The sequence below is a fragment of the Rhamphochromis longiceps genome, linkage group LG18 (assembly GCF_057381845.1).
Source record: "Rhamphochromis longiceps isolate RC_006_pf linkage group LG18, R_longiceps_female_GT1.1, whole genome shotgun sequence".
Taxonomy (NCBI): domain Eukaryota; kingdom Metazoa; phylum Chordata; class Actinopteri; order Cichliformes; family Cichlidae; genus Rhamphochromis; species Rhamphochromis longiceps.
In genome coordinates this window covers 35500207-35561154 of record NC_140574.1, presented here as the reverse complement: position 1 = coordinate 35561154, position 60948 = coordinate 35500207, and the positions used below count along the sequence as shown (strand labels likewise).

General features: G+C 41.9%; 2 protein-coding genes across 2 annotated transcripts; one reads left to right on the top strand and one right to left on the bottom strand.

Annotated features, from left to right (window-relative positions):
* Nucleotides 1–237: 237 nt before the first annotated feature.
* LOC146648756 (tissue factor-like) lies at nt 238–17110 on the top strand. Its single transcript, XM_085388557.1, has 7 exons — nt 238–553; nt 1772–1886; nt 9510–9599; nt 10431–10522; nt 10903–11081; nt 11598–11763; nt 14768–17110. Exons 1-7 carry the CDS (start codon nt 259–261, stop codon nt 14902–14904), a joined length of 1074 nt encoding a protein of 357 aa, XP_085244683.1. The 5' UTR covers nt 238–258; the 3' UTR covers nt 14905–17110.
* Nucleotides 17111–17670: 560 nt separating this feature from the next.
* Nucleotides 17671–45551, bottom strand: LOC146648755 (uncharacterized). Its single transcript, XM_085388556.1, has 10 exons — nt 45080–45551; nt 44387–44548; nt 36405–36602; nt 35907–36065; nt 30984–31061; nt 30573–30729; nt 29689–29733; nt 29076–29543; nt 23696–25152; nt 17671–22568 (listed from the first exon to the last, which is right to left on the bottom strand). Exons 1-10 carry the CDS (start codon nt 45278–45280, stop codon nt 22521–22523), a joined length of 2973 nt encoding a protein of 990 aa, XP_085244682.1. The 5' UTR covers nt 45281–45551; the 3' UTR covers nt 17671–22520.
* Nucleotides 45552–60948: the final 15397 nt, after the last annotated feature.

The following is a 60948-nucleotide window of genomic DNA, read 5'->3' as shown; positions in this document are numbered from 1 at the left end:
CAAGTTTCCCGGCAACCTAGAAGTTAGTAAAACTGAACCACTCACACAAAGCCTATTAGTTGTCAAGGCAACAGGGCATCAAACTGCGTGCACTCACAAAAACACCATTGAACAGACAGACCGTGGAGTGCAGGCGAATTCCTTTCCACAAAGAAGAACTTCATGATAAGACAGGTTAAACGTAAATATAAGCATTCTTTTGCAAAAGTTTGCACACTGCACGATCGCAGTCCAATTCCTGTAAACGTCGTAAAGGGGATGAATAAGAAGGAAAACAGTTCGGATTTAGCAAATTGTTTCAGAACATCTCCTCCCCCATTCCCCAATGTTGAGGCAAACATGTGGGAAGGATCAGCATACCCCACCCCATTACCCTTGTGTGTGAAGCTGAACGGAAGCGGCACCAATCCTTTTCAGCTCCTTCTGCTCTCTTCAGCTAACAGATCAGGACAGATCAGGACAGAGAAAGGACACGCTGGTACTAACATGGCAACTGTAAAAACTCTGCTTTGGCTGGGACTCTCTCTGTCTGCCTTCGGCATAACCACTGCAGGTAAAACACACAGCACATGATCGGCAGACAGACAGACAGAGGCGACTGGTGTTAGACATTTTACCTAGACACCAGTGTCATGTCTCGTTTCAGTTTTAGCATATCACATATCAAAGTTTAGTCCTTACAACACAGCAGGCTCTACTTCATCTGATAGAGAACACAGACAGAAGAGTTAAGCATCTTACACAGGACTTAAAGTTTCATGCTTGGTATTATGATGCAGTAAAATGTCCAACAATTACAGATGTTCTGAAATATTGCAGAGAATCTGAAAGAAATTTAGAATATTTAGAAAATAGCAGTGGGATGGTCCCGTGGGTTTCTGGTCACATTTGAAAGAAAACTGCTTTTGCATTTTTATTCTTACTCTGATGGCATCTAGCTTTCCATCAAGTTTTGCTCTCACTGACTGCTTATGCAAAATTAAATATTGGTTGTTTGCTAATTTTCTTAAATTAAACAGTGACAAACTGAGCTTCGTCTGGTAGGAACACGTACTGTTGTGTAATAATGTGATATTCATCGCATCACCTCTCCTTCCTGTACTCTGAGATCCTCCTTCTCGCTTACTGCCATTATGCCATCTGCTCATCGGACCCCCTCTGGGCTTCAGAGCCTTGAACCGATTTGCCCCTCATCTTTAGCTCTCCCACCACCATGTTTGAAATATTGATTCGCTCTCAGTCTGAAAACTCTGTTGTACTGACTTTTAATTCTACGACATCTTCCAACTTTTATTTGATCCATACTGTGACTTGTAATTGAATTGCTTGTATTGTAAACTTGAGTGTTTTGAAAGGCGTCTGTGAATAAAACATATTAGTAATGGAGTACTCATTAACCATTCCATGACGGTGCACAGATGTGGGGATTTTCTAAATATGCTGAACTAAACAAAATCTTCCACTACAGTTTTTAACAGATGCATTCGCTTTATGATTTTATAAAATGTATAACTTTCTGTTATGTAAAACTCTCATTTTGGACCTGTGCCCACCTTTGCTGACTCGCAGACTTTAATTTGGTTCTGATTACGAGTATGAAGATGTTGAGGGAGTTGTCATCATTTTCTCCAGCTTAAATAAATGGTTCATTAAGATTCTTCATTCAATTCAGTTATTGTAAAATAAAAACAAACACAAAAACCCAACGAAAACAGGAAGCAGGAGTCATGGAAAACTGGAAAATACTGACGATGTTTTATTTTATTCACAGATGTGAACTCAGTCCCCAGAGCACAAGACGTCCACTGGGTGTCTCTGGACTTCACCACACATCTTCGCTGGAGTGTGACGTCCTCTGACTACACATACACTGTCAGGTTCTCACGGTGAGACACACACACACACACACACACACACACACACACACACACACACACACACACACACACACACACACACACACACACACACACACACACACACATTTTGAACCTCAAAGATGCCTTTAAACTTCGGGTATTTTGAGGCTCTTCCTCCTCAGTTTGTGGAGGAAGTAGAGTTGTTGTTGGGCTTAAACGACCAGTGAGGCTGTTTTCTTTGACCAAGAGAGACCTTCTGAGATGTGCACACCCAGGAACTTGGTGCTGCTTGCCCTCTCCACAGCAGCACCATTGATGGTTAGTGGAGCATACATGGTGTTAGCTCTCCTGAAGTCTACGATGATCTCCTTAGTCTTCTCCACATTCAGGGAAACCACTATTAACTCTTTTAGTAACTTAACGCCGGTAGTAGGTCTCATCGTTGTCGCTGATGTGACCTACCACAGTTGTGTTGTCTGCTAATTAGATGAAGAGGCTGTGTGATGATGTGCAGTCGTGGGTCAGCAGAGTGAAGAGAAGTGGGCTCAACACATCCTTGGGGAGCAGTGTTGGGAAGGTTACTTTTAAAATTCCACTACAGATTACAGAGTACATTGACCCAAAATGTAGTTTGTAATGTATTCTGTTAAGTTACTCAGTGTGATTATTTGATATATTCTCGTGCTATTTATCCTACTGCTCTGTGATTTATTACTATTACTGAACGTCTTTTAACAGCTGTTAGAATGTATGAACACATCACTCCAGTTTCAGCAGATGTACACTGGCTCCCTGTAAAATATCGTGTTGATTTTAAGAGTACTTACTTTTAAAGTTTTAAATAATATGGCGCCTAGTTATTTAAACAAACTCCTCAACATGTATGACCCCAAAAGAGCACTGAGATCATCTAGCCAGATGCTCTTAGCACAACCGAGGGCTCGTTTGAGATCGGGCCTTCGCAGCAGCAGCGCCCAGACTCTGGAAGAATCTGCCAGAGGAGATTCGTACTGTAGAGTCTATTCAGTCTTTTAAATTGCGTCTTAAAACTCACGTCTTTACTTTGGCTTTTAATTTGAGTTCAGTATGAGTACCATCAGGCCTGTTTTATGTTTGTATTGTTAATTCACTGTCTTCTTGTTTATCTGTGTTTCTCTGTTGTTTTCTCTTGTTTTTAGCCGATTGTGAAGCACTTCGGTCAACCCAGTTTAAATGTGCTACACAAATACATTTTGAATTTAAATTTGAAGGCTACTCGCCACCGAGCTACCATTGGTTAGTTCATAGTGTCAGGCTCAGGAGGGACTCGGAGTCAGACCGTCACTAAAGTTCACGTTTTATTTACACACACAGACACCAGGTGCGAATATATACAGGTGAGGGGGCACAGGAAGAGGGTCTCCGGGAAGCACAGGCACGGGAAGAAGAGGGCTATGTACAAAATCCACTGAAGCTCAGGTAGCTCGGACTCTGGCTTTAGCTCACCAACGGCGGTCCTCAGGCTGGCGAGAATCCTGGCACAGAGAGGAAAGGCAGGTAAGTAGTGGCACGACAGAAACTCAGAAAAAGGCTCAGATAGGTGATGACACTGGCGAGTGTTACACAATAATCCAGCGAGGAAGCACTCTCAGCAGCCGCCTTAAGAAGTGAGTGAGATGATTGCTTGCAGGTGTCCGAGCCAGGGGCTGGAGCCGTCATGACTCCGCCCCGGTAGAGCGCAGTGCAGGGGAGAGAGAGAGATGCAGCACAACAAAAACACTTGTAGCCATACAGAGTCAGCCGAGAAGGCACAGGGTCATGACAGTACCCCCCCCTCAACGGGAGCCCCTCGGCGACAACGGGCTGGAGAGCACGGGCTTGACCTGGGAGACATGGAAAACATTATGGATACGCATATTGCGAGGCAGCTTCAGACGGACGGATACCGGATTGACCAGGGCCTCAATCTCGAACGGACCGATGAAAGCCGGGGAAAGTTTCTTCGACTCTGCACGAAGGGGAACAAAGCGTGAGGAGAGCCATACCTGTTGCCCAACTGTATAGGCAGGCGCAGGGATCCGGTGGCGGTCAGCGATCTCTTTATTGCGCTCCGCCGTCCGCAGCAGAGCGGCTCGGGTGGACCGCCAGGCCCGGCGGCACCTGCGGAAATGATGTTGTACTGATGGGACGGCATGCTCACCCTCCACGGCCGGGAACAGGGGTGGTTGGTAGCCCAATGAGGCTTCGAACGGCGACAGTCCAGTGGCTGAAGAGGTCAGGCAGTTGTGGGCGTACTCAATCCAGGGGAGCTGCTCGCTCCAAGTGGCCTGGTTGAGAGAGACGACACAGCGGAGTGCCGCTTCGAGCTCTTGGTTGGTACGCTCGGCCTGTCCATTGCTCTGAGGGTGGAAGCCCGAAGAGAGACTGACCGCGGCGCCGATCTGCATGCAGAACTCCTTCCAAACCCGAGAGGTAAATTGGGGTCCCCGGTCGGAAACGATGTCCATCGGAATGCCATGAAGCCGGAAGACGTGGGTGGTGAGCAGCTGGGCGGTCTCCAGGGCTGTAGGGAGCTTGGGGAGGGCAATGAAATGAGCCGACTTAGAAAAACGGTCAACAATAGTGAGGATGGTGGTGTTACCGGATGACGGTGGGAGCCCCGTAACGAAGTCCAGCGCTATGTGAGACCATGGCCGTCCTGGCGTGGGGAGTGGTTGAAGAAGCCCGGCGGGTGGTCGGTTGGGACGTTTGTTCCGGGCACACGTGGCGCACGGCATAACGTACTCCCTGGCGTCCTTGTCCAAGGTGGGCCACCAGAAAAACCGCTGGAGGAAGGTGATGGTGCGGCGGGCTCCAGTGGAGTACCTGAGGTCGGACAGCAGCAGGGACAAACAACCGACCAGGGGGCCCGTCCCCGGGTCGGGGTCAGTATCCTGGGCCTCGCGCACGAGAGCTTCGATCTCCCATGTGACAGCTCCAATAACACAGGTAGCTGGAAGAATCGGTTCTGGATCGGAGTCTCCTTCCGTACTGGAAAACTGACGGGAGAGTGCATCGGGCTTCACGTTGCGCGACCCTGGTCTGTAAGTGATGGTGAAATTGAATCTTGTGAAGAAGAGGGCCCACCTGGCTTGTCGTGAATTTAGGCGTTTGGCGGACCGGATGTACTCAAGGTTCTTATGGTCGGTCCACACGATGAACGGGTGTTCCGCGCCCTCAAGCCAGTGCCTCCACTCCTCCAGGGCCAGTTTGACCGCTAGCAGCTCCCGATCACCGATGCCGTAGTTCTGTTCTGCGGGTGAGAGACGACGAGAAAAGAATGCACAGGGATGGAGCGTACCTTCAAATCGTTGAGACAGAACTGCTCCCACTCCAGAGTCCGAAGCATCCACCTCCACCACGAACGGTTGCCTGAGGTTGGGCTGACGGAGGATGGGGGCGGTAGTGAACTTCTCCTTTAGTAGGGAAAAGGCCTCCTGAGCAGAGAGGTCCCACTGAAAAGGAACTTTGGGAGAGGTAAGCGCAGTGAGCGGTGAGGCGATCTTACTGTAGTCCTTTATAAAGCGTCGGTGGAAGTTGGCGAATCCTAGGAACCGTCGGAGTTGCTGGCGGTTCGGCGGTTGAGGCCAGTCCACCACGGCCCGGACCTTCTCGGGGTCAGGTTTGAGATCCCCCTGAGAGATGATATAGCCAAGGAAGGCCACCGTGTCAACGTGAAATTCACATTTCTCCGCTTTCACGAACAACCGGTTCTGCCTCACGTGACTCTCGTGCTCCGCCTGGGACTTAGAGAAAATGAGAATATCATCAAGGTACACAAAAGCACATCGATTAATAAAATCCCTCAGAACATCGTTAACAAGGGCCTGGAAGACCGCGGGCGCATTGGTTAAGCCAAAGGGCATGACGAGATACTCATAGTGTCCGATATGAGTGTTGAAAGCGGTCTTCCACTCATCTCCCTCCCGGATCCTCACCAGGTGGTAAGCGTTTCGCAGGTCCAGTTTGCTGAACACCGTGGGGTCATGACACATAGACTGCAGACTGTTAGACTTGATGGACAGCATTAACAACCTGCTAGCTGCAAGTGATCACGAGCAGTTCTGAAAGTAACACCAACTAGATTTCTAAATCTTAATATAAAATGAGCAACAGTAGGGGGGACATTAGGTGAGGCTGCACTTTTTGCAGTGATCTTGTATAGAAAATTATTTCTTTATTAGTAATATGTTTTCTTTCTGTCTTCTTTCAGAGCTGCACGTGATTATTTGCAGCTAGCAGGTTGTAATGCAGCCTTCATTAATAGTAATAAATCACAGCAATAGTACATCGAAGACACTGAAGTGTTTCTTTAGGTTGGAGTCTTTGACGCTGAGAGCAGCTTGGTTGCTGGATGTATTCCATTACCCGTATTCAGCGTTCGTATGCTGGAGGTGTTGCTGCTGACCTGTACTGCCTGCTGTCTTAATAATAATAATAATAATAATAATAATAATAATAATAATAATAATAATAATAATAATAATAATAATAATAATAATAATAATAATAGATTCCATTTATATAGCACTTTTGAGACCCTCGAAGCGCTTTACAATGCCACTATTCATTCACTCGCATTCATACACTGGTGGAGGCAGCTACAGTTGTAGCCACAGCTGCCCTGGGGCAGACTGACAGAAGCGAGGCTGCTATATTGCACCATCGGCCCCTCTGGCCAACACCAGTAGGCAAGTAGGGTAAAGTGTCTTGCCCAAGGACACAATGACCGAGACTGTCCGAGCTGGCGCAATCTTCCGATTACAAGACGAATACCCAACTCTTGAGCCACGATCGCCTCTTCCTGTCAGGAAATCCAGCAACTAGTTACAGAGCGAGGTGCTGATCCCCAGCTGATCCAGTTCACGTCTGAGCTCCTGTGGAATGATCCTGTTGAATGTTGAACTGAAGTCTATGAACAGCATTCTGATACATGAGTCTCTCGTGTCCAGGTGTGTGAGGGCTGAGTGAAGGGCAGTTGAAAATGCATTATCGGTCAAGCAGTTTGACGGGTATGCGAACTGAAATGGATCCAGATGGTTTTTGGTTTCCCACAGTGTGTAAATCACGGCAATCCTCCTGGCACAACAGTGTACACCACGGCTATAAAGTTAGTTGGACCAGATTTTAAAACCAAGGAATATATCTGGGCCAGATATTGTTTAGCAGCCAGTCAGCAGCAGATCACGATAAGTTTCAAACCAACACAAATGTATTGAAAAAAAGTTGTTTATTATTTTTTCCCTTTTAAATCTTGTGACATTTCACACATGCACATGAAAAAACATATAAATGAGCTATAGCTGAAGAGAGCCTGCGCTAGTAGCAACACTTTTTTTATTCACATTTGAAATAAAAAAATAAAAAATATTTGGACAATTCCCTTTCAAAATAAAGTTCATACTTATGTGACCCGGACACATCTTAAAGTGCATTTAACAGAATTTAAAAAGAACAATCAATCCTATCAAAGCTATCAGTGCACAAACCCATAGCAGTAACACATATGAATACAACATTTACTGCTGCACACTGAGGGAATGCAGGTTTGTTTTAAATCAACAGTACACAAGTCTACAGTAACCTGACATTTGTTTTGTTTGGCCCTTCTGTTAAAACACTAAATGGGTCTCTGGCAAAACTCATCACCTTTGTGCGTAGAGCAAGTCCATCCAATCGACCAGAAAACTTCTCTTTCAACCTCGCAGTGAAATCAGTCATCACATCCATGACTTGTGCCGCAGATGAGATGCTTTTGCAGAGCCCTGGAAAATGCAGCAACCGGCCTGTGCTCAAGTCGGTGGTGAAAGGTTCGGCTTGGCTTGGAGTGCACGCATCTGTTCCACAAGCTCAGTGTCAGTTTTGCCTCTGCCTTGTAGTCCCACATTGAGGTCATTCATGTTTTGAATATGTCGCTCAGAAAGCAGACACTGGCCATGAAGCTGTTGTCCTCATGCAGTTCAAATGTGTTTCTGCTGTTTTTTTGCCTGCTGTTGCAGAGGAAAGTTGTGCTCTCCTCTTTGAGATCACAGAAATACTCCAGTGCACTGCCTTTGGACAGCCACCTGACATCATTGTGCAATAACAGGTCATGGTGCTCAGCAGACATTTCTGAGAGCAGCATGTGGAATAAGCAGTGCTGGAGGCTTTAATCAATTGTAGCCATCACACTGTCCATTGTTGTTTTGAGCTCTGTGCTTAGTTTTGCGCACAACACCATCTGCTGCACAATGCAATAAAGGTTTGAGGTGCAGCAGCCAAACCACTCACTTTTCCTGCCATGGATGAAGCCATGATGATCTACTCACCAGAAGGGTGGTGGTTCGATCCCAGGCTCCTCCAGTCTACATACCAAATATCCTGGGGCAAGATATTAACCCCATGTTGCCCTCCGATGCATCCATCGGAGTGATACAAGCACTAAAACCTTAGATAAAGTGCTTGTGTGACTGGGTGAATGCACAAGTTGTGTAAAGCGCTTTGAGTGCTCAGTGAGAGTGGAAAAGTGCTATATAAGAACCAGCCCATTTACAAGCATACAGACATGCTTCATTACCACTGTCCTCAAAAAAAGCTGAAATCTTCTCAAAGATTATCTCGCCAGCTGTGTGGTTTATTTGTTTTACTCTGCGTTTCTGCCGCAGGCAGGGCCCGTCGGAGGTTGCTTCTGGGCCTGTGGCTCTTTGAACAGGTTTGGTGAACACTAGATTACTCTGTTTGAGCTGTGGGACCAGATCGTTGGGGCGGACCAATTGTTGGCGCAGTATGTTTTGGGGTTTGAAAGCCATAGAGCCACTTGTGGCCCACGTCACCCCTACTTCTGGCCCATATATTGACATGAAGAAATATAACGCAAGAGAGAGAGAGTACCAGTGTGTCTATTTGGTAGTTCAATGAAAGGCTTCGGTTAGTTAAGAGTGAGGGGAAAACATTTGCAGTTTTACCTTGTTATACAATATTTGAAATTAAAAAAAAAATGGAAATGTTTGTGTTTTCTTGTTTGTTTGGGTTTTTTGTACTACTTGAACACTAAAGTGGCCCTCCAATGAGATGACAGTGCCCGCAGTGGCCCACAGCACATTTAAGTTTGAGAGAAAATGCGTCTCAGCCGTTCCAATACTCCTGACACATGTGGGGCAGCTAACGGTTTCCGCTTAGGCAGCAGTTGTCCCGTGGATTACCTGGTCAATTCTTTACGAGCCTTCCCAGCTTTGGTCCTAAACTGACACAACACTATGTTAGTTTCTAATGAACATCTTTAACAAGATCATACAACTCATGGGGTTCAATGGGAAGTCAAGGTGGCGAGGGAGAGCCAGAGAGCCCCATGAGCTGGGAAGACTAAATATTTCAAGTGTCCTGCATCTGTCATCGAGGAAGAACACCTAGAACCTAAAGAAAGAGTTCACACCTACAGGCAGGCAGTCACAGTGATAGAGTGATTCAAATAAATAACTGAAAAAGTGAATTAACCTCGATGTATTGCTTGCATATATCATGACTATGTGTACAGGAGGAAATATTTGCTTGCCAAAAAACAACACAATCCAGACATGTCAAGCAGAACATTTCCATTGAGTTTTAAAAACTGTTTTCATAAGCGCATGTCAGTAACTGCCGTGTGACTTGCAGTGAAGATGCTGACTGGGAAGAAAGTCTTAATTGTATCCAAATATCAGCATCAGAATGTGACCTGACTCAGTCCCTCAAGGCCTCGGATAGGTAAGAACACTTCCATCACCCTTAAACACATCTGGTAGGTTTACATCGAGCTTACTTTATACTTTTACTTTTGATTTTTTTCTTATTGTCAGCAATATTTGTGCTCTGTGATTTTACTCAAGAAAAGTTATATGTACACTACCAGTCAAACGTTTGGACACACCTTCTCATTTAATTGTTTTTCTTTATCTTTACTTTACAAATTGAAGACATTAAATCATATGAAGCAACATATATGGAATTATGTAGCAAGAAAAAAAACATTGATAAATACCCTTTTGCTTTGTTGACAGAGCTGCAAACCCTCGGCCTTCTCTCGGTGAGCTTCATGATGTAGTCGCCTGAAATGGTTTCGCTTCACAGGTGTGACTTGTCAGGAGTAATTTGTGGAATTTCTTGCCGTTTTTATGGGATTGGGACCATCAGTTGTGTTGTGCAGAAATCAGGTTGGCAGAATGAGGTCAACAAGTTCTCATCATCTCCTCCTTCAAGCCTGTTGGAAAACCATTTCAGGTGACGACCTTACGAAGCTCATCGACAGGATGACAAGCGTGTGCGAAGCAGTAATCAAGGCAAAGGGCGGCTACTTTGAAGAATTTAAAATACATTTTTTGAGTTGTTTCACACTTTGTTGTTTACTACATAACTCTATATGTGTTCATTCATAGTTTTGATGCCTTCAGTGAGAATCTACAATGTAAATAGTCATGAAAATAAAGAAAAATGACTAAATGAGAAGGTGTGTCCAAACGTTTGACTCGTAATGTGTTATATAAGTGCAGATGAATGTGCCTCCAAAGCATATGTATTCTTTGTGTCCCTATTTCACAGGGCCTACTTTGCTGATGTTCAAACAGAAATCATGGACATGGACTATGAACTCCCTCACACTCAATCTTCCAGGTTCAATCCCTATAGAGAGAGTAGGTTATATATGACACACACACACACACACACACACACACACACACACACACACACACACACACACACACACACACACACACACACACACACACACACACACACACACCCTTAGCCTTCACAGCTTAATGTCAATCAAAGCCTGGACCTGATCAGGTCATCCATGCATCCTGATCCCTGTTGTGGCTGAGCCCATAATGTCAAGGCTACCATACCTGCACCAATCAGGCATTCTGCATAATGTTTAGTAGAGCACCCATCCACTCAAAAACTCACTCGCTCTAGTAATGATGTTGTAAACTAACTGAACTGACTTTTAGCGCATGAATAAACCTTTGCAGGCAGTCTCAGCATAACTGTTGGTTGGTCCTGTCCCCAGGTAACATCAGTGCTGTGAGTTTCACTGTGGCGCCATTGGATGACAGAAGAGTAATAGTGAACATCACTGATCCTTTAACCTCCATTTATGATCGTGGGAAGCAGCTCAGCATCAGAGACATTTTCAAAAAAGATCTTAATTATAAGATCCGCTACTACAAGTCTGGAAGCACAGGAAAGGTAATCTGATGTTAACGCTAAAAGTGAAATGAGCTGCAAATTATGTTGTTAAACTGAAAAAATTACACCTTTTTCATGTAATTCTGTTAGTGCTCCACGTTAGGCTTGCTCACACGAAGAATATGGGCTAGCAATGGGCCTTACTATGGGTCCCTCTCTGCTTAGTGTGGTCAGCCCATTCTATAGGCACCCACACAGTGGGTGGGTTAGTTAGTTAGTTAGTAACAAGTTCATCTGGGCCTTTAGATTTAGGGCCTATGGCTAGTTTCATTCAACACTGGTCAGTATTACCAATGTAATTGGACATCTTCTAAAAATCCAGAACTGCAGCTCTAAGAATTTGAAATAAAGAACAACAATGTGGCATTTGTGTGTGTAGGCTAGCTGTTTTCTGCTGGGCCTGGTCTTACGATCAGTCAAATGAAGACTTGACCCAAACATCCAAATGTCTGCTTGGTTAGTTGGTTAAATGTTTACAGATGAATGACAGTAATCTGTCCTGCTGTTACCCCTTAGAGAGATGAGATATCAAACTCAAGTATGAAAGTGATACCGGGGCTGGATAAAGGAGAGAGTTACTGCTTCATGGTGGCAACGTTCATCAGATCCAGACCCAAAGCCACTCAGCAGGGATCCTGGAGCATGCAGCAGTGCACAGAAAGTTCCCAGGACAATCTGCAAGGTACACATATTCTACATGCAACTCTGTAAACTATTTCAGCTTTGGTGAATACATACTGAAATTTGTTATTAGTTGTTTCAATTGCAGCTTCTTCCTCTTTAAGTACTCAAGACCAGAGTAATAAACAACCAGTGTATATCAGCATTAGAGGGAGAGTGCTGCCCCCTGCTGGAAATTAAGACACCTTAATTTGGTATTTTGTCAGATTTGATTTGATTCCATTGGCTTCATAGTATCGTGGTTAACACTTGGAGCCTTATGTGAAAAATCAACAGCTCACGATTAGGAGGAGGCACACCCAGCCTCAGTGGGTCATAAGCTAGTGTACTCCGAGTGCTGTATAAATAGGAGGGCACTGAACATCTGTGCCAAATATGTGGAGTCATCCACTGTGACAACTTTCTCAGACATAAGGGACTGGCTGACAGGATGTGATTTACAGTTTTTTACAGACGCTAGGACACATGTCTCAATACTTAGGTCACTTTTGCAAACTTCCTCACACAGTGAGCACAACAGAAGTCTATGTGGGCTAAACTGAGGACCAGTTATCATTGTTTTGGCACAAAATGCATTCAATGACTACATCTCTCAAATTTCATGAATCATCTTCTCACTCAGACACAACAACTGCCAAAAATCTTTGTACGTACAGGACATTTTGCATGTGCTTACATACTGTTTTCAAAACTGTTAAACTTATGGCCAAAACAATAACACAATGCAAAACTTGAAAAGACAGCAAAATCCAACAGCAATATTTTATTGAAACATATTCTAAATCTAAAAATGCAGTTTAACCAGCCACAGCTGATTCTCATTGTAGATGAACCTCTACACAGGTGTTACTCCTTCAATTTTTCAACTCCTTCAATTCTGGCAGCCAGAAGATTCTTTCCTAGGTGTGTTGCCCTAGATGACATAAGATGTGATGTGGATGAGAACCTGTGGCCAAATGGAGGAGACCGAGTAGATTAGCATTACTATTGTATGTGTATCAGTGGATGGTGTGTATACAAATTCTTGTATTTTGGGATTACTTAGTGCAAAAAAATAAAAATACATAAACAAATATTACAGTTTTTTACAGCCGCTAGGACACATTTCTCAATACTTAGGTCACTTTTGCAAAACTCTTCACACATTTCTCCTAACTGACCTTCAGCCTGGCAAAGCAGTTCATTTCACATTCAAAATGCACTACAACTACCAAAACACTTCATTCAGGTCTCAAATGAACACATTCCTCCAGAACACTAGCAAAGGTTGACAGCCGACAAACACACTTTGTCACCCACAAAACAATGACCTAAAAAACACTAACAACATGTAGCATTACACAGTGTTTTCCTGTGTAAAACAAGGACACATCTCTGTTTATAATTTCAATATATGTTACTGGAATGAATCAGACATCATGTATTTATATTTATGTATTTTTATTTTATTTTTATTTTTATATTTGGTGTGTTTCGCATTGGCATATGGCAGTGCTACAAATCTTTGTGCAAAGTGACTGTACTAACCGATTCTCATTTCAAGATGTCCTTATGGTACTTGCTACAGTGTAGCGGCTCGAGTTAGGCTGGACCCGTTGGCCAGCTACCCTCAGGGTCATTCCACGGTTGATTACATGGTCCACTATTGTAGCTCTGATGTCATCAGCAATTCTCTTTCTTACTCTTCTTACCCTTCCTCTCCCCCCTCCTCATCTGCCTCTCCCCCCTCCTCATCTTCCTATCCCCCCTCCTCATCTGCCTCTCCCCCCTCCTCATCTTCCTATCCCCCCTCCTCGTCTTCCTCTTGCTCCTCCTTGTCGTCCTCTTCATCCTACTTCTTCACCTCCACGTCCTCTTCCTCGGCCTCCTCTACTTCTCACTCTTCCTGCTCCCTCCATTGTACTCCGCACACACAGCTTACCTGTATTATAGTGCTTAGGCTGACTGCAAAGTGAACTAATTATCTAAAAAAGTTTTCACATGTGAAAGTGTGCCAGACAGTTGGCAGATTAGTGTTAATGATAGCCATACATGTGTATACTTTTGCTAGGAGTGTGTTGGAAATTTGGTAATTGAGTGTTGTACAGTGAATTGTGCCTACAGTTTTGCAAAGTGTGTGTTACAAAATTGCAAACTGAGTGCAAGGCAGTTTTTGTGCTTTTAGTTTTGCAAACTCAGTGAGTGGTTTTGCTATAAGTCTGAATAGTTTTAGAGATTGTGCTACAGGAATCACAGTTAGGGTTTAAGCATTCAGAAAAAACTGTAACAGTTTTGAAAACAGTATGTAAGCACATGCAAAATGTCCTGTCCGTACAAAGCTTTTTGGCAGTTGTTGTGTCTGAGTGAGAAGATGATTCATGAAATTTGAGAGATGTAGTCATTGAATGCATTTTGAGCCAAGACAATGATAACTGGTCCTCAGTTTAGCCCACATAGACTTCTGTTGTGCTCACTGTGTGAGGAGTTTTGCAAACGTGACCTAAGTATTGGGAAATGTGTCCTAGCGTCTGTAAAAAACTGTAACGAATTCTGCATGATGTCTGATTCATTCCAGTAACATATATTGAAATTATAAACAGAGATGTGTCCTTGTTTCACACAGGAAAACACTGTGTAATGCTACATGTTGTTAGTGTTTTTTAGGTCATTGTTTTGTGGATGACAAAGTGTGTTTGTCGGCTGTCAACCTTTGCTAGTGAATGAAGTGTTTTGGTAGTTGTAGTGCATTTTGAATGTGAAATGAACTGCTTTGCCAGGCTGAGGGTCAGTTAGGAGGATTGTGTGAAGAGTTTTGCAAAAGTGACCTAAGTATTGGGACATGTGTCCTAGCGTCTGTAAAAAACTGTAATGATCTCCCCCTCTCTCTCTCTCTCTGTGTGTGTGTGTGTGTGTGTGTGTGTGTGTGTGTGTGTGTGTCTGTGTGTGAATGAGGCATGTTGTATAAAGCACTTTGAGTGCTCAGGTAGAACCAGTCTATTTAACAGTGACCCTCGTTCTTTCTGCAGATTTGAGTGTTGGAGCATGGGTTGGTGTAGGCTTCATCATGTTAACAGTCCTCATCGTCATCGTCACGGTGACCGTCCTCTGCTGTCGCCAGAGAAACAAAACTCTGCAAACGTCTCAGTCATCAGCACCAGTGTAAAGTGCTTGGGTTAAGTTTGCTCTCTGAAACCAAGTTTACACTGTATTATGGGTATTATTTCTGTATTTCATATTCAAGTTCTTTATTTAGTTGACACTGAAAGTGAAAGACTTCATCAAGAATTTGGTCTTTCACATTCACCAGTGTTTGTCCTTTCATTTGTGTGATCATCGGGTACATCAGGAAAACAGTAACCAAAACCAGTCTGCTACAGCAAAGTCGTGATTTGTGTCTAAATGACTGGATTATTAGAATGTTCATGCCTGAAGTACGGCATCATTTATTAGCTTGTCTTCTGGCGGAACCTGCGTCCAACCCATGCGTTTGCATGGAGCTCATTGGCTGTAGAGTAATTTTCATTAAACAACATTTCTTTTTCTAAAGTAACTGAAATATATCATTAAGTCACAATCACAGTTTATCTGTAATCTTCATTTGTAAAAAACGTTTAAATGGTTCATTATAGAAAAAGCAAACAGTTTGACAAATATTTTGGTAAATGTGCAGCACAGTGGTTGGGTGGTTAGCACCTGGGTTTAAATCCAGCATCCTGGCGCTGTCCTTTCACGTCATGTCTGCGTGGGTTCTCTCTGGGTACTCTGGCTTCCTTCCACAGTTTAAAGACATGCAGTTATTGGGGTTAAGTTTGGTGAATCTAAATTGCCCATACGTGTGAATAGTTGTCTGTCTCTCATTTCTCCTTGCAAAACCTTACACCTTGGTTAGGCTCTTGCCCACTGTGACCCTGAAATGGTTAAGTAGAAGAAGATGGACGAACAGCTGGTAATTGAAGCTGTTGCAAGTTCGTTTTGATGTCATATCTGCATCAGCTTGATGTGCTGTTTTGTCAGGGGTTACTTAGGAAGACTTTCCAACATATTTGTGTGTCTGAGCCAAATCTTTTGCCTTTTTCTTCTTTTTGACCCATTATGTTTCAAATTTGAATGTCCAGGTCTTATAAATCACCACTGGTAGTTAGTGAACACAGTGGATTATTTAGCAGCTATTTTCTCACGAGTGGGGGGAGACAAAAGGTCCATGGATTATTCTATTTGTATATAAATAGTGTTAAATAAAAGCTGAAGATTACTTTACTACTTTTATCTCATCTTGTTGTTTTCATCGATCACTCAGATCCCAAATGTAGCAGAAACATCAATTTCATACTTCTTCCAACAGCCACTGCTGGTGGGCCTTCCTGAATCCATTGTACTCATTTCCAGTAAACAAAGACTGGTCTTGGGCCCAGCTGGCCTGCCCCAGCACCAGGAATCCAGCGCTTCCTATGCTGGAGCCATGTGTCAGTAGATGCAGTTACAGATCCTTTTTTCAGCTCTCACTATGTAACATTGAGGCCAGATTCAAAGGCGCTACAGCAGAACTGGCTCCCTGCCTGGCTGAACAGAAGCGCTCCATCCTTGTCTTTGAAATTGTCTGTGAATTGCCTCAGAACAGGAAAAAAGAGGATAATTGTGACACATAGTCTTTGATTTATGAATATCTGAAGGTAAAAATGTTACAAACATGAAACAATTCTTTCTTACAAAGCACAATTAATAAAACATCTTCTCCAAATTCTTTATCAATCCAATCTTATCCTTTCACTACGCACCTCTTTACCCCACAACTGGTGCTGGCTCATGACTGCCCTTCCCAGAGCCCGGTCTTTCTGGAGGTTTCCTCCTGTTAAAAAGGGAGTTCCTTTTTCCCACCATTGCACAAGTGCTGACTCACAGGGGTCATCTGATCGTTCTCGCTTTGTATTGGTAGCAGTATTTGTATTTGTATTCCACAATAGAGATGGAAAAGCAGACCACATTATGGCTTGCAGATGACTTTTATTTCTTAGTTTTTTCATCACACATTTAAGACACCAAATTGTACATTAGACATAAATGAATCATCATCACAATAAACCATGGCTGCATCATGACAAAACGCACAATTTCTTCTGAATATGCTGTCCTTCGACCATGGCTTTGGAGCACACACATATACATCGTAGAAAACACGTCATTCAACGCTGCAAAGAATGAAAAGCTCCACAGGGAACTTGATATCTGCCTCTCTGAACAGTAGAAGAGCTCTGCCAATGCTTTGGGTAATATTCTTATCCTGTGTGGGTAATAAAAGCAGCTGGTAAAATGAATATATAGATATTTTAAATCAGAGATATGGACAGCTATCTGTGTATATAATAAAACTGATTGCAGACCTTGTCATTTTAGTGTGCGCTACATGTGTCTATGTACAGTGATGCATTTTTGCTTTTTTTGGATGTTACCTTGGCAATCGATTAAAACACACTTTAGCCCTGGAGAGTGGCAGTCTGCTGAGATTTCCTCCTGACATGTGGATAATTTAGTAGCAATAAAGTAGCAATTTTTAATGAAAGATGTCGTAGCTTATTGGGAGAGTAAAAAACAAAACATGGTTTAAGCAGGACGACGGCTCCACCTGCAGATACTTAAGATACTTAAACTCTACTGATAAATGTTTCTTGCTAAATTATGTTATTGACAGATACTCCATATTAATATGTATCTCCATGAGACTATCAGAACTGAGATCCATTCTCCAGGCGGAGAAGAAACCTGTTCAAAGTGGTCAGTAAAGCTTCTACCACCTTCAGATTTATCACTACTGTTATTCACAAATGCATTTTAGAACAATACCCTCATGTTTGCAGATATTCTTCTTTTTAGGTTTTCACATTGTGAGGACGACATTATTTTGACTGCATCATTCAATTTTTCAAACTCAGAAACTGACTTTCATTTTTATTTGACATGGGTAGCTGTGACACGCCTATTTTGCTAACATTTGAGGTAAGTTTATATGCATAACTACAAAAATCTACACACATCCACACAAGAATTAGGGCAGGTTCTGGGCCAAAGATGAATGGATAACAAATTAACAGCTGGCACACTGTGGAGCTCCAGATTTGCTATTTTATTACACCACAAAAAGTCTGACATTTTGAGCAAACCTGCTTTTTATCACATAAGATACAATGCAGCACCATCTTAAATCACATGTTACTGGTTGTAATGATGCATGCTTGTGTATGTGTGAGACTACTTTATATGGAATATGCTTAACTGTAAGCACATCATGGTACAATGCACTCTCATCCGTCAGTACAGCCACTGGTGGATGAGTCAGGGGGCGGCAGTCAGACAGGAAACTGCTGTTGAAGCTGAGCTTCCAGCGGGCAGCTTAGGTTTACAGTCTATTAGCTTGAGACAGCATAGTTTTAGCCAGCTGTCTGAAAAAGATAATCCAGTTTTCTGCAGCAGACCATGCTCAATACGTCATAGTTTCTGTGTGTAACAGGCTGGCAGTGTGCAAACTGTTATTTTAGTGTTGTGTATGTAACTAATTATGTTCCAAAATGCAACAAATGAACAAAATAAGTCTTCTAAATGTTCTGTTTTCTTTACACATGATTGTACATTTGAACAAAGCAAATACATGGAGCACTGTGCTTGTATATGAAGTGTTGTGATTCACGCTAGTAGATTTGTCAATTTTAGATTTTGCCAATAACTTGATACTAAATGATACAGAAACACACATTAGATCTAAATATCCTTTAAAGGTGTGTACCCTCACATTATGCTACACCCACATGGTTTCCATGGACAAAAGACCAAAATGCATAGGAAAACTGCAAAACGCACGTCAATAATGTCTCGATGCATGCCATTCCCCAACTCTCTGTGAATGGGACTCATGGCCATTGATCGGTGGTCATGACAATTTGCATATTAATGATCCAGGAACTGACCTCCCAGCCCACTGTTCCTTCAGTGGTGCTAGTTTCACTCATTGTGCAAATGTACTGTATATAAGATTGGGGAAACCTGCAGTCAGCTGAGACTGAAGAAGTCACCTGGATGAGTGACGAAACATTTCTCCCACTGAAAATGTCCAGATGAACAGGATGCACTTTTGGGACACATCAGTAATCCTTTAACTGGAAGTAAGAACTTTGAATATAAGGTAAGGTGACGATGGCTGGTCTTCGGGGTCTCACTGACTCTTTTATATTAAATTAGCTCTGGCTCTTTAACTGGTTCTGTTTAAAATGATTAGACCCTTGATGTTAACTCGTGAACCAGCTTGTGTTTTCTTCCATTTCCAATGGAACCATTCTAGTTATTCAGTGGAAGCATCTCGTTTGAAGCAGGTGGAATGTGGGACTTCACTTTAATGTCTTTGCTATATGATGTGTACCATTGTACAATCAAAAGAAAATGCGAGTTCATGTACATATCTACAAATATGAAAGTCATGGAATACTTGCTTTTAATGGGTGTAGCTGCTGTCATGAAATCATGGTAAAAGAGTGAGGTAGGCTGAACTGAAGCTTTGTGTGAACTGAAAGGTTCAATCAGTGCCTGCTGAGTGTGCCATGTAAAGGTAGACTCACACTCATGATATTTGTACTACCATGTAAAAACAATCAGTTTGAATTTGATGGCAGCAGCATGTTTCAAAGAAGGTGGGATGGGGCGGCAAAAGGCTGACAAAGTAAGTGACACAAAAAAGAAACATTTTATACGTAATTAGACAAACTGATGACAGGTCAGTAACAGGACTGGGGGAAAAAGAGAACATCTGAGAGAGAGATCTGCAAAAAAGTGCTTCAACAACATTGTAGAGCAATTTCAGAATAATGTTCCTCAACAAATAGTTGCAAAGACAGTGAATATCTCATCATCCAAAGTCATAAGCTCAGAAGATTCAGAGAATCTGGAGAAATCTTTGCATGAGGGACCAGGCTGAAAATCAACATTAGATGCAGCTGATCTTCAGGTCCTCAAGCAGACACGATCCTGTTATGAAATCAGTGCGTGGGCTTAGGAACACTTCCAGACATCACTGTCTGTGAACACAGCTCACTGTGTTGTCCACACACACCACAGTGCCACCATCTCTGGACCAAAGCTCATTTAAAATGGACTGAAGCAAAGTGAAGAAATTTTAATTTGAAATCGGAAAACATGGACACTGCGTCTTCTAGACTATCCGACTTGCTGTCAGTGCTCAGTTCAAAAACCTGCGTTTCTGATGGTGTGGCAGTGCATCAGTGCCTCTGGAGTTGGCAGTTTTAGAGCAGCATATACTCCCATCCAGATGGCATGTGTTTCATGGAAAGCCTTCATAGTAGAAGAGTCCTTGCTGTTACCAGCTGGTGGAGCATCATAAAGTGAAAAATATCTCTATGAGACAAGAATGGGACAGCATTCCTCTCCCAAAGTCTACAGAGTGGGAAGCATGACCCTGTTTCTGAGATGTGCTGCTGCCATCAAATTAAAATATTACATATTTCTCTTAAAATGATATGTTTTCTCCGTTTAAACATTTGATATGCTTTCTGTGTTCTATCAGGAATAAAGATGAGCCAATTCTGTTTTATTTAAATTTTACACAGCATGAAAACTTTTTGGAATTGTACTTCAGGTTGGCTCAGGAGGAAGACTGATGACTTCATCCTCCAGTCTGCAAAACACTGAACCCCAAGTTCAATGTGTATGTGACTGTTAGAGAAAAGCTCTCAGGTGTAAAGAAAGTGCTTGTGTGAATGTGAGTGCAAATGGTTAAATGACGCTTGCAGTAGAACAGGCTTCGGGTGCCCAGAGGAATAAAGCGCTATGTGCCATTTCTGAACTGCCTAATGAACTGGTTACACTGATGCTCTGCTACCATACCAGTAAATATCATGTACTTGTTAAAAAGCAGTTGTGCGTGTGACCTTGTGTGGGTACAATCAAAAGGAATAACAGTGTTTTACATATAATTAGATATCTAATTATAACCTGAAAATGATATAACAGTGTCAAAGAGGTCTCTGGGAGTGATTAACCTACAGAAAATGATCAGCTCACAGATTTCTGCTTTGTACTCTGGCTGTGGCGTCACTGTTGGTTCTGACTACTTTAGTCTGATCACAGTAAACTTATCAGACCTGTGTGGAAGAAACTGCCGGATGGGCAGCGTAACAGCGACACCGGTGCCAGACCCACTCCACATTTACCCTCGCTGTGTCCTGGTTCCACGCTTCAGACCATTCCTAAGCAAAGATGTTTACACCAATGAAATGCTCAGATCTGCCTTACCACTGTAAATCTGCTCGACTTTGTGTGCGCCATCCACAAATGAAAACACATCTTAATTACTTCATAAAGTTTCACTGGCAGTGCTATAAAAAGCTGCTGGACAGAAGAAACTGCTTTCTGAAAGTTACATACAGTACTTCTGTACTGGTGTCTTTAAATATCAGCAGTAGTAAAATTAATTACATTACGAGGGAGAGACAAAAATACAAGAGCTTACTACTGATGACAACGGTACAAGGCAATAGTCTTCCACTCAGATGTAACTATCTGTCTTTTGGTGTTGTGTCCCCACCCCAGCGCTCCCCTCATGCATCGCTTTGATCACTAGTAGACGCTCCAGGCTGTGGTTGCCTAGGTGACCTCATGCATTTACAAATGTCAGTCACTCCAGTGGCCTCCAACATGAGAAAAGTTCATCCTGGGCTTTTTGCCCATCGCCACTTGAAGTCAGACAATGTCGCTGACTTTCATTGCTCACACCCACATTTCCTGGGTGGACACAGCTTTGCTGCTTTTTTATTTGTTGCTACCAAACAAAAGAAAGAATTGGAAGCCTGCGCTGTTAGTTAGGTAGTTACGTCTGTAACTGCCTAACTAACAGTACACAACCAAAATCCCTGCATAGTTTTTATTTTCAGCATTAGTGTGCAGTATGAAATTGGAACAAAGAATGAAGTGGCCATCTTTTCAGTTACAGTCCAATTATAAACATGGGTGGCATCGCATTACTACTGAGCGTGCTACACATGTAACAAAGCACACACCTGACCACAGCCATCAGTCGTGCTTTGTCACTGGTGAAACTGAAGAATCCAGCCTAGAATGGCAGTGAACCACTGCTTCTCTTTAAGGAGCCTCTTAAATGATGTGTGAAAACACTGTTGTGAGCGTGGATATGCGTTCATTGGTAAATCTGACTATAAACTCTCTACAGCTCATATGCAACTTAGATCTAAACTACTAATTGGATAGATAATCTCAAAACCACAACAGCAGATTACATTGTATCATTTATATACAGTTTATCTATTTGAAGTCTTGTAACATATGTCCTAATATTTACTGTATGTCACATCACAAACATGGACATTATTTGCACTTCAGACCAGTCAGGCCCGTCAAAACCTTCTTCAGTTCATCAAATCATAAAAAGACAAGATAGTAGGTCAGACAGTCGTGTGCAACCTTGACAGATGTAAATAAAAAAACTGGATAAAATCATGTTTCTTAATATAATAATCAGGAAATCTTTTTTATCATTTGGTTCCTGGTAGTTTTTTCATCTTGCCTTCCATTGTTTCTCCTCTGATTAACCTGAACTAATTTACTGTGATAATTAACACCAGAATGAGCTCTTTAGTCATTTTTCCTCCATTGCATTTCCCTTTGTCGTACTTTATTCCTTATCATCTTCACTTCTTGCCTTGTTGTCATCACAGGAACCGTGCTGACACAGTAAACCTCACTTGAATGTTTCATGGTGAGAGATCACTTTAAATCGATGACCTGAGTCTGGGACTGGGCCTTGTCCTTGGCCTAAAACACATGAAAGTAGATGTTTTTAAGTAGATGTTTTTTTTTTTTAAATATAATTTTCTATGCACAAAGCAGTTCGAGAGGCACGCTGACTTTTGACAGTTATTTTAAATAATCATTTGAACTTCAAACAAAATGAAAAAATATTTTCTTTAAGATAGGTTCAGGGCTGTTCAGCAGGCACTTTAGTAGTGGTGCAAACCATTAGCCAAAGAAACCAGAATTAATGTTCAGTACAAAGAAAAACATGTATGCATGGCACCACAAACCAACAATAAATATATCAACAATTTCTGGCTGTTGGATGGAAACTTTTGGCATATTGTCCAACCCCTACAAGAAATGTTTTTCATCTCAACGTTGTAAGAAGTTTGAAAGGTTTCGGACTTTGGAGCAGTTTAATGGAATAGCTGACTAACAGAACAACTATAATTCTAGCTAGGGATACAATGATGCGACATTTGGATCAAATATTGGTTCAAAACCTGGATGGAATATTGGGGAGCCAATTCATAGTCTGACAGTTAAATTGGATCAATCAATCCAAAAATATTTGTTTCATGTATTTATCCGATTCTCATTTATTATTTCACAAATAAATACCAACAATCCAGTAAATGTAGTCTCTTAGGATTAAGTTAGGTGTTCAAATGGAGCCAGATATACAGTAATTATGGCCAGTCTCACAATGAGGAAAACAGCTTATTAACACTGAAACATTGATGTGTATTAGCAGATAGTCACAAAGTATTAGATCAGAAAAATGTGAATGGATGCTATTCTACTTCTAACTTTGCTAAAATGACTAAATACCTGGTTCTACTCTTGAGAAATATTTACAGTTGTAATTATTTCAGCTCAAAGTTCAAATTTAACACATAACATATTTAAAAAATAAATCCCTAACCCTAACACATTAATGACGGCTTGAATTATATTAATATTAAATGTTGGGTATTTATTCTTAATCTCCAAGTTCTACAAAATGTCGACAATCATGGGCCAAATAAAAGCAAAAAATAAATAAAGGACAGTAAACCTGAAATTAGGATTTCACAGGATATATCAAACTAACTGGCCATCGATTTAATGTTATAATAAGTTAAGAAAAATAACGTCCAACTTACCCTGAGAGATGGTCGAGGAGGCCTAACTGGTCGTACTGGCTCTGGTACTGGGTTTGTCTGCCTTCTCTGCAATGGCTCTAGGTCATCAGCTACATCAGGACATCCAATGTATCCTCCAGCCCCAAACACTGAACCGAGATCACCTTCTAAAAGGTTGTGGTGGATCAGGGCAGCAGACGAATTAAGGTCCTGGCTGGCAGACATGCTACTGATGGCCATGTTTAAAGTACTAGTATGTGTGGTATTCGAGGTGCAGACACTGGGGTTACTGAGCTGCAGTCCCAGCATATTTTCGGATGCCACATCACTATCTGAGCTGTCATTAACAGAACTGACATCCTGTTCTGGTTCCAGAATGCACTGGATGTTGTTTGCTTCAGGCAAAATGTCTGTACTCAACAAGTCCAACCCCTCCTGGTCAGGTAACTCCTGATTTTCCTGAAGTTCCTGCTTATTGTAGCTACCTGAAACTAGCACGCCCTGGTTTTCCTTGCTATTAAAATCCAAAACTTCCTGGTTACCATGGCTATCTAAATCTAACACTTCCTGATTTTTAGGATAGGAGAAGTCCAGGACGTCCTGACTGCCAAAGCTGTGAGGTTCCAGCACTTCTTGGTTATGACAGTCACAAGGTTCAAGTAATTGCTCACTGCTATTATTCCGACAGAGGTCCACAACTTCTTGATTGTTGTGACTACAGAGTTCCAGGACTTGGTTTTTATGGTTAACCACCTCCCTGTTTTCGAGGCTAGATGGTTCCAGCACTTCTTGGTTTCCATTATTACACAAATCTAGAAATTCCTGGTTATTGTGGCTATCATTTTCAAGCACTTCTTGGTTTTCATGGGTATGAGGTTTCAGTATTTCTGGGTTATTATAGCTTGAGAGCTTTCTTTGCTCATTGTTGTCATTGGTACAACGGTCTATTGCATCCTGGTTGTCATGGCCACAGGGATCCAATACTTCCTGGTTCTCTTCTTGAGGGCTCAGCTTAAAGCCATAAGGGTCAAAGTCCCGTGTCATCTGGGAGGAGGTAATGTCAAACCCATAGGCATCAAAGTTCAGCTGATGTTGAGAAGAGCAGGGTTCAGGGTCAAAGGTCAGATCATCATCAGCAGGTTCTGGACTCAACTCATCTTCATCAGGGTCTAAAAGAGTGTGACTAGAATGCTCTGGGCTGAGTTTAAAGCCATACGGGTCAAAGGAAGACTGACTGGTTGGTTCATAGTTCAACTCAAGGCTGTTCTGATGTGAGTCAGGCTGAGTGAAAATGTTCTGGGACTCTAGTGAGTTCTGTGGAACAGCAGGGATTTGGATTTCTTCTTTGATGCTCCTAACCTGTTCTGTTTGCTGACTGTAAGTGACATCACAGGGCAACGTTTCCTCTCTGTTGCCTGTCCAACCTGGCTCCAACAGGACAGGTTCGCCAACAGCTTGAGTCAAACCAAGACACTCACCTAGCAGAAATATACAGTGAGTAGTTAAGAATAGAATTATGACGCAGTTACAAGACCACAATTTTAAGACGTTAAGCTTACAGGCTAAAGAGTCTGAAATAATACGATATTCAAAGGTTTAAAGTTTATAAAGACAATTATACTGCTCAAAATTGCACATCTAAAATCGAACGTAGTCAATGTCCAGAAATGCTGTCAGTCCATTTTCACAGAAAAAAGATTTGTGATACTAATTTAAATTTTCATCACATGCAACATGTAAAACAATAGGGGGCATATTTTCCCCCTAAAGGCCTCTGAGTGGGCCCTGTGGACACCCAAGTTTGTGAATGCAATAACTCGAGAACGAGGCGATGTAGGATTTTCAAACTGAAACCATCGGTATCTAAAATTCTCTAAAGTTTGTATCCCGGTGACCTCGACCTCAAGGTCAAGGTCAGAGGTCAAGTTTTCTGAAAATCGTCTAAATGTGATAGTTCAAAAAGGACGTTATCTAGAATGTTCTAATTTATAGTATAGGTGCATCTACTAAAAATCTCAGATGAGTTTGAATCCTGGTTACCGTCACCTCAAAGCCACATAGGATTTTCACATTCATCCCACAGGCGTAGGAGGCTGAGGAGCAGCACTGACGGCTGCCGTTTTAGAAAAGAAATTCAGTCTGAAACTTTTTTGTGTAATGGAAATGTGTTCCTAGGTCAGCAATTAAAGTAGACACCACTTAAGCAGGAAACTGACTCCCAGCATCAGTATATGCACATGCACAGTATCTCACCAAAGTGAGACACATTTTTGTAAATATTTTAGCATAATCCTTTCATGGAACAATACTGATGATATGACACTTTGATAAAGTGTAAAGTAGTCAGTGTACAGCTTGGATAACAGTATAAATTTGCTGTCCCCTCAAAATAACTCAACATACAACCATTAATGTCTAAACTATGGAAGCCCGTTTCCGCCACTAAAAAAAAAAAAAAAGGATCCATAACTCAAAATTTCGAGTTATTATCTCGAAATTTCGACATATTAACTCAAAATTTTGAGAAAAGCAACTTGAAATTTCGAGTTAGCGCTGCCAATCAGTAATCTACGTGAATGACGTCATTTCCATGTTACCCGGAAGCTGAAGCCCTCAGCTACAAATGCTACAGCTAAGCTACCAGTATTACATCCAGTCGTGAATGCACAGATTGCTGAGTGTTTTCAGCCTGGCTTCACAAATGATGAAATCCCTGTGTTATTAGCTGAATCACATGGTGTTACTATCAGCAAACATACTTTAATTTGTTGGGATCCGTTTTTGAGTGCGCGGTCCTGCGCCATATGCTTCCGGGTAACAAGAAAGCGACCTCATTCACGTATATTTTTGATTGGCAGAGCTAACTCGAAATTTCGAGAAAATAACTCGAAATTTCGAGGAAATAACTCGAAATTTCGAGAAAATAACTCGAAATTTCGAGTTATGGATACTAGCTTTTTTTTTTTTAGTGGCGGAAACGGGCTTCCATACTAAACTGCTGGCAACAAACGTGAGTATGCCCCTAAGTGAAAATGTCCAAACTGTGCCCAAAGTGTCAATATTTTGTGTGGCCACCATTATTCTCCAACACTGCCTTAACTCTGTTAACGGGAATCCTCTTCCACTCCTCCATGATGACATCATGGATCTGGTGGTTGTTAGAGACCTTTCACTCCTCCACCTTCCATTTAAGGATGGTTCCCTCAATTAACTGTAGTGCCAGCAGCACTCATCCAGCCCCAAACATCCCACCACCATGCTTGACTGTAGGCAAGACTTGTCTTTGTACTCCACCTGGTTGCCACTACACACCGTTGACACCATCTGAGCCAAATAAGTTTGTCTTGGAATTGCTGTCCGTACAGACACTATTAATGTGTAAATGATTAACTAAAAATCTTGTCAACACAAAGTTCTTTATTTGGAGGACATTTCTACAAGATAAGTTACTGAAAAACTGCTTGTGCTTAAAGTGCTTTGGCACTCTTTGGCAATACCGTAGGTAATGTAAAACTTCATCATCACATCAGCCTCCTCTGATGACCTGTTTGCTGCTGCCTGCCACTGAAAGGCAATGGAGAGAGGGGAGACTTGGGCAGTGCATTTATTGCAGCATATAATGTGTTTTCTGGATACACTGTGCTTTTTCAGCATTCAGAGGTTGATGGCTCCGTGTCAGAGCTGGCTATGAATTTCAGACAGATCAGGCCTTAACTTAACAAAAAAGTTATCAATCGTTCTTTTCATCTTTTCTCATTACCCACAGCTACATCCACTTCTGTCGGGCCTAGGCTGCTCACTAGGGCTGGGTATCAACACTGATTTCTATTATCCATTCAATTCCAATTCACAAGGTCCCGATTTAGCCTCAGACAGTCAGAAATATTCTAATTCTGATCATTTATCAGTACTGATACATGTGAGACTTCATCAGAGGTGTGAGCCTTTGTGTCAAAGTAACTGAGGATAAAACACAGAAAAACATGAGGGAGATTTTCCTGGCCTGGCTTTTTATAGCAGATAAACTTAAAAATATTCTGCAATATTGCAAAATTTTTAATTAAAAAAAAATAATTCAGTATTGAACAGCAAAAATTAGGCTTTCTAGTTCGCGGCCATTTAAGTCAATAAAAAAAAAAAGACAGCGGCTGACAGTGCTGTAAACCACGGTAGACCGGCGGGTAATAAGCGAATGAAAAATGTAAATGACGATGTTTTTCCAAATGTGAAGCGTAGTTTGGATCTTCTTTTGTTGCTGGTTCAGTGAATTTCGGTTGGAGAGAGATAAAACCTGCAGCTCAGAATCTCACGCAAAAAAGACGTAAACACAGCGCGGACCGGACGCATCAGAATCAGTGAGCTGTCGGCTTTCACCCGTGCCCTCGGGTGAGAAAGCCGAGAAAGAGAAAGCTGATTCTGATGTGGCGGCTCTGTGTTTACTTCTTTGTGCAGAATCCGTTTTCCTGCTCTCATTTGCTGTTTGTTGAAATAGTTTTGTGAGCTTTAACCTGAGATTCTGGCGTTTCTGGCAAAATACATTTATATTTGTTATGTTGTAACAAGGAATTGTCCACCAGGGGGCAACAGTTGTTGAAGAGTGGTGTCAGTGTGTGTGGCGCATGCCCCAGTTCAATATAACAAAGAAGTGACTGTGAGGTCAACATGGTCTCCGTGGTTCCTGAGTTCTAGGATATCACAATATTTAAAAGTTGATTCAGGATTTAATGAATCGATATCGCTTTATTCGAGCTACTGACCTCTCTCTATCTGCCTGCACTTTCAAACGTACAAACGAAGGACAACTACAGGACCACGGCCAATCAGAGGTCCCGCCCCTGACTATCTCTGATTGGTTTAGACCACGATAGGTGCATAATGTGTGTCAGTTGTTGACCACACGGAGATTTTCAGAGTTGCTGAGAATTTTATTTTATTTTATTTACTCGAAAAGTTGGTCACACCAGTGAGACCTAGGATTTTTTTTAGTTGCACCACTGAATAATTTGGTCACATTTGCGACAACACACCTTCTACCCATTTGTACCTGAGACCTTGTAACACTAACGAGTCACATGACACCAGGGAGGGAAATGGCTAATTGGGCACAAATTGGACATTTTCACTTAGGGGTGTACTCACTTTTGTTGTCAGCAGTTTGTGGCTGTGTATTGAGTTATTTTGAGGGGACAGCAAATTTACACTGTTATGTACACTGACTACTTTACATTGTATCAAAGTGCCATATCTTCAATGTTGTCCCATAAAAAGATATAACAAAGTATTTACAAAAATGTGAGGGGTGTACTCACGTTTGTGAGATACTGTAAATGAAAGTAATAAAAAGTAAAACTGAAAAACTGTCATGTCTGATAACCGGGCGTGTGACTAAAATATAAATTACCTTGCTCTAATCCTGCTGATGACTGAGTAATAGCCTCTCCAGCCAGAGATCCCAGACTATGTTCTTCTATGTCGGAGGGCGGGGAGACAGCACCAAGATCAAGCTCATACCCATTAGGGTCAGATTCTACAGAATACTGTCCCTGGGAACGCCACCCTCGGATAGGCTCTGGCCCCAGCTCCTCTGACGAACTCTGAATGGGTTTAAATCCATGAGAATCATCTTCCATAGCAATGGTGTCCAGGTCCTCTCGACTGTAGCTAATCTCTATGTCACTGTCTTCATCTGGGAATTCTGACTCAAAGCACTGAGTTCCCGTTGAAGCTTTGTTTTCAACACAAGACAGACTGGTGTCTGCTTCGTCACCGGCATTTCCTGTGCTCTCACCAGTGGCAGTATTCGTCAACGGAAACAAAATATCTGCTGCGAAGGGGTCGCTGCCTTTGAAAGGGTCAGAACCAAAGCCATCTGAAAATCAGAATATTTAAAGAGTTTATACTTGTAAGTTTTGCTAAGAACAGTATTGAAGTTGAGTAACAAAACAACAAAATGAACAAGAGCCTCTTTATGTCAAGTGAAGTTCTGTTTAGATTAGTGGTCTATTATAACTCACCAGATGAGTCTGTTTTAAGGAATAGGTCTTCATTGAAGAGGTCATCTATAAATCATGTGTAAAAGAAATGAAATCACTGTACTTTATTAATACCACTGCAACAAAAAGTAAAGGTAACAAAAGCATATATGATTAGTTTGCCAAATAAAAAAATCATCATTTATCCCACGATGTCACAGCCTAGCTCCCTCTGGTCCCTAGAGTTGAAGGAGTTTTGATGCCCAGCTTGGGTTGGTTTATTTTCTGAGCCCCTACTCTAGTCCTCTCCTACTCCAGAGTTTGAACCACATACACAGCCCCAGGATCAGAGCTGCCCGATGTCCTAGTGGGAAAAGTTCTACTTGTGCATGAATTAAGTTGTCCCTTCTGACAGAAAAAAAGCTGTAGTCTCCACCAACCCAGAGGCTGGATTTTAACAGTTCTGATTCCCAGTCCTCTGGCTGCCATAGTTCATGTCCAGTTCCAATTACCACCTTAAGGCCAAATCACTTAACCCTCAAACAATTCAATTACATCACTTTTGAGTGTAGCCGTAGGGCTTGAGTATGTTCATATTCTAACAGGAAGATTAGGTATTGCAATCATCAACCACTTCTTCAAATTGATGCCAAACTACCCAAGCAAACAAAGTCACACTCTTGAGTGATTTGCTTGGAAAGATGCACTGGCACAGCATTCATTCAGATTTAACTGTCTGGGGGCCAGGTTGATGTTCGAGAAATGCAACTTTTCTTAACTTTTCAGTACTGCAATGCAAAGTGAACGGATACCCACTCCAATTCAGCAATGCGTGTCACCTCTTTCAAAGTAAATTAGAGAAAAGAGTGCCAAAGTCTGAAATCCACGACAGCAATAGTAGCTCAGCCTCTGAATTTGTTACATACGGTCACACTGACAGCGGGCGAAGGGGTTGGCTTGGTAGAAGTCCAGCTGGCTGAGGGGGTTGGGGTTCATAGTGAACTCTTCCTGGTCTCTTTCGTTTTCCCCTTCGGCGTTGAGGTCCCCTTCCTCCAGGCCATCCTCTATGTCAGACCTATCCATCTGTGGACGCGTGACAACCAGAGGTCACAACACCATGGCTCTATCCAAAACTAAGGAAGATGCCTTTGACTAGTGACAGCTGGTGCTGCCAAGTTACACCGGTTAGAGGTCTTTAAATTAATTTAAACTGATTTCATATCAATAAAGTCAGCACTAATTACAATGTCAAGTTTTTGGATGGATTTTAGCCTAAAATGTTTTGCACATAATTCGTGCTATGCATGACACGACATGTTCTGTAAGAGCGAAGCTACCTTTGGTGAGCTGGTCCCACTGTCATCTTCTTCTCTGGTACCGACTAGATTATTGCAGAAAGGTGAACCACTGCCCCCCTGGAGGTGTTGGAGGCACAGAGAGAGAGATAGTTACTAAAATGTCACAGAAAAGAAAACGCAAGACACATATATATATATTCTCCATGATAAAAACCTGCGAAAACTGTAGCATAAATATGAAAGACATAGAATAATACACTGAAGAAAAAAGATCACAAACAGCTCCAGATCACACACTAATAGTCCACATGCATGAGCTTGATTCATTTTTGACTCCCCAGAGAAAACATGTGAATTCATATCTATATTTCCCTGCTAAATACAGATACTAGTTTTAAATTTGAATTTAAATTTAAATTCATTTTTGATAGATTTCTAAAATATTTGTGCTTTTTGTTTTGATTGTATAAATATCTTTTTATGGTCTAATAACTTTGTTAAGCAGTGTTTTTAAAATGTCTCATATTCAGTGCCTTGGCTCCTCCAGTCCAAATGTGGAAATGCCCTGGAGAAGATAATTCATGCCAAACAGCCACTGGATCGGATATAGTGTAAGTGCACAAATGGCAGTATGAATGTGTGCGTAAATGAGTGAAATGGGAAATGGACTGGTTCTTATATAGCACTTTTCTTCTCTTCACTCAAAGTGCTTTATAAAACTTGCCTCAATCACACAAGCACTTTTTTCTTTTCTTTTTAACATCCACACACATTTACATTCCGATGGATGTGTTAGTGATCAACTTCGGGTTAGTATCTTGAAAGGGGATATTTGGCATGACTGGAGCAGCCAGGGATTGAACCACCAATGTTCAAATTAATAGATGATCTGTTCTGCCTCCGGAGCTACAGTCACCCCAGAAAGAGCAGAAAAGTGCTGTATAAATTGATCATTATACAGCACTTGTCACAGTGCAATATAACACAGAAGAGTGTTTGTTATTGACTTTTTATTGAAATTCAGCAATCAATATACTGTGCACTTTCATTTTTATCAGTAGTTACAAAGTAAAAGCTTAAATGTCCTGTTTTGTTTTTTTTTACATGTATGACCCACAAAAAAACCAAACAAAAACCCCTAAAACAAAAACAGGAACATTAATGGACATGAAATTGTTATTACACCAAATCTGATTCGAGACTAGTACAATCCAAGGTCAATGTCCGGTCTGTGTAGTATCAGACAGTCCATCCATTTCTTCCAGCATCAAGCAAACAGGTTCCTCTTATAACTGGCGTCTGCTGTCATTCTCTCCATCCTGTAAATGTCTACTGTGATGTCCATCCACATGCTCAGAGTTGGGCTTTCTGTGAGAGCCAGTTTTTGTAATGGCTCTCTTGGCTGCCACCAACAAAATAATAAACAGATATTTGTCTCTCTTTGGCCATCCTTCAGGCATTAGTCCAAAAGATTTAACTTTACTCTCCAAAGGCAGATGACTTCCTAAAGTTGTATTGCATTGTGTATTTCCTGCCACTAGGTTTTAATACCATGACAATCCCAAAAGACATGACTATGATTTGCTTTAGTATTTCCCCAGTGAATTGCCCTCACAGCAAGATATTTGGTAAGGGGTAATAAAATATCTTGCTATACTTCCTGTGAGCCGCTACATTTCCATCGATATGTCCATAATGTTGTCCATTTTTCCTCCCTCCATTTCCCACTTTACGTTAATATATAGAGTTGAATGTATTTCCCTGTTTTTAAGCCCATTGTATACGCCAGAAATAATGCCTCTATATTTGTTTGTTTCTTCCCTCGCAAACATGTCCAGCAGCTGTTTACTTGATTCTTGATACTCTGATTCTTCCTTTTAGAGCTGCTTTTTTCATCCCATGGAATATCGGGCGCACGTCACCATTGTCATTAGTCTCCAAATAAAAGCGGCTCTGCTCTTTAATGTGGGGATCTTTCAGTATGCTCGAATTCAATTTTCTTGAAGAAATGGATATCGCTACCAGATGCTGCATACACATTTAGCAGCGTAATTGAATTCCCCTCAATGTTTTCCCTTATTGAAATAAATCACCCCTCCTTATCTCTTATCGCAAATGTTTTTTCAAAATGCTTGATAAAAGGATGGCAACTCCTCATCTTCATCCAGAATTATGAGATGATGAAAATACATTTGTAAAACCCATTCTTTTTCATTTCTCTTGTTCCTTGTAGTTTAGGTGGGTCTCCTCTGCATATTCCCTTCGCCAACTTAAAACCCAAGCTGCATAATCATGATCTAGGTCAGCGGTCCCCACCCCCCGGGCCTCGGACCGGTACCGGTCCGTGAGTCGTTTGGTACCGGGCCGCGAGAGTTGAGGCTCGGGTGTGAAATGTATGGTTTTCAGGGTTTTTATTGGTTTTCAGCGTTATTTTGTTATCGTTTTTATCGTTTACTCGGTTTTCCTGGGTCTTTTCATGTGTGTTACGAATAAATTTTCTTTTTTTCGGTACCGGTACTAGTTTTATTTTGTTGTATTTATCCGCGACACGTTAAAGGCCGGTCCATGGAAATATTGTCGGGCATAAACCGGTCTGTGGCGCAAAAAACGTTGGAGACCGCTGATCTAGGTTAATCCTGTTTCAAATCTGTCCAAATCCATGTTTCTGCCAGGCTGCTTTCAGTGTTGTTTCGTTCAATCTGAAGTTGGCCATCTTTACAACTATGGACCATGGCACCACATTTGGTGGTGGCTTTGGCACCAGAGTGCAGTGTGCTCTTTCCACCTGTAGCTCAGTGGAGTCAGGCAAATCCACTACTGATGGAGACTCCTCCTACAATCCTTCTTTAATGCCACATATTCTAATGTTTTCTCTTCTGGATCGTCCCTTTAGGATGATTTTTTTCATCATCTCTGTTACTGCTTCCTCATTAAGTTGTATTCGGGTTTCATGATTCTTTCTTCAGCCTCTTCCATTTTCTTGTTTGTTTTACTTATAGCCTCTCTGATTCCACTCAGCTACGCACAGTTGTCTTTTCTGAATTTATTTAGTTCTCTGATTGTTCTCCACTAGCCTCTGCTTGCTTGCCATTATCTTCCATGATGCTGTTAGCAGGTGAGATCTGGTCGTCTGTGTCTCCCTCGTGTAGCTTGTGTTGCACAGATTTCTTTCTATTTTTTCCTCTTTTTTTCCTCTTTTTTGGCATTTTGAAGGCCTCACTCTTATTTCTTATTTTCACAAAAGAAACTTTGGTAAATCAAGTTGCCGTGTGCTATTTTTTTTTTGGAGCCATGGGCACATATTTGACATTAGAAAAATCACACGGCACACCACCAAACAAAAATGTCACAAAAAGCATGTTGATAATTTTTGCCCGCGCACCAGGTATAGCAGAATTGGTTTCTCCAGGGCCCAGGCCAGACTGACTACTTTTTCTTTTCTATTGCTATTACGCCCTGTGTCGTCTCACAGCATGACTATTATGTAATTTCTTCTTCGCCTTCTTCTGTTTTACTGGCAGTTGGCAACCCATTTTATTAGAGGAGGTAGTTTTACTGCCCTCTAGTGGAGGAGAGTGTAATTGTGCCGCGGCACAGTGGTTGGGAAACACTGGTCCCACAGTTTTTATTATTATTATTATTATTATTATTTCATTTTGCTGTAACAAAGACAAAAGACGACATTCTGTACAGTCTTTTGACAGATTTTTATCTTGACAAATGCAATATTTATGAATATGTGTAAAACTTTCATGTTTCAGATCATGAAACAAATTAAAATCTTAGACATGGATAAGTAAATAGAAAATGCAGCTTTTATATGATGCTATTATTTTTCAAACCACATGCCTCAAACCACAACCGCTCTGAAGCTGCTGTTAATCAACTATGTGCAATATCTCAGTCTCTACAATATTTTGGTCTCAGTGGAATTAACATCCCATATAACATGTATATAGTTCACTCACATATATGTACACATATATATTGCATTTTTTTCCCTTGCTGTATATTGTTTTCTCTTCTTTACTTTTGCAACTTTGTGGTCCAGCTACCCAGTTTCGCTGTGCAAGAAACTGCACAATGACAATAAAAAGCTCTAAGGCTCTTTCTCTCTCTCTAAGTCTCAAAGCTGAGAAAAGTTTATGTGGGACCTGCCTCTCCCAGTGTTTTTCACACCCGTAGATGCTTGAAATCACTGAGTGTCACTGACTCTCTTTGGTCTCTGGTTATTACACGACTGCAAATGGCTCCCTGCAAAGATTTAGGGAGCGGCAGGTAAAATATGTCGTATTTAAACTTTCAGGATCTGCTGTTCTTTTTGCTGGTGAAGTGTGTCATGTTATCATGCCTAAGAATCTCTCTAAGTTCCACAGAATAAAAGACTGTAGATCCTTGAGGGTATGGAAAGAGATAAAAAAAATAATTATTTATTTGAAGTGTATCAAACAACTGTCCAGGACTGGACTAATAAGCCCTAGAGCAGATGAGCTGAAACAGCTGACAGATGGTGTCCAGAGAGAAACATAGGTCACAGTTGTATAATGTGTATTAGAGGCAGCCATGTAAATCTGTAAAAACAGTAGCTTCTGTGACCAGAGGTGTATTTCCCATACAAGAATATTCAATTCATTATAGTTTTGTTGGACTAACGACATCGATTTGTCAAAGAAGACTAAATATTTATTTTCCAAATACATGAAAAAAGCTATCCATGCCATGGGATTTCTTTCCGCAGTGTCCAGTTTGTCTGCTAGTAGTTCCTTTAAGGAACACTGGAGAAATCTGCTTTCAGAACATAGTGAATAAATGTGGAGATGATAGTTTCTAAACCTTCTGTTCTTAACAGCGACTAAGGCCTGTTCTCACACTTCTAGGAATCGTCAGTATTGTTTTAGATCACACTTGAAAATTGTCATTCATATTCAGTAAGGGGTACTCGCCATCATCATTGCCATTTACCATTATGAGGTCAGCATAGGCAGGCAGTGATTGGCTCCTTCCCCATGGCCTCAGAGACGGCAGATTATCTTCAGTGGTGTCTGCAAGAGATGTTGATTCATCCAGATGGCTTTCTGGAGTGACTGCACCTCCTGACAGAGAGTACAGGGTGTGCTCCTCCTGCAAGAAACACACACAGGAGTGGGGTGAACATGAAAAGCTGGTATTGTTAAACTTAAGAAACCAGATACATGTTTTCCTCTTTTTACAACACATATTTTATTTGAGATAATTAAATGCAAAATGTTTTTGTGTTTCTCTGAAATCAGAAAAACAAACTATATTCCTACCAAAAAACGGGAATAGTTATTTACTTCATTCACTTTCTTAGTGCAGTCATGGACAGATGGTCCATTTTTCAAAGCTTTAGGGGATAAGTGATATTAATAAAATAGAAATCATTGATATGAACACTTTATGGACAGATGCACTCAAACATCCTTGTAGTGATCGTTGTACCTGCAGGATCTCTTCATAAGACTGTCTGATCGAGTCTTGTAGAGGACTGTTCCGCTCTCCAGCCTCTTCCACTTTCCTCTTGGCCTGTTTCACCTCTTCTCTTAGCTTCCTCAGCCTCCATCTGGCTCTGGAAAGCTCCCTCTCATACTCCTCCACTTGGCTCTCCTTCTGTGCCTCCTCTGCCTGCAGAGATAGGATCTGGAAAGACAGGACTCAGTCAGTCCAGTGGGCTACAACAACAAATGTATTAGCTCATCTTGAATTTAAGAGCAGTGAAATGTCTTTCTGATGAGACTGATAAGAGCAACACAAGGTTAGAAGAGTAACACATGAATTATACATCTGTGTCAGATTGCATCGCAACTTACACATAACTGTAGCCCAATTTTAACTACGCTGCAACCTTCAATGTAACCTGACTTGCACCTCCCAAGGAATGTAACTCCATGTCATGTTACTGTCTACCATGATGACTTGAATGGTGCGGAAGGTTGCCGTGTAGGGATAAAAGGAATTTCTGTTCACTATATAAACTATGATGTAGATTTCCTGCAGAAGTTCAAATCATGCTTAAGTGGCACGAAAAAGAAACACCTGGAGGAACGTTTAGCAGTAACTAATTATTTAAATAAGCATTAATTAAGAAGCAGCAAGTGTAACGGTATGACTGCACAGCTTTGGAACGGGAGTCGCAAGTTCGATTTCCGCCTGGAGTGACTGTATCCAATAAGAGTCCTAGGCTAGACCCCCATGCTAACCAAGCCTACCGCAGACATGAGCGAAGGAGATAAATATGAAGCCATACTTGCTCGGACATCGCCCGGATTAACAAGGTCCGCATCAGGTGTTAAGAAACCAGGGCACCCAGATGAGAAGTGGGCTACAGGAACAGGAAGGCATCGGTGGGCAAGAGACAAAAATAGTGCACTGTTGGAATGCTCTACACAAGTAACCCCAGTGGAAGGGGTTACACGAATATGATTAAGATTCTTATGGAATCTTCAGTACCCAGCATCCACATTGATGGCAAAACAACTAGTAGCTCAGTGTTCCAACATTCGGAAGAAGGGACCGCTCTCATGGCTAGAAATTGAAGAGGTACAACACACATGCTATAGAAAAGGGGAGCCAGGATGACAGGTCAGGGGGGAGATACCATTACCCCCACCTGAGATTGGGTACCAAGCCCATGTGCGATAGAAGAAGGATTGTTGAGTGAAAGACAGATTCATGGCGAAGCTTGAAACCTGGATCCTCCATAGCTGGTTACCGAAACTAACAAGCTGATCTACACCACGGCAGCAATGAACAGTGAGAATCTTGGCTACAAGTTGAACAGCCACAAGGAGCAGTACCCTCCATGGAGAAGGAGACTACAGGCCAAGGTCAAGGTAGGCGTCTAGTCTAGTTAGACAGTTCTGTGAGTCCGAGCAATAGGCAGGCAGGGTGAACAACACCCTGTTGACCATCCGAGAAACCTTTTTGCAACGAGTTGCTCCTGCAACCCTGTCCCTGGCTAGTGCACCCACATTCTTAGCTTCCGCTTCTCTGCGCTCCCCTCTCCTGAACCATTTACAGGTGAGGTGGGCCAGTGCAGAGGCTTCTTCTTCATTCTGCTCTGCTATTCCAGCACTCTTCCAGGGCCTTTCCCAATGTTAATTCAAGGGAATAAATAATTGTTGGTTCCTTTCAGGACCCTGACTTGTAATGGGTCAGATCTTACCTCCTGGTGACATTCTTTAGAAATACTTACTTATGCACAGTTCCTGTAAGATTTTAAGGTTTTATTCCACCATCCTTTGTGCACAGATGAAGCAGCCCATCAGTTGCTCGGCCTTTGACAGTACCAGGTCTGTAGCCGAGTTCTCCATTAATTTTCATGTTAAGGGCACAGAGACAGGGGGGTAAGAAAACGCTTTGTGCTCCCCTTTAAAAGGATGAGCTCGCTGCACGGGATGAACCCAGGTGTTTTGAAAGCCTAGCAGATTTTGCAATCAGGATTGACAATCGGTTGCATGAAAGAGAGAGAAGAGGGTTAGAGGTTACAAGACTGGGTGGGCACTTCTCCATTCGTTTTGCTCCTCGGACCTTTCTGACTAGCTCCATGAGTGTCTGACAGCACAGATAAAACAGCTGCTAGTCGATGAGAGACACCCAGAATGGCTAACTGAAGGCTGAAGAGACCTGATCTTCAAGGACCCCAGTCTTCCTTGTTGGCATTTGCTTTGCCTCCCCCTGAGCCAATGCAACTGGGATGCACAAGGTTGACATCAGAGAAATGCTGGAGGAGGTTCGACGAGCAGTTGTGTATGTATTGTGGTTTGTTGGGCCATTTTCTGGCCTCTTGACGTGTCTGGCCAAAAGACAGTGCCTACCAGTAACTGTGGGCCGTGACAGGGATACTAAGTGGGCAGTGCCTCTCCAGATGCCGAGGGTCCCCGTATGCAACTCCCTACCACCCTGTGTGGCAAGACCAGGACCTATTCATTACAAGTGCTTTTGAAGGCAGGTGCCAAGCAGAGTCTGATTGACAGAGATTTGGTGCAACAACTTGTGAGGTTCTGGTAGCTGTAAATGCTCTCAATGGTCAGTCACTTCCCTCCGTCACTCACCAAACCAAACCAGCTGAACTTATTCGTTAACAAGTATCTACTACCTTGGTCCATTTCTCATTACTCCTGACAGTCCAGGTTCCTCAACACCTGACCTGGTGAAGTCCAAGCTGTTATGGCTTCAGTTAACAGCCATAACAGTTATGGCTTCAGTTAAATATATCGCAAATATTCTGAGATAGGCTTGGTTAGCATGGGTGCCTAGCCTGCTGACCCTTACTGGATACACACCTTCACGTTGAACCCCCAACATAAAGTTCCAAAGGGGACAACTGTGCTATCGTAAGAATAGCAACACCAAGGCTGGAAGACAGAGCAATACTGGAAGAGCATATGGGAGAAGGACACAACCCAAAACAGCAATGCTCATTGGCTAGTAGATCTAAGAACAGACCACAGCAAAGGTCGCCAGTATGAAGAATTGGACAGAACCAGGCCCTGACATGGTTCACGCCTACTGGCTGAAGAAGCTGACTGCACTCCACGAGCGTCTGGCAGCGGAGATGAACCAGCTGCTACTCAATGAGAGACACCCAGAATGGCTAACTGAAGGCCGGACAGTTCTGATCCTCAAGAGCCCCCAGATGGTATCGGTGACGTCCAATTACCGGCCAATAACCTCCTCAGTACCACATGTAAGCTCCTGTCAGGCATCATAGTGGCTAAGATGAACAGTCACATGGGTCAATACATGAGTGGGGCACAGAAAGGAATTGGCAAGAATACCAGTGGCGCAAAACACCAGCTAGGTTGGTGGACTAGGCTGACCAACCTGTGCACTGCCGAATTGATTACAAGAAGGCCCATGACTTGATGCCCCACACCTGGATCCTGTAATACTTAGAACTGTACAAGATCAACATGACCCTAAGGGCCTTCATCAGGAACTTAATGGGGATGTGGCAGACAATGCTAGAGTTCAACTTCAAGCCCACAGCACAAGCCATCATCAAGTGGATCTACCAAGGAGATGCTCTGTCCTCACTACTGTTCTGAACCCATCAGTGAGATCATTGATAAGACTGGCTATGGATACTGACTATGGAATGGAGCAATTGTCAGCCACCTCCTCTACATGGATAACAGCAAGCTAATGCCAAGAGTGACCGAGACATCGATTCACTGATCCAAACCACCAGGATATACAACAATCACATCGGAATGTTGTTCGGGCTGGAAAAGTGTAGTCGGATGATAACAAAGAGAGGGAAGGTAGTCAGAACTGAGGGGATTGAACTACCAGAAAGCAACAATGCAGACATAGAGGACAGTTACAAGTACCTGAAGAGGCCGTTAGGTAAGAACGGAGGTTAGAAGCCTATCATCAAGATCAGGAAGCTCCTGACCATGCGTGGAGAGTTTCACCCCAAGTCCAGCACCCTTAGGCTGTATGGTAAGTGGAAGGAAGGAGGTCAGAGACTGGTGAGTGTCAGCACCACAGTCCAGGATTAGACAACAAACTATATTAGGAAGATGGCTCAAACTGACTGCCTGGTCAGTGACAACTTGAGCCAACAGAAACCCAAGAAAGAGGAGGAACCATCATGGAAGGACAGGCCCCTGCATGGTATGTACCACCGGCAGAGAGTGGAAGTGGCTGATATCCAAAAGTCCTACCAGTGGCTGGACAAAGCTGGACTGAAAGACAGCACAGAGGCACTAATCATGGCAGCACAGGAACAAGCTCTCAGCACAAGATCCATAGAGGCTAGGGTCTATCACACTAGGTAAGACTCCAGGTGCAGGCTGTGTAGGATGCCCCTGAGACAATCCAGCACAGCAGGGTCCAGATGCTAGCAGGCAGGGCATAAAGGGAACGCCATAACCAAGCGGCTGGCATAGCATAGCATAGCATAGCATAGCATAGCATAGCATCTTTATTTATAAAGCACTTTAACATAAAACCACAGTTCACAAAGTGCTGTAAATGCAAATAGCATAAGCGTCAAACTCAAGGCCCACGGGCCACATCTGGCCCGGCGGACATTTATCATTTTATATAGACTTATTATTATTGTTATGCATGGCCTGCCGATATGAGGCACTAATAACACACAAACTACAGATCCCTTGCTGAATGCTAGGCTAGCTGGGAACATTCCCGAAGCTAGCGAATTGCGAAGCTAGCCCCTTACAATGGCGAAGAGAAAAGTTGATTCTGAAAACAGAGCCTTTAAGCACCGGTGGGAGACTGAATATATGTTTACAAACATTGCCGGTAAACCTGTGTGTCTTATTAGTGGAGCTAATGTGGCTGTAATTAAGGAATCTAATTTAAGACGGCACTACGAGACAAAACATCAGGATAAGCTGAAAAACCTAAATGCAGAAACTACAGAAAGTAGAAGAGCTAAAGAAGAATCTGACATTTCAGCAGATGTTTTTCACCAGAGCAAAATCACAAAGTGAAGCTGTTGTGAAAGCAAGTTTTATTGTAGCAGAGGAGATAGCCAAATCAGCCCGGCCATTTACCGAGGGAGAGTTTCTGAAGAGCTGCGTGATGGTGTGCGACGTCTTGTGTCCAGACAAAACGCAGATTTTGGCAAATGTGAGCCTGAGCAGAAACGTATGTCAAAGTGTAACCGACATGAAACTGCCCTGGGACAAACTTGTTGGATTTGTAACAGATGGCGCGCTGGTGTTGTGTGGTGAAAAAAGTGGACTAGTCAGCAGGATGCGAGTAAAGATGCAGGAGAACTGTACCGGTGAGTTAACAGCATATCACGGCATCATACACCAGGAAACGCTGTGTGGTAAAGTCCCAAAAATGGAGCATGTAATGATCACCGTGACGCAAACCGCAAATTTTATCCGAACTAAAAGTTTAAATCACTGTCAAATTCAGTCTTTTATGTGGGAAATAAATTCAGAGTTTACCGACATTCCTTATCATACAGAGGTCCGCTGGCTGAGTTGGGGAAAAATTCTCAATAGAGTTTTTGAGCTCAGCAAGGACATGGACATGGCATGTATGATGCGGTGAAGGCATTTCAAGTGAAGCTGTCACAAATGCACCAGTGCAACCTGCCTCACTTTCCCTGTTGCCAAGTAATGTTGAACCAAGTCAGCACAACAATGTTCCCAAATGCGCACTTTGCTGATAAACTGAGCGCACTGAGTTTGCGGCGCTTTGGTGACTTTGAAGCACAAAATGAGAATTTCGAGCTGCTTCACAGCCCATTTACAGTCTACGTAGAAACTGCACCTGTGCAGATTCAGATGGAGCTGCATTCTAATGGGACACTATAAATATCTTTTAAGAAGACTCTTAAACTCAGAAAGAGAAGAGGCCTGTCTAACGTGCAAGGGCAGATCATTCCACAACTTTGGAGCAGCTACAGCAAAAGCGCGATCACCTTTAAATTTATACTTAGTTTTCAGTACCTTAAGGAGCTGCTGATTGGCGGACCTAAGGGAACGGGCAGGTGTATATAGTTGTAGTAGCTCCGAGAGGTGGGGTGGGGTGGGGTGGGGGGGGGTGGGGGGGGGGGGGGGGGGGGGGCAGGCCATTAAGAGATATAAAAACAAATGAGAGAATTTTAAAAACAATCCTAAAATGTACAGGTAGCCAGTGGAGTGAAACTAAAATGGGGGGTAATGTGCTCAGACTTGCTTGTTCCAGTTAAAAGACGTGCTGCAGCATTTTGCACAACCTGCAGACGCCTAATGGATGCATCACTAACCCCACAATAAAGTGTGTTACGATAATCCAACCTACATGTAACAAAGGCATGGATTACTGTCTCAAAAAGCTGTTTTGATAAGATGGGCTTTATTTTGGCTAATTGCCTCAAATGAAAAAAGCTAGATCTTACAACAGCTCTGACCTGGCTTTCAGGTTTAAGATCTGCCTCCATTTTAACTCCCAGATTAGTGATGACTGCTTTAGCATACTGTGCCAGCAAACCAAGATTTATAGCAGTGGTCTCAGAAGCACCACCAAAAACCATCGCTTCTGTTTTCTGCTCATTAAAATGTAAAAAGTTCAAAGTCATCCAGGCCCTTATTTCATCAAGGCATCTGAGTAGAGGGTCTACTGAGAAGCCATTTATCTTTTTAAGTGGGAAATAAATCTGGGAGTCATCAGCATAACCATGTTTCCTGAAAATAGAGCCAAGGGGTCGGAGATATAGGAAGAAAAACAAGCGTGCCTAAAACTGAACCCTGTGGGACCCCACATTGAAGAGAAGCAGCAGAGGATACAAACTCACCAAGCTACTCACTCATACAGAAACATCTGTGCTGAATATGGCCTTGAAGTCCCAAGGTCAAAATGGGAGACGCCCCCAAGGGTGGTGGAGAATGACCGAGCTAAGATCCTGTGGGACTTCCAGATACAGACGGACAAAGCGGTGGTGGCTAACCAACCGGACACCGTAGTGATAGATGTAGCGGTTCCAAATGACAGCAACATCAGGAAGAAGGAACACGAGGAGCTAGAGAAGTACCAAGGGCTCAAAGAAGAGCTCGAGAAGATGTGGAGGGTGAAGGTAACAGTGGTCCCAGTGGTAATGGGAGCACTAGGTGGAGCAAGTCCCAAGCTAGGCGAGTGGCTCCAGCAGATCCCCAGAACAACATTCGAGATCTCTGTCCAGAAGAGCGCAGTCCTTGGAACAGCTAAGACACTGTGCAGGACCCTCAAGCTCCCAGGCCTCTGGTAGAGGACCGAGCTTGAAGGATAGACAACCCACAAGGGCGAGAAGGGAATTTTTTATATGTATATATAAAAATATATAAAAAGAGGTGGAAATCAACAGACACCCCATGTTACGATATTATAACAATAGTACTGCAATAACATATATTGCATATATTGCTGTAGATTATGTCTCAGACAGGCAGAGAAGGGGGAAGCAAAAACTGAACACACTGAACATAGGACAAGAGACTGTCAAAATAAAACAAGAAACACACCAAGATGCAGACTAAGACATGGGGCTTGACACAGGGGGCCTTGATGAAGGAACACACACAGGAACAAGAGAGACTCGGCAAACATGAATACAAAATAACTCAAAATATTAGAGGAGCAGAACTCAACCCTAAAACATACTAATAAAGCAAAGCGTCATAAACCTAAAGGAAAACTCAAAAAGCTGTGTCACAAACCCCGAACCATGACACATTCTGGAATTTTGAAAAACTTTGGCTTATTCAAAGTCATCTTCTCTGGCCATGGTTCTGAACACTTACACTGTGCGCTCAACAGTTTCACCCACCTCTCAAAACTCCACAGTTAACATCAACGTCCCTCAAACTGACCGTAGTTTTCAAGGAGATGAGATACCCACTCATGCAGCTGCGCATCACGTGAATGCTGAAAAAATACAGAGCACAGGCTGCCAGAGCAGCAGTACTGTGCATCATTACCTGCTGACTTTCTTCATAGCAGAGCTGTCTGGTTCCCTTTATTTGCTGTATCAGTTTCTCTTTGTGTTTCTCTAATTTAACTAGTGTCTCCTCCAGCTCTTTGCGGTCTGACCTCTGCTCCTGAAGTTCCAAGTTTTCCACTGCCACTGCGCTCTCCAGCTCCTACATCACACACAAAGACACAGTTAAAATCTGCAGAACGATATAAATGCTGGGATGATGAAACATTCACACACACAAAGTGCAGGTGAAAAAACAAAATTACGAAAATACACCAGCCCAAGTTACTGTACAGAGCTTTTCCCTTTGCTTGGTTGGTTTTTGTTCTGGCACCAGAAATGGCACTTCCCCTTTTTTAAAGTTCATAGAGAAGTCACCAAAATCTGAACATTTCAAGGACCAGGACATTTGGCAATCCAGACTTGCGCTGAACACGTGTGTGTTTACAGCTTCATGTTTGTGAGACTAGTCCTACAGCATCATGACATCACATGAGAGCATCATGGGAAATGCAGTGATGGAAGGGTCCCAAACTGGAAACCTTACAGCCACACACATGCATAAAAATGATATAGGTACTGTCCAAATGATCTCACAAATAACAGAAAACGTGATTTCGACAAAAAACACAGACACACACAGACACACAGATTCAAACACACACACCAGTGCTAGGTGCTGTGGTCTTCTTACTCTGATCTCGGCCGTCTTGGCAAGGATTCTCTCATCAGTCTCCATGATGTCGGCGTCCCTGGGAGATGACCAGCAAAGTAGACAGGAATGTTTAAGGAGGGATGAGAGAGAGCATTCGTTCTTCCAGTCTGCTTTTCCTTCATCATGCCCTCCTTCCCACGATCCCTCTATTTTTTCCTGCTGCACTGCTGGCTCCTCCATTGCTGCCCCTCTCTAGCTGTCGCTACACTGCAGAGGAGGCGGAGCTCCCTCTGTTAACGTGTCAGCGTCTGCACGCACGTGTGTGTGTGTGCTGGAAAATGCACACAGGCAGACTGCACCAGCGTGGAAGATGAGTCAGACCAGAGAAGGGTAGAGCCGACTTATGCATCAATGGAAGAACGCCCGCTCCTGTACAAGTCTCCATCCTTCATGTTTTCCTCCTCCTCAGTTTCCTGCCATAGCACTGTTTCCTTCATATCCTTCTCTATACTCTCCCCCTCTCCATCACCACTGGCCTCTGCAGTATGATCAGTTCATACACAACACACAGTGTGTGTGTGTGTGTGTGTGTGTGTGTGTGTGTGTGTGTGTGTGTGTGTGTGTGAGAGAGAGAGAGAGAGAGAGAGAGAGAGAGAGAGAGAGAGAGAGAGAGAGAGAGAGAGAGAGAGCCATCCAGCAGCAGTCTGCACAGCCAATCAATATCAATCAATATTCATTCTGCCCTACTTCATTAGCCAGCCGCACTGGTGTTTTCATCAAATAGTTTTCAAGAGCACAAATACAACCATGCAAGCAAAAGCAATGATCTTGGGTGAAGGGGTACTCTGAGAATAGGTGCATTGCCATTTTGTAGGTACTACTCAGATCATCAGCTACCTCTCATGTAATTCTGTGTAGTTACTCCTGAACAGCTAAAGTTTCAATAGGATGATGGCTTTATCTCCCACATAGTTTGTGCACTTAATCAAAATAGAGCTAGAACGAAGCACTGCAATGTGCTACCAAAGTCAAAATGCAAAATTGTTCAGGTATGTACAGTTTGGATGCTGCTCCTCTACAAGCAGTTACAGGTAGAGTAAAACAGTTCATCAGCCAATAAAATGTCCCCCTATTTGGAGTAAATAACTTTACTTTGTGTGGTTAGCATGTTCTGGGATTAGGTTAACCTGGAACTCCTTTTCTCTCAGGTCAAGCTAAGATTTAGTAACTGATTTGTGCTTTTTTGATTACTTTGAATCACCCGTGTTGCCGTCTGACCAGAATGAAAATAGCAGCCATTTCTGCAGAAAACAGCACATGCAGAGAAATAATGAGGTGACAACAGAAAGGAGATAGGACCAGATCAGAGACACAGATGGAGGAGGGGAGATAAAGCCACAGGACAGTACTCTCACTGTTACCATCAGAGGCTTGCAGATGGTTCAGGCAGAAACCGAGAAGTGCACGGGAAAAATCAGAGGTGCTTTTATTAACAACAGATAGTGTTGTTGTAATAGTTCAGCATCTTTAAAAAGAAGAAAAATGTAGCAATGGGTTTTGGTCATTCCTTATAAAACCTGTTACAAATTACAGTTAAAGAATCTTAACCATGCTTAATTGGACTCATTTCTCAAAGATCGTGCAACTAAAAGGCATCTGTAATTTGATACTGTAAAGTCCCATTTTTGGGGATCAAAACAGTTCTCAGTGTGGCTTTTCATTGAACAGCCACTACCATTGCTCTAAACTTTGTCCAGCACTTGAAGTGCTTCCTGATTTGATTCCTTTTCTTATATATTGCAATATCTGGGGCTTGTTTGTGTTCCTTATTTTCCCCCTCAGTCTCTGACTGACCTACCTCCTGCCAGGTTTTAAACTGAGAGGAAAGATATATGCTCATAAACAGACTTTTGGGAGACTTGATGCTAAATTCAAATTAATATTAAAAAAGAGAAAAAAAACCCCTTAGTTTAACTGAGGCTCCTGTTTGTTCAATTTCCCAAAAGAGTGAATTCCTTTCAGACTGGTGAACTACACATCCGAAGTGGCCGGCTGTTCATGAAGTTGCAAATTGCAGCATGCTACAGTCTGTCCAAGGTATCTTCCGTGCTCTGCTCAACATCTGCATTTTTAATGTGCTGTAAAATGGACTAATCTTGTTTAAAGTGATCGAGAAATGTAACTTTGTTTCCCTAAAGCTTATATATATCTCAAACCGGGAACTGTTTTGTACTTTTTGTTCTTTGTATGATCAACTTTTTTTTGTCAGTTTGGCTTCATGGAGCCTATTAAACAAATTGTGGAAAATCAAAAAACAAAAAAACAAAAAACAACAGATAGTGCCATCCTGGAACATTTGCTCCCTTCATGTCAGCTACTCAGCTGCACCCACACTACATGCTTAGGAATCCTGTGTCATGCTACTTATGTTTCCAACAACAACTATGTCATTTGACATCCTTGACACAGCATTCATAAGCATGTAGTGTGGTAGTGTTGTCCTGTATTTGCAGTGGTTATAGAGGACAAATCATTTTTTCTAGCTTTGCTACTCTAAGTAGTCGCGCATCCTCACGGTGACACCCCAGGAAGTGAAAGGAAGCTTCTAACGTTGTTTCCTTCCACTTAAAACACTTTGTTTTGAAACATGATTTAATTTCATTTTCATTGCTCACCCCTGCTGCCAACCCAACCACAACCTGATGTCATTAACGCCACAGGACATAATTTCTTGTATTGTCCTTTTAGTTCGAGTAGTGTAAAAAAACAATGTTCCTTTCCTTCACATTCTCCTAATTCCTGAAATTATAGCCAAGGCTGTCTCAGCAGCTGCCTTTAACTAGCTAGGCTACAGTCCCTGCAGCTTACTCACTTTGACTGATGTTTTTAGTTCTTATGAGTCTTCCATGATGTTTTCTCCATAAATAATTAAACCCTTTGTGGTACAAGCCTGATCAAATGTAATGTAAGAGATGTAAGTCACTGTAAGTTATAGTTTGCTTGTCAATTCATCAGATTTGTTTGAGAAGAAGTTTCACTGTGTGATCAATTTCTAATGTACAGCTATCCTCTATCTACACACACACGTCTATCTTTGTGCTGCTGTCCATGACTGCAACTACAGTGGTCTATCTAATATTCACACACATTCATATTCTGATAGATGCATTGGAGAGTAATGTGGGCATAGCAGGTTGCGTAAAGATGAGCGAGTTCGGTGTGGAAGAACTTGCACAGTGAGAAGAATGAGCGCTCATCTCAACCCGACAGACCACCTTTGGTATGAATGTGGGCCTGGCCTTCTTGTCTGATCTCAGTTAGAAACACTTCTAAAAGAATGGACAAAAATTCCCACACACTCCTAAACCTTGTGGAAAGCTTTCCCAGAAGAGTAGAAACTGTTATAGCAGCAAGGGTGGCCTGCCATCATATTAAACCCTATGGATTAAGAATGGGATGTCACTCAAGTTCATATGTGTGTGAAGGCAGATGAGTGAATACTTTTGTGTTTTATCTGAGATGTTAACAATTTAAACATAACCATATTTTTAAAAAGGGGGTTTTATATACCCATTTGATAAATACTTGTAAGTAGGGCTGGGTATCGTCACTGATTTCTAGAATCGATTTGATTCCGATTCACAAGGTCCCGATTCGATACATTTGTTCAGAAGCCTATTGAGCGGCAGAAATGAGGCTTTCTTGTTGGAAGTAAGTAAAAGGAAAACACAGCGGCCCACAGCCTGTAAACAACGGTAGACTTGTGCGTAACAAGCAAGCGAATAATGCAGAAAACAGATTTGTAGACGGGAAACTGTTCTTGAAGTACAGAGAGAGAGAGAGCTCTGTATGAAGTGTGATTTTATCCTGGTGGAAGCAAAACAGGAAAAGTCAGAGGGAATTCATGACGATGTTTGCGTGAAGCGTAGTTTGGATCTTCTTTTGCTGCTGGTTCAGTCAATATTGGAGAGAGATAAAACCTGCAGCTTCAGAATCAGCGCAAAGAGGACGTAAACACAAAGCGCGGAGCCGCCGACGGATCAGAATCAGCTCGCGCTTTGTGTTTACGTCTCAGTGCAGAATCCGTGTTCCTGCTCTCCTTCACTGTTTTAACTGTTTGGTGGTTGTTGAAATTTTCTGAGGTTTAACCTGAGGACAAAATAAATTTATATTAAAAAATCGATTCAGGATTTTAATGAATCGATATCAGGTTATTAGGGGTGGGTTTTTATAATCGATTTATCGATTAAAATCGATTCTGGCCTGGATAACGTAAAATCGATTCATTAAAATCCTGAATCGATTTTTTAATATAAATTTATTTTGCCCGAAATGCCAGAATCTCTGGTGAAACCTCACAAAATTTCAACAACCACCAAACAGTAAGACAGTAAATGAGAGCAGGAACACGGATTCTGCACTAAGACGAAAACACAAAGCGCGGCCCGCGGATCAGAATCAGTGAGATGTCGCCTTTCTCACCCGACGGCACGGACACGGTCGGGGCTGAAAGCCGACAGCTCGCTGATTCTGATCCGTCGGTGGCTCCGCGCTTTGTGTTTACGCCCTTTTTGCGCTGATTCTAAAGCTGTTAGTTTGATCTCTCTCCAAACAATATTGACGAACCAGCAGCAAAAGAAGATCCAAACTACGCTTCACATAAACATCGTCATGTATTCACTCCGACTTTTGCTGTTTTGCTTCCACCACGATGCACAGCTCTCTCTCTCTCTGTACTTCAACAACAGTTTCCCGTCTAAAAATCTGTTTTCTTCATTATTCGCTTGCTTGTTACGCACAAGTCTACTGTTGTTTACAGCGCTGTGGGGTTTGTTTGTTTTTTCGTTTTACATACTTGCGAAAAGAAAACCTAATTTCTGCTGTTCAATATTGAACAAATTTAAACTTTTTAAAATTATGCAAAATGCAAAACGCCGTGTCTCTAATCAAACCGCTGTAACGTCAGAGGTAATGTTCATATGTTGATTAATGGTTTTCTTTCGTTTTTGATGTACTGCAGAATATTTTTATAAAATCCCAGAACAGGAAAATCACCTTCATGTTTAAATGTGTTTTATCTTCAGCTACTTTGACACAAAGGCCTCTGCTGTGATGCTCACACCTTTGATAAAGTCTTGCGTGTGTCAGCTTCCTTTTCATAGATACAAAAATATGTAAATGTACTGATCTGAATTATAATATTTCTGACTGTCAAAATTTCCCAGATTCAAATCGAATTGAATCAAATCGAATCAAATTAAATCGTGGATCGAATCGATTTGGGACCTTGTGAATCGGAATTGAATCGATTCTAGAAATCAGTGACGATAACCAGCCCTACACGTTATCCAAGCTAGAATCGATTTTAATCGATAAATAGATAATCCAAACCCAGCCCTACTTGTAAGTGTTACAGTTGTTTTGTTTTATGTGGATTCAAACACACAATTATGAGTATGTCAAAATTAGATATCTTTTTATTCTCAATCTTAATCTGCTGCTAAAACTATTACAATGCTGTTGTTGTAGCGACTACCAGCTACTAGAAAACTGATGCGTTGCATTAGTGGGTTATTTATCACCAGGAACATTAAATTAGTACAATTAATTTCACTTTGATCTGCCAAAGTCGTCTCCACATCCCGCTCCGCTTTTACATGTGCAAAAACAAAGAGCATTTCTCATCACGTGTCAGCATTTTCACATTCTGTACATCTGGGTAAGTATGTCAGGACATGCCATATACATAGTTACAGTTATGTATATGATATTATAAAAGCCTACTACAAACTACTTGCCTAAGGACTGGAGAAACATGTGTCAGTCTTCTGGAGTCTACATTAAGACAGAAATGAGCACTGAGCGCAGAGAGTAAGTGTTGCTGTTTTACCCTCCATCCTTGGGGGTGCTCGCTCGCAGCGTCCTCCGACACTCCACAATAAACCGCATCATTGCTGCAGCAGCAGTGTTACTGGCCGAGCGTCAGCCCAGCCTCCTCACTCCTTGACTGAGCGGTCACTCCTGCGTCAGCAGCAGACACTGACAAGGAAATAAACAGGATTTCCTGTCCGACCTTTCAAAATAAGACCAGGCCGTGACAAACCTGCGCTGGATTTTGGACTCGATAAAACAGCACTGAAGTGTAAAGTTGGCGTTTGGCTGTTATGACTGTCCTCCCAAGCGGCCCACCTGTTGTACTGAGTCCAGTTCATGCTTTCTGACCCTGACCCACAGCTGTGGAGAGAAACGTCTCTCATATGAGAATTTTTCTTTAGTCTTGTTGGGTCCACAGAAGTCTCCACGGTGGTTTAAGCAGTGGCGGAGCGGGGTGGCTTACTGGGCTCAAGCCCAGGTTGTTTTTTCAGTCTTTTGGAGTGTCATTTTTTCAGTTAGATGCCTGGTTGACAGCTGTATAAAACAAAAACTACACACAATATTCGAAGCGCATGTTGTTCAGTATATTTCTACGCAAAACAAGAGGAATTTCAACCCACAGCAGTACATTCACAGTTGAAACCAGATATTTACATACACTTTATGGAAAACACAAGAACATTTTTTTACTGTACAACATCAATTTAGAGTAAACTTGTTTTGTTTTAGATAAATAAATATTGAAATATCTTTTGAATTAGTTAAATGTCAGAATAAAGAGAGACAGAGCTTCTATTTTAATCATCAAATGTAGGAGCACATGTACACTAAGTTTATTGTTAATTAATAAGAAAACTCCAGACGATTCCATTCTGAGCTGAAGAAGCTTCTGATTGGTTAGTAGGGATGGGTATTGATAAGATTTTAACGATTCCGATTCCATTTTCGATTCTGTTTAACGATTCGATTCCTTATCGATTCTTTTTTTTTTAAAAAGGAGAACACTAAAGTCGATTAGCTTAGAACTGTGTTTTATATCTTCTCTTTGAACAAGATAGAAATTTAGGAGTAACATGGCCTTACAAACCCAACAGTGAGATCTTAAGAGATCCAGCCTACGGCTCTTCAATGGGGTGTCACAGGGTCCCCAGGAAAAAAAATGTATATGTAAAATAATAAAATAAATATTCTTCTGTAGCAATAACAAAGTTTAACATAAATTATTCTGTAGCAATTACACAAGAATATCCAGTAATGTCCTGCCTACAATTAAACACATTCACTTACCAAAGTGAAATCGGGGGCATGTGCTGTGGCAAATGGGTGCAAGCCTTTGACCACAAACTGAGTCACTGCTGGGTGACATTCGTCTATCCTGGCCTGAAAGGAGACGCTAATGGTAGACTGCAGCGAGAACTGCCAGCATCTGAGCCAGACTCTGTCTGTCTCATCATGGTCACTAAATGCAACGCACAGTAATAGCAGGTTTTGTAATAAGGTAAATCGCGCTAACATAATATGCAATGCTAATTGATTAGTTACCTGCAGTATTAACGGGAGAGGACGTGGAAACGCTACCGCTGCTGCTGGGTTGAGCGTCGCTAGTCCGGAGCGGATCAAAAACACGACATTCGTTGAACGCAATCGCGTGTTTTTTGAGCAAATGCTTTTGCATGTTCGTAGTGTTTCCTCCCTCTGATGAAATCTCTACTTTGCAAGTATTGCAAGTTGCCCTGTTGTCATCCTTTATCATAAAGTGTAACCAAACTTTTGAGCGTTTGTGCCGCTCAGGCGCCGTGTTTCCTACTGGGTAAAAGACGCTACTCAACGTGATGACGTCATTCGGGGCGACTGGAATCGATAAGGGAATCGTTTTTAAAAGTGGCAAACGATTCCAAGGAATTGAAACAGTGGGAACCGGTTCTCAACAAGAACCGGTTTTCGATACCCATCCCTATTGGTTAGTAGAGTCCATGTGAGTAAACTGGTGGCACAGCTGTGGATGCATATAAGGCAAAACACAAAGCCTGTTTCTGTGACATGGGAACATCAAGAGATGTCAACCAAAACACCAGGAAGAGAACTGTGGAGCTCCATAAGTGTGGCTCAGTTTGAATACAATTTGGTGCCATTTACAATTAAGAAATACAGACAGTTTCTCTCTTTACTCTTAAAGTTAACAAATGTGTTTTTTTATATTTATCAATCTAAAAAAATAAACATTTAGTCTGATTTGATGTTACAATTAAAAAAGTGTTTGTGTTTTGATCTGAAGAGTTTGTAAATATCTGGTTTCAACTGTGTATTTGATGATGTTGGTGTTTGGCTTGATTGTCAGCACAAAGAGGGAGAGAGATGAGAATGATTCTCCAAAAGTTGATTCTGTTCATCTGGACGCAGCGTTTTGTGGGAGAAACATTTCGTCACTCATCCAGTGACGTCTTCAGTCTCAGCTGACTGCAGGTTTCAATCTTATAAACAGTACATTTGCATAATGACTGAAAGCAGCCCACTGAAGGAGCAATGGGCGGGAGGTCAGTTCCTTAATCTTAATTATCCAAGAGATGAGAAATTGCATAATTATGGGTTGCCTCTGGGTTTAAGAGCAACTTTTGTGTCTCACTGACACAGGATCAACAATGATGTCAAGCGAACTGTCATTTCCATCGCTCTCGCTCTGCAGGCCTACTTGTTGTTCCTAGAGTATTTAAAAGCAGAATGGGAGGCAGAGCCTTCGGCTTTCAGACCCCTCTTCTGTGGAACCAGCTTCCAGTTTGGATTCAGCAGACGGACACACTCTTCGCTTTTTAGGCTTAAAACTATTCCTTTCCATAAAGCATATAGTTAGGGGTGGATCAGGTGACCCCGAATCCTCCTGTAGTTGCAATAGGTGTAGGCTGCTGGAGGATTCCCATGATGCACTGAGTATTTCTTCTTCACTCACCTGTGTTTATAGACCTCTCTGCATTTAATCATTAGTTATTATCAATCTCTGGCTCTCTTCCACAATGTGTCTTTTGTGCTGTCTTCCTCTCCTCACCCATCTGCCATCTGCCGCAACCAACCGCCCCGCCCCTCCCCGAGTCTGGTGGGGTTTCTTCCTGTTAAAAGGGAGTTTTTCCTTCCCACTGTTGCCAAAGTGCTTGCTCATAGGGGGTCATATGATTGTTGGGTTTTTCTCTGTGTGTATTACTGTAGGGTCTACCTTACAATGTAAAGCACCTTGAGGTGACTGTTGTTGTGATGTGGCGCTGTGTAAATAAAATTGAATTGAATCTAGCAAAATTTATTTTAAAGCTGACATTAAATTTTCTGATACATTTTTCTTCCTCTGGCTCACCTACACCACAGTTGTGCATAGTTGTGTGGGGCGATCGTGGCTCAAGAGTTGGGAGTTCACCTTGTAATCGGAAGGTTGCCGGTTCGAGCCCCGGCTTGGACAGTCTCGGTCGTTGTGTCCTTGGGCAAGACACTTCACCCGTTGCCTACTGGTGGTGGTCAGAGGGCCCGGTGGCGCCAGTGTCCGGCAGCCTCGCCTCTGGTAGCTTGCCATCACCAGTGTGTGAATGTGTGTGTGAATGGGTGAATGACTGGATATGTAAAGCGCTTTGGGGTCCTTAGGGACTAGTAAAGCACTATACAAATACAGGCCATTTACCATAGTTTAAAATCAAATGAGCAAAATTGTCCTTTATTCCACAGAAAATGATGGACAATTTTTCTCAAATTGAATGCAGCAAAAGTATAAACTCAGTAAAAATAATCCTTGATAGTTGATGTGAAATTGTGTGTCTGTTTGTCTTAGTTACCAATTTATTTTGATGGTATTGAGTTTAATTTGCGCGTCTTGATAATCCCGATTTGTCCCATTGTGTGTTCCTCGGTGTCCCAGTCTCACCTTCCCCTGTCTAGACCCCCGTTCTCCTCTATGTAAGTTAACCTTACCTTAGAAGACGGGGTGTGTGACAGATGAGACTAGCACAACTGCTGAATCAGACACACAGAGGTCACACAGTCCAGAAGGATCTCTAATAATCCGTCACAGCTTCATCGTCATCATCATTTTTATTTATTTATTTTTTAAAATCCTGCCCTATCTGTCAGCTTTTGTGATCAGAATTATGGTCTGAAATCACCAACTGCCGCACCTGTAAGAAAAGCAAACATGCAAAAATGCACAGACACATAAATCAACAATCTTCTTGTGGAGTGTGTGAGCGTGAGAAAGAGAAAGAGAGGGAATGTCGGGTGTGAGTGTCTTTCTCTTTGAAAATGAAGGTGGAAGTCGAAATAACCCCCCAGGAGCCAAAAGCAGACAGAAATGGATCCGGGAGAACCGGGCCGAATGAGCAGGCTGCAGAGGAAGTTTCAGGTAAGTGAGGAGAGCTTTGCTGGAGTAATGTGAGACAAAGCAAAATCTCATTAACAGTTAACATTGCGCACCACTGAAAACATTTCAGCCACTAAATTTATCTGCCAGTTTATTCTATGACAGCTTTTACGGTTACAGCAGGAATTATGCTTACATTCCAACCAACTTCAGCCTGGAGGACCAGAGCGGTGAAGTTCTGGCAACTCCCTCCAGCAGCAAAGGAACGCCATCCCCGAAGTAAACCCGCCCTGGACATGCACGGGAGCCAGCTTATATATAAAAGACATCTTAACCATATATGAAAATATTTCTCTTTAACATATCTCAGGCTTCAAATCTGTAGGTGTTGCCACCATCTGCTTGGTCCCAACCGAGCACCTTGAGGCAACTGTTGTTGTGATCGAGCGCTGTATTAATAAAATTGAATCTGCTTGGCCTTTTCCTTTGTTTTGTTCATTTTCTTTTCCGTCTCTACCATGTGGTAGTTCAGACATTTTTATTCGTTTTTTTTTAAAAATTTCTTCTTGATCTTCCTTTTTCCTGTTTCGATGCACACGATGCTGGAGGTGATCATCCACAAGTTGTCCAATCCCACACCTCCTTCTAGGGTTTCCTGCAAGTCCTGAAATATCTGGCCTCCCGCCCGGATCAACCTTCCAAAGCTTAGCTGCCCTCTTTAGATACTCTGGAATCAACTCAGTTGGTTGAAGCTCTACACACAAACACCTCCTTCTGTTTTTTTCTTCCCACCTTACATTTCCCACTGACAGACGTCTCTGTCTATCTGCCATACCCTGTTAGGGTTTTTCTCCATGTTTTTGTTGTTGTTATTACTGTTTCCCAACATTTTGGAGGCACAGGACACTCCACCAAACAAAAACGTCACAAAAAGGACATTGATCATTTTCCCCCGCACACCAGGTGTAGAGGAATTGGCTCGGTTTGATCCCAGTATACCTTTTTTGCTTTCTTCTGACCACTACTCATGCTAGGGTCTTCATCTGGGTTGGATTTTCTCCAGGGCAGGGCCAGACTGACTACTTACTTATCTATTGCTATTACGCACTGCGTCATCTCGCAGCATGACTATTATGTAATTGCTTCTTTGTCTTCTTCTCTTTTACTGGCAGTTGGCAACCCATTTAATTAGAGCAAGTAGTCGTCGTCCCCTAGTGGAGGAGAATGTAATTGTTCTCCCTGGTGGAACCAGATAATCTTCCACGGTTGGGAAACACTGTTAGGTCACTCAGAGTGGCTCTTGGGTGGTTGCACTGCCTTATTCACCTTTCACATCTTTTCTGTTCTCCTTCTGCACTCAGTGTTATGTGTGCTCTGCCTTCAGTGCTGCATTTTACCACATAAACATACATCCATCCCAAACACACATACACACACCAATATACAGCCATACAAGATACACACACACAAAACTTTAGTGAACATTCAACACTTCACCAGTCAGTTTAAACATGAACATACTGAGGTTTGTCACATGGAATATATGTGTGGATGGTTGCAGGGAATAGAATCTTAAAATTACTAATCGATTTAATAACTTACAGGCAGATGTTGCTTTTCTGCAGTGCACTCTAATGTCCAAAACATCTGTACACACAAGTCTCACGTTCTCAGCTGGTTACAACTCAAAACAAAGAGGCGTAGCCATATTAATTAACAGAAAAAGAGTCACACCAACAATTAGAACAAGAATTAAAGAACAAGAGTTAAAAAAAAAATGAATGGGCACTGTATTTAGATAACAATGACCATGTGTTCTATAGGAAACAGGAAAGGCAAAATAAAATCTTGCTCTTCACGTAAGAGAAAAAAGGAAAAAATGGTTTAGAAAATCTATTGGAAATAGAACAAAAAATGTAATCAAAGTCCTTGTCATAAGACAACAAAAATAAAAATCACTCCATTTATAACACATCCTGATAAGACAGGTTTTAGATACTCAGCTAATAATATAGACTAATAAATATAACAGACTTTTGCTCTATCAGCAAATTAGAAACCACAGTTGTCTCTTTAGATGCGGGCATTTGACCAAGTAAATTGAAAGTCTTCATAAGCAGTTCAACATTAATTTGTATTTGGTTCATTTATCAGACTGGATCAACACTAAACCTGCAGGTGGTTTAGTGTTGTCTTAGAGTTTCATGTAGAAACTGCATTTTGTGTTTACTCATGTTATCTTTTTGTATTATTTAAATTTGTTTGATGATCTGAAACCTTTAAGTCATACAAAAAAAAAAAAAAAAAAGAAATCAGGAAGATGTGAACACTTTGTCACAAACTGTAAAGTCTCAGTTTTCTCAGACAGCACCTTCTTCCTGTATTTCCTTTTGTTGCTCCTGCCTCGGACACATTTGGCTAATGAGTGGACTAAACAGTCTCACGTGCTTTGTAGTGAAGCAGTTTGGTTTGCTGGGAGTTTACTTGGATTTTTCTCTGTGTGAAAACAAACTGAACCATGGGACAAACTTGGAAAAATCAATCGGAGAAGGACTCTGTAGAATAATAAATGGTATTGAAAGTAGTTGTACATAATGTTATGTCTGTGAGATGGATATGAGCAATTTTTTCTGTAATGGTTAAAATTTTATTTGTGAAGAAATTCAGGAAGTCTTTACTAGTTAAATTTAAAGTAATGCTTCACTCAACAGTGCTATGAGCTGTTGGAAGTCTGGCTACAGTGCTGAAGAATCAGTGATAATAATAAAATGTTCTAGCTGTAAGAGGGCTTTTAAGAGAACAACAAATTATTTTTCCAGGCTAAATGATGATCTTTGAAATCATCAAGATGCCATTTCCAATCCAGCTTATGCATCGTCTGCTTTAAGTCTGAATTTGAGGATTACACAGAATTTCTTTAGAGGAGCTACAGTCTCCAGCGTCATACACAGTGAAGATTATTAACAAGATAATTGATCTCAATAATCGAGGTGCCTTCAGGTAGCTGCTCTGCACTATGATGGCATATGGCATTGAAAAAGACAACAGTGGATGAACTATATTCTTAAATTTAGTTACAGTACTTTCAGAAAGACACGTACTGTAATGAAATCTATTCCCCACTGTTGTGTAATCCATTATTGTGATTTTAAATGTTGTTAGGAAATGAGAGGGGATTTCAGGGAATATTGTCAAACGTTCAGTTTCTATGCTATGTGTCAAACCAAGATCTCCAGCGATATTAAAGTGGTGGGTGGGTTTTTCACATTTTGATGGAAGCCAGTTGAGTCTGATAATAGATTAACATTGAAGCTGCCATTTTCATTATCTACATGGATGTCACAATTATCCAGAATAATTATTTTATCTGAGGTGGGCATTAAATCAGATAAAAAGTCTGAGAAATTTAGACAGAAAGAGTAAGGCCCAGATGGATGAAGAACAAACAAACTGTTTGAGTTTTCAGTTGACGAGGTTCAGAATTATTATCAAACAATTGTGTTTGCTTTTTAAATCATAATGTCAACATGAACTTCTCAAAAACCAGTTGATCTTCAAAAGATACCTCACCACTGGTTCAAAAATATAAACCAAAAGATAAATATACATACATACCACTCACTTTTTGTGGGCTCCTTGGTCATATGACCAAGGAGTGCTGCTCCACTCTTACCAGCAGAGGGAGCTCATCGATTGGCTATAATAGACTCACAGAATGAAGAACTGCTGTTACTAGGTAAACATTGGTAAAAGGATACAAAGTTCATGCTAGAGTGAGCTTTTTCAATATACTACTGTGCAGTATGCAGGGGTTTTTTTTTAAATGAAAAAAACGAAGTCTTTAAATATAGAAGCTGTATAGTAATCAGTAACAGAAAAAGAAACCTCCATCAAAAACAAAACAAAGAAAGTTGTTAGCTTTATTTTCATTACATATTTAGTTTTTGGTCGTTTTGCAATTTAAACAGTATTTGTTTTTGACCGCTGGTTGGAGAATAAATATTAACAATATATAATGTATATCCTCATTATGAAACAAGGTACATTAAAGGTAAATTTGAATTTTGATTTTAAGTTTGAGACAACACAAATACATACTTTATTAATTAACATCTTCTTTGCATTTAATAGTTTATTACATATAGCAGTATAGGTCCAGCATTTTATGTTCACTCTAACTTTTAACTTGCCCTTCTTAGATCATAAAAACGTCATATTAGGAAGTTTTGTCGTTAGTAACATTTTAACTGTGTAATGGAAGTGTGTACAAATGTTTCTCTCTGTCTCCCTCTCACACACAGACACCTCCTCCCCTCCCAGACACACACACACACACACACACACACACACACACACACACACACACACACACACACACACACACACACACACACAGACCTCCTCCCCTCCCGCAGCTCAGAGTTGTCTGTTGATATGTGTCATTGATCCTCCATTCATTCCTAGACCAGCCCAGCTGTCACTCACTTCCACGTCAGTGCATCTCCAACGGCTGCGCAGTGTCACAGCAAGTGATGATTTAAGCTCAGTTATGCACTTTGCACACTCACTGATACAAATGATCCAGGATAAAAACTACTGACCCTGAATCTGCTCCTGTTGGGACACTTGGTTGCAGAAAAGGAGGTAGACAGGACAACAAGGGTGAAAGAAGGTACGGGTGTGAGTTGAGGAAGGAGCAATGAAGTGGTGGTGAGGGTCGGGGCCAAAGGGGGAAAAAGATAGCAGTGTGGATTTGCAGGATTAAAAAGCGAGATAGAAAAAGAAACAAACACGGGGTGAGGTGGTTAATGATAAAGAAGGAAAGAACCAGAGGAAGAAGGGAGAAAGAAGAAGGTAAGAAATCAATGTAGAAAAGCTAACAGAATGTGTGAGAATCATCATCCGTCAGACGGTGCAGCTCTGTTCTCAGACACACAGATTTAGGTTCTGATTAATTAAAAAATGAAAAAAAAAAATAGGAGCATATTGTTTAGCCCCCAGGGCAGACTCATACAGTAGAGAAGCTACGCCAGAGGACGCGGGGGTGGGGTCACATCTCCAGCCACCAACAGAGACATCCAATAGAGACTCGAGGGGCTGGGATTATGTAGCTCAATCAGACTCTGGCAGATTATGTCTCAGCAAAACAGACTCCACTGTGGAGGGAGATTAATAACTATTTCCAAATAGTTTTGTTGGGTGAAAACAATCAGCTTTGTGATGAGGTACAGGCATTAAATGGCACACAGATGTAAAAGCGACGGTACTGGAAGATAAATCTGCCCTGTAAATCCCCTTGGATCCATTGGTTTCAATATGTTTTGGAGGTTAGATTGTAATTGGCTTGACTTTACTAATCCAAAAAATATTAACAGAAAGCTTTCAGCACCCAATTAGAATGGCTGAAAATATGTCTGTGGGGTATAATTAGAAGTCCTAACACTATCATGAACCTTAATCCAAGCTGAACTGACCAAATGATGAGATTATTCCTAATGCATAGATTAAAAAAAACATTGTATGGCATTAATAAAATAATTGCTGAATTAATAACAATACTGTATTGTTGCCACTTTGACAGTATCAGCTGTGAAGTTCATTATATGAAGAAAAGAAAAAATTTTTAACTGATTTTTTTTAAAATTTTTAAATGAATGAGCTATCAAGAAAATAATACAAAAATAGCCGGTGAATTGCCATTAAC

Coding starts and splice junctions, on each gene's coding strand:
- LOC146648756 (XM_085388557.1), top strand. CDS start 259: ATGAATAAGAAGGAAAACAGTTCGGATTTAGCAAATTGTTTCAGAACA. Junction 1,887..9,509: donor TACACTGTCAGGTTCTCACG/GTGAGACACACA, acceptor TGTGACTTGCAG/TGAAGATGCTGACTGGGAAG. Junction 10,523..10,902: donor GTTCAATCCCTATAGAGAGA/GTAGGTTATATA, acceptor TCCTGTCCCCAG/GTAACATCAGTGCTGTGAGT.
- LOC146648755 (XM_085388556.1), bottom strand. CDS start 45,280: ATGGAGGAGCCAGCAGTGCAGCAGGAAAAAATAGAGGGATCGTGGGAA. Junction 36,603..44,386: donor GCTATGAAGAAAGTCAGCAG/GTAATGATGCAC, acceptor CTGTCTTTCCAG/ATCCTATCTCTGCAGGCAGA. Junction 29,544..29,688: donor CCTTAAAACAGACTCATCTG/GTGAGTTATAAT, acceptor TCTGATTTTCAG/ATGGCTTTGGTTCTGACCCT.